The sequence below is a fragment of the Papaver somniferum genome, chromosome 10 (genome assembly GCF_003573695.1).
Source record: "Papaver somniferum cultivar HN1 chromosome 10, ASM357369v1, whole genome shotgun sequence".
In the NCBI taxonomy this organism is placed as follows: domain Eukaryota; kingdom Viridiplantae; phylum Streptophyta; class Magnoliopsida; order Ranunculales; family Papaveraceae; genus Papaver; species Papaver somniferum.
Window position 1 is genome coordinate 116,700,076 of NC_039367.1, and position 72,089 is coordinate 116,772,164.

Below are 72,089 nucleotides of genomic sequence, written 5' to 3' on the forward strand. Positions count from 1 at the left end.
AGCAAGTATTGCTCAATTCTATGAGTTATTGGTAACGTGACCCAATAAAATATTAATTAAAATAGTGGTAGCCTACCATATATTATATAATTAATCTGGATATTGATTACTGGATCAACATAAAATTATTAGTGCTTGAACTTGCTCAGAATGATGATTTGTGGAACGTTTGTTCGAAACCCTAATTTTAATCAATTGTTCGGCAATTGATGAATTGCTGAAAATAGGTCACTGAGTGAAGGAGGGACCGACCACATGGGATGATGGACAACCATGTGGTTCCCAAGTGCTCGAGTGAGCGTGTACCAGAGTCCTTAGTTGACCGGTTGGTGAAAGAATGATCAAATGCTGGTGTTGATCATTTATTAAAATAGTGCTCGTCTGAGCATTAGGTGATAAACCTAATTATGGAGAAGTGAGCGACCGACCAAGGGAGCATAGAACCGGCCCTTGGTGGTGTGGGACCAGCTGATGGTCGTTTGAGCAAATTCCAAGTCGGTTGGAAAGAGTTTGGACCCAATATGAGCAATTGAGCAAATTAGGTCAAAATCATAAAGATGTGTGGGACCGGCTCCTTGCAAGCCCTAGGTGATGGAATTTTAAATGATGTTGTAGTAATAGGTTCGTTGAGACTTGTGAAAGCAATAGATTTTAGATTTATACAACTTAAAAATAAATAAAACTTAATGCAAAATTGATTCCAAGATATTAAAAATAACCAAGACACTGATTCCACTATTACACATGAAAGAATGATAGTAAATAATCCAAAACTCTAATTATCTTTTAAGTCCCTTATTTCTTAATTCACAAATAATCAGACAAATTCTCAAATATCAATTGTATTCCCTAAGCATAGATTATCAATTGACTAAACAAATTATAACCTATCAAATTAAATCACAACTGATTAAGAAAATTATGCAAACAATTTAGAACTCTGCAAAAGCAGTGATTGAGTTAATTATAAATTATAAATTAGAGAAAATAAAATAATTACCAATTATTCATGCGTAATTAGCTTCCTCATTGCCTTGGTTGTGGGAAATTAGCTCATCATCATGTTGGAAACACGCTCAAAAGTTGATTTCATTGCTCAAAGTGTTTACAAATGATGAAAATGGGAGAAAATGATTAAAACCGGGTTTGTAACAATTATATTTGTTACAAACCGAACTGTTACAGAGAAGGATAAATGTGTACTGTCACTGACACTGTAGCATAAACGACAGTTCCTTGTGCGTCTTATGTTCTTCGTATGTTCTTCACCAGCAGCAAACTATACTTATGCAACTCTAATTTTTTGGCTCTGTGATGTTCTAAACTGCTCCCAAACTCTCTGTACCTTCTCTAGACTTTCCCAACACCGTATATATACTCCCAGGACAAAGAATAATGGCTCACAACTCCATGAAATCTCCCATAACTCGGCAGTGAATAAAAACATTCTCGGGAATATTTTCTTTCCAAAAATCATTCTCCTACGCGGCTGCAGCTGTCATAATGTCCTTTTTTACCTCGTACACGCTTCAAATGATAGCCAAAGTTCTCCGAGAAAACGCCAACCACAAAGAAACACGGGAAGGAGTAAAACAATCCCGTGAAACTCTCACGCTTCTGTTTTCTTCATCCCGACGATTCAGCCAATTCTAACCGAAACCATCGACCATACCGTCCATGTTTGGTCCAAACAGGCTCAAAGAAACCAAATCCAGTGCTTGAGTCTCATACCAACTTGACCAAAATCTTAACAAAGTTTCCGCAGGAAGAAAACCCGAGAATATGTTTAATCCTTAAATCCACCATTCTAGCCAATTATGGTATAAATGACGACCATTACTAGCTCTATTGAGTCGAAATAAACAAACCCAACGAGTTTCGGTCCTTGAATCTCCCTAGAACACGATCAAAACTTCAACCCTAATTCTGCCAGCGTCTGCACTATCTTCCCGCCAATTTTGAAATTCAAAATGTAGAGGATGAAGTTCCCTGATCCAAAACATGGGCGCCTTTAACAGCTGGGGGTGCCCTTTTCCAAAATGAGGGTGCCTTTAGTACTTTTCTGGGGGTGCCCCGAGTAATTTTTCGAGCCGCCTTTTCCAAAAAAATGTTTATTTCCCAAAAATACCTACAAACACACAAAACATCAAAATTAGTACAAAAATCGAGCACTAACAATACAGACATTGAGGACAACTTAGACACAAAAATCTGTCTATCAAATACCCCCAAACTTATTATTTCCTAGTCCTCGAGAAAATCTAAAATAAAATCCTAACTCACCGTCGCAGGCATCGCGATTGCACTTAGCGCGTGCAACAAGCCTTTGAACCCCTAGGTGGCCCTAGTGGCGGAGTTATAGTCTCGGGAGAGTTTACCAGAGGTGTACCCACAAAACCTTGACTTCTAATTGGTCACAAGTATCCAAAGAGCTATGAGGACATGCATATTCTCAACCTATCTCCAAGTAACTAGAATGCCAGAGAGATTAAAGGTATCAGCTCTAAAGATGAATAAGAAAAGGGGAGACACATCCGCAATACTGCTAGATAAAGAGATATCGGATACACATCTAGATAAAAATTGTAAGATGCATCCGCTTTACAGCTGGATAAGATTAGGAGAGAGATAAAGATGAGAGGGACATGCTACACAGCTGGACAAATTACGTGTGATGAGTTGAACCAGTGTTAGAAAGATCTTGTGCCAGATGGAAAGCGGACTAACAAAGCAACCAACATGCATCTCTCTTCGACTCTCTCATAGTGCTCAGTAGAAACAACGTCTTCTTCGGCTTCAACTGTTGATGATAAACTCTCGAACCTCGTAAAACCTTGACAATTAACTCTTCTCCTTAATTTCTTCTTCTTGCTTGAAACTTCTTTATAGATTTCTCTTTCCCATGGCCTTATTGAACAAAATTTAAATATAATTAATTTTTAATTTTAAAATATAAATCGTTTTAATTTTAGAATATAATCCGTTTTAATTTTAGAATATAAATCGTTTTTTTTTTAGTAACACAATAATAACAAGACAAAAGTTTACATGGCCATGAGAGAAGTACTTTAGTACTTGGATCTTCGCAACTTGTAATGTCTTGGTATCATGAACTTCAACAATTTATATCATTTGATTTTCTTTGCTCTTATAACTTCTTGTAACTAAGTCTTCAACTTTGATTTTTGAATTATGTTTTTCTATTGTTGCTTCTAAACCTTAAACATCTTCAACTTTCTTTATAGATTTTGATGTCGCTTCGCTTGTTGATGATGATAAGTTTCTACTGAGAGAGAGTCGTAATCCAGTAACTAAGACTACATTGCGAGGTTGCTTTGTCTTTCTGGCATTTCCTTCTGTCCTAATTGCCTTTCCATCATGGATAGTTAGGTCCATCACGATTACCCTCCTGAATGTCAAAGATCTCAATATTTTTTCTCTAATGTCTCAGTAGAATGTTATCCTTAGAAATTCCAATTTCCATCTTTTCGGTGAGAAACAATACGTAAACTTAGCTAACCGGATATTATGTGACGCTAGAAGTTTCAAAAATCCAACTAACTAAAAGTTCTTCCCCACCCCCAAACTTAAATCTAACATTATCCTCAATGTTTCTAATGAAAGAGCAGTACCAAAAGTAAAATAACACGAGGAGAAGTTGGAAAGATAATACATGGGTGAAGAGAGAGAGAATCAAAAACTAATATACAACTGCCTCGATGGTCAATCAAGGGTAAACAGGGTCCTCCAGAGGGACCTCCTCAACATCACCTGTAGGAAAAGGCTCTAAAAAGGGTTTCCATCTATGACCGTTAACCTTCGAAGAACTACTACCATCCGGTGTCTCGATCTCAACAGCTCCATGAGGAAAAACAGTACGGATCACAAAAGGACCGGTCCACCAAGAGCGTAACTTCCCGGGGAATAGATGCAAACGAGTATCATGTAGAAGAACTTTTTGACCTGGATAAAATGACTTTCTTAAGATATTTCTATCATGTACAAGTTTCATTTTGTTCTTATACTCCTTAGCACTATCGTAAGCATCTCTACGAATCTCTTCTAATTCATTGAGCTGGAGTTTCCTATGGGCTCCTACCTTGTCAAGTGAAAAATTTAGCTGCTTAACAGCCCAATAAGATATATGTTCTAACTCAACAGGTAAGTGACATGCCTTGCCATACACAAGTCGATAAGGTGACATTCCAATTGGGGTCTTAAACGCAGTACGGTAAGCCTATAAGGCATCAGTAAGCCTAGACGACCAGTCTTTCCGGTGAAGATTAACTGTTTTCTCTAATATACGTTTTATCTCCCTATTGGAAACCTCTACCTGACCACTAGTCTGCAGATGATACGGGGTAGCTACCTTATGTGTAATACCATATTTCTTCATCAAAAGCCTAAAAGGTCCATTACAAAAGTGCGACCCTCCATCACTAATTTTAGCACGCGGTGTACCAAAACATGTAAGTATATTATCTTCAAGAACTCAATCACAACCCTATGGTCATTGGTTTTACACACAACCGCCTCAATCCACTTAGAGACATAGTCTACAACGACAAGGATGTATAAGTTACCAAAAGAATTAGGAAAGAGACCCATAAAGTCAATACCCCACACATCAAAGACCTCAACAACTAAAATAGGGTTCAAGGGCACCATGTTCCTACAGGAAATGGTTCCTAATTTCTGGCAACGTTCACAAGTAACACAGTAACTGTGGGAGTCTGTAAACAACGAAGGCTAATAAAATCCACACTGCAATATCTTAGCAGCAGTCTTCTTAGAACTAAAGTGACCCCCACATGCATGATCATGGCAAAAGGAAATAATACTGGATTGGTCACTCTCAGGTATACATCTCCTAATAATATGGTCTGGACAATACTTAAATAAATAAGGATTATCCCAAAAGAAGTGCTTAACCTCGGCTAAAACCTAAAACAATCTTGTTTACCCCAATGGTTGGGGTAACAAGATAGTTCACTATATTCGCATACCAAGGTAATTGGGTAACAAAGAACAGCTGTTCATCAGGAAAACTATCCCTTATAGGAAGGGAATCATCAAGGAATCAACAACAAGCCTAGAAAAGTGGTCTGCTACTATATTTTCCGCACCCTTTTGTCTCTAATCTATGGAGAAAACTCTTTAACAAAAGGATCCATCTAGGTTTCGTATCCTTCTTAGACAAAAGATATTTCAAAGCAGTATGATCAGTATATATTACGACCTGAGATAGGGTCTAAACTTTTCCAAGGCAAACACGATGGCCTACAGTTCCTTCTCGGTAGTGGTATAGTTCAACTGGGCATCATTCAGAGTTTTGCTAGCATAGTAAATCACATGAAGTAATTTGTTTTCTCGCTGACCTAGCACAACACCAATAGCATAATCTGAAACATCGCACATGATCTCAAAGGGTAGGTTCCAGTTGGGTTCCTGGACTATGGGGGCGGTAGTGAGTAAATTTTTAAGCTTCTCAAAAGCCTCTAAACAAGCATCATCAAAGACAAGCTTAACATCTTTTGTAAGCAAATTGCAAAGAGTTCTAGAAATCAAGCTAAAATCCTTAATGAATCGATGATAAAAACCTGCATGCCCTAAGAATGACCTAATATCTCTTACGGTTTTTGGGACCTGTAAAGTCATAATAAGGTCAACTTTGGCTTTATCTACCTCTATACCCTTACAAGATACGATATGCCCTAAAACAATTCCTGAACGAACCATGAAATGACATTTCTCCCAATTAAGCACTAAGTTCTTTTCCTTACACCTAGTCAACACTAATGACAAATGATGCAAGCATTCATCAAAATACGAACCAAACACTGAAAAATCATAAATAAGACCTCTAAAAACTTTTCTACCATATCTGAAAATATGCTCATCATGCAATGCTGAAAAGTCGCAGCGGCGTTACATAACCTGAAAGGCATGCGTCTATACGTAAAGGTATCAAAGGGACAGGTAAAAGTAGTTTTTTTTGGTCTTCTGGGGAAACAACGAGCTGATTAAAGCCTGAGTAGTCATCTAAAAAGCAGTAATGACTATGTCCAGCTAATCTCTCTAGCATATGGTCGATGAAGGGAAGGGGAAAATGGTCCTTCCTAGTGACCTTTTTCAATTTCCTATAGTCAATACAAACACGCCAACCCCTGGTCACTCGGGTTGGGATTAACTCATTGTTCTCATTCTGGACTACAGTAATGCCGAATTTCTTGGGGACAACCTGAACAGGGCTGACCCACTTACTGTCTAAAATAGGATAGACAATGCCTGCATCAACAACTTAAGGACCTCGGTTCGAACTACTTCTTTCATATTAGGGTTTACTCAACGTTGCATCTCCCTAGAAGGTTTGATGTCTTCCTCTAAATAAATCTGATGCGTACAAACAGTAGGACTTGTACCCTTAATGTCTGCTATTGGTCCACCCTAAAGCTTCCTTGTTATTTTGAAGGACGGTTACTAGCCTACTTTACTGATCACTATCCAGGTCGGATGCTATAATCACAGGTAAAGTTTTAGATGGGCCTAAAAACACATACTTCAGGGTATCTAGTAATGGTTTAAGGTCCAACTTAGGAGGCTCTTCTAAAGAAGGAACTAGGGTAGACTTAGGAGTTGGTAGTGGTTCGAACTTAGGTTTCCATCTAGTGCTAGTGTCTAACAAAGGGGTTGAATCTAACAAAGCATTCACCTCATTAATCACATTATCATCATCAAAATCAATCCCAAAGTGAGCTAGGCATTTTTCTAATGGGTCTTATAACAAAGTGGTTGGTAATGACTCCTCGACTAATGTTCTTATCATGTTTACCTGTTCTATGCTCGAGTCATCTAGTTCAGAGGGTAGATTACTAATATTAAAAATGTTCAGCTCAATAGTCATATTACCAAAAGAAAAATTCATAATACCATTTCTACAGTTGATGATCGCATTGGATGTAGCTAAAAACGGGCGACCTAAAATTACCGGTATCTGGTTCTCTGGGTCAGGGATAGGTTGGGTATCTAGGATAACAAAATCCACTGGATAAATAAACTTGTCGACCTCTATAAGAACATCCCCGATCGCACCATGAGGAATTTTAACGGACCTATCAACTAACTGAAGTGTCATCTGGTAGGTTACATCTCACCAAGTCCTAGCTTAAGGTACACATGGTATGGGAGTAAGTTCACACTGTCTCCTAAGTCAAGCAACACTTTCTCAACACGATATTTACCTATTGTGCAAGAAATGGTAGGGGCCCTGGGTCTTTATACTTAGGAGTAGTGGTATTCTGAATAATAGAACTCACGTGGCTAGCTAGAAAGGCTTTCTTCTGGACACTAAGCTTTCGCTTTCGCGTACACGTATCCTTAAGGAACTTGGCATAAGCGAGAATCTTCTTAATTGCATCTAATAATGGAGGGTTGATAGTTACCTGCTTAAAAACCTCAAATATATGATTAAAGTTGGACTCCCTCTTAGTTGGAACTAGCAGCTGTGGGAATGGGGCTCTAGGAACAAATCCGGACCCATTAGGACCCTCATTGGTCTCTTTAGAGACTCTATCAGTCTCCTCATTTTATGTCTCAGAAGGGTGAACTACATCACGTTCACTTTCAGGCATGGCGACCTTATTGTTAACTTTCTTTCCACTCCTAAGGATTGTAATAGAATTCACATGATTGTACGATTTATCTCCTTTGGGATTAGGATCAGTATGATTAGGGAACCTTCCGTTATCTCTCTCACTTAGAGTCTTAACTATTTGACACGCTTGAAGTTCTAACTTAGCAAGAGTTTGGTCATTAGTTTGAAAATTCTGCTTGGTTTCCTGTTGAAATTAACCTGGCTCTTTACTAACATTTCCTGGCTATGTGCTAACATATCCTGGCTCTTTTTTAGTATACTAAGAGATTCCTCTAAGCTAGTCATTCTATTCTCAGAAGGGTTCTGGAACTGGGCTTGACCTGAAAAATTCTTATTATAACCAAAACCTGGGGGAGGCTAAGAATTACTAGGTTGACCTTGATTCTGACCTTTAGACAAAGAGAAATTAGGATGGTTTCTCCAACCAGGGTTGTAGGTCTCTGAGTATGGGTCAAACTTCTAACGATTTTCAAACCTAGAGTTGTTATAGATAGCATGGGCTTGCTCTTCACTAAACTGACCTTCCCAAAATGAGTTATCGGGCTCTATTCCACAACTAGAGATTTGAGAGGCTCTATTCCTAGCATCAGGTTCACAAGAGACGTATGTTTAGACTGATTCAATTCCAAAGCTTTTAAACTTTAAATAGAATGCAGCAGTAAATTCGTCCCACGTTTCTATAGACTCAAATGGTAGGTTATGCAACCAGGACTTGGCTTTATCTCTCAAGTCAAAGGGGAACATCCTAAGTTTCAAGACTTCATCACTAAGGTCTTTAATCTTAATTGTTCCACAAACTTCTTCAAAGTCCCTAACATGAAAGTAAGGGTTTTCATCGTCTTTTCCTAAGAATATAGGTACCATCTGAAGGATACCATGTTTCAACTCATAATTAGTTGTAGAGGCTGGCAATTTAATGCACGATGCTTGGTTGGTCCTAGTTGGGTATATGTAATCTTTCAAAGTAGCCATTGCTGGCACAGCTGAAGTATTAGGGGTACTTTCTTCACGAAGAGACAAATTCTCAAAACTGAAGTTTCCGAAAACAGGGCTCTCAAAAGAAGAGTCTTCGAGCTCCCAGCTTCCACAAGAAGAACTAATAGGTTTTTCACTAATCAATCGATCTAGATTGTCTCTTTTCCAAGCCCGCTCTCTAATAACCTCGGGCATACACTAGAAAAACAAAACTAAAAAGAAAAGTCCTAAAAGGAAGGGATGTTATATGCAAACACAAACAAGGCTGACTCCACCACAACAAACCTACTGATTTCTAGCAAACAAAAAGCATGATGTCTCCACTTAGATTGTTTCTAGACCAGCTTCTAATCCTTCGAAAGGGAATTCGTTACAATTTAAGCAAACCCCTCTGGAATCAATTTGAGTTAAAGTAAGTTGAATAGAGACAAGGGAAGCTCAATGGAGATTTGACACCCAGGCCTCACTGGCAAAACATTCACTTGGGTTGCAAGGCGGCACGCTCAGCTTACATTAACCATCATGACCTTCAAAGTATGCTTAAAAGAGTAACCAATATTTTTCGAACGACTTTCCTATTAAGCTTGTTACCCTATCGGTCTCGTTCTAGTCGGTATTTTAAGCTTGGGTTCACGTAGGTTGTGTGTTCCTAAGGCGGGCAAGAAGAGAACGGTGATGAAATCTGTACCCTTATCTTGTATGGCCAGACCTTGCCCTTTACTAGAAAATTAAATCGTTTTCAATTCCTCAACATATAAGCACACGAAGGAAGACAGTAAACCCGCTGACAGGGGGATTCGCGGGTGTTTAGACAAACTTACCTCCCGTTCCAGACGGGGGATGAACCGTTGTAGTCGACTTGGGTCACGACTCTTATGTCATGGACGAACCCGAGGGGCCGAGGCAATATCGTAATTGTCGTCCTTCTCTGCAAGATTTTTTATATTTAATAATACCCTTTCGTAGGGTTTAAAAATAAATAAAATGTCAAAGTCCAAAGTCCAAAGTTCGAAGTCCAAAAAGTAAAGTGCAAAATAAAAAAAAAATTACGAAAATAATATCTTAATACAATTTCTAAAAACTAAAAATAATCTAAAATATAAAAACAAAATCTAATAAAATTTTCTCTCTCTTTTTTTTTTCTTTTTAATTTTTATATATATATTTTTAATTTCTTCGTTCTTTTCGCTTTGTCCTTTGACTCCAAATCTTTATGTAATCACCAACAGCTTTGGCAACTTCTTTTACTTTCGCTCCAAATTCCAAAAATCTGTAATGAAAAGACAAATACCCAAAAACATAAAATAGAACAAAAACAAAAAAACAAAAACAAAAACTTAAAAAAAAATCTAAAAATTATAAACCTAAAGACAAGTCCGCGTCGGCGGCGCCAAAAATTGATGGTATTTTCAATGATGTTGTAGTAATAGGTTCGTTGAGACTTGTGAAAGCAATAGATTTTAGACTTACAAAACTTAAAAATAAAGAAAACTTAATGCAAAATTGATTTCAAGATATTAAAAATAACCAAAACACTGATTCCACTATTACACATGAATGAATGATAGTAAATAATCCAAAATTCTAATTATCTTTTAAGTCCCTTATTTCTTAATTCACAAATAATCAGAAAAAATCTCAAATATTAATTGTATTCCCTAAGCATAGATTATCAATTGACTAAACAAAGTATAACCTATCAAATTGAATCACAACTGATTAAGAAAATTATGCAAACAATTTAGAACTCTGCAAAAGCAGTGATTGAGTGAATTATAAATTATAAATTAGAGAAAATAAAACAATTACCAATTATTCATGCATAAATAGCTTCCTCATTGCCTTGGTTGTGGAAGAATTAGCTCATCATCATGTTGGAAACACGCTCAAAAGTTCATTTCATTGCTCAAAGTGTTTACAAATGATGAAAATGGGAGAAAATGATTAAAATCGGGTTTGTAACAATTATATTTGTTACAAACCGAACTGTTACAGAGAACGATAAATGTGTACTGACACTGACACTGTAGCATAACCGACGGTTCCTTGTGCGTCTTATGTTCTTCAGCAGCAGCAAACTATACTTCCGCAACTCTGATTTTTTGGCTCTGTGACGTTCTAAACTGCTCCCAAACTCTATGTACCTTCTCTAGACTTCCCCAACACCATATATATACTCTCAAGACAAAAATAATGGCTCATAACTCCATGAAATCTCCCATAACTCGGCAGTGAAGAAAAACATTCTCGGGAATATTTTCTTTCCAAAAATCCTTCTCCTACGCGTCTGCAGTTGTCATAATCTCCTTTTTTTACCTCGTACACGCTTCAAATGATAGCCAAAGTTTTCCGAGAACACGCCAACCACAGAGAAACACAGGAAGGAGTAAAATAATCCCGTGAAACTCTCACGCCTCTGTTTTCTTCATCCCTATGTTCAACCAATTCTAACCGAAACCATCGACCATATCATCCTTGTTTGGTCCAAACTGGCCCAAAGAAATCAAATCCAGTGCTCGAGTCTCATACCAACTTGACCAAAATCTTAACAGAGTTTCCGCAGGAAGAAAACCCGGGAATCTGTTCAATCCTTAAATCCACCATACTAGCCAATTCTGGTATAAATGACGACCATTACTAGCTCTATTGAGTCGAAATAAACAAACCCAATGAGTTTCGGCCCTTGAATCTCCCTAGAACACGATCAAAACTTCAACCCTAATTCTGCCAGCGTGTGCACTATCTTCCCGCCAATTTTGAAATTCAAAATATAGAGGATGAAGTGCCCTGATCCAAAACATGGGAGCCTTTAACAGCGGGGGGTGCCTGAGGGTGCCCTTTTCCAAAATGAGGGTGACTTTAGTACTTCTCCGGGGGGTGCCCCGAGTAATTTTTCGAGCCACTTTTTCCAGAAAAAATGTTTATTTCCCAAAACTACCTACAAACACACGAAACATCAAAATTAGTACAAACATCGAGCACTAACAATACAGACATTGAGGACAACTTAGACACAAAAATGTATCTATCACTAGGGTCGGCCTTGGTCGGTCAAGGAAGCATGCCCGTTTCACCATAATGTCCGTATCTCAGTCTTGGGAGTTTTGGTATTTTCTGGTGCGCGTTTGAGCATTATCTTTGATTTTCAGAAGAGTTTGATCTTTGACTGAAATTCTCGATTTTGTTCAAATGAGCAAGTAGAACTTTGCTCGTTTTATCAATATTCTGAGAATATTAAAATAATAATATTTTTCGTGAATAGCCTAGTCGGTCATGTGACCATTTGACTTTTTGGATTTTTCATGGTTTGAGCAATATTTGAGAAAATATGAAGAAACCATGATTTTTTTCTCAAACGGAGGAGTTTCATGAGATGAGGGAAATAATAATTATTAAAACAAGGGATTGCAAGGTGTGGGACGTCCACGGCTAAGGCATGGTCGGCTGGCTAGGTAGCCTGGTCTCACGACACCTTTTTTATTTTATTATTTTTCATGAAACCGTGAAAATATGGAGAAACCGTGAGTTTTGCTCAAACAAGGAAAGTTGCTCGAATGAAGGAGTCTTCATAAGTTCATGAAAATAACAAAAATAAGAAAAAATAAAGGAAGAGGCGTGGGGGACAGGCCACGGCGGCATGACACTAGGCGTCTCTTTTATTTTTTTTATTATTATTATTTTCTCTCTCCTATTTTGTGTAGGATTCCTCGTTTGTCCATACTTTCAAATGCTGGTTGGTGCATTTGGGTGCTTGTTCGTGCATCATTGTTGAGTACACTTGCACCATTTTCTTGGGGCTTACTTGGTGATAGTCCAGATGCCCGGTTGTTGAGTAATTATTACTAATTCATGGAATTCAGCGGAGAATGATTCATGAAACGGAGTAATAAAATGAATTGAGTATCTATTACTAATCCATGAATCCAGTCGGAGGATTCAGGGAATGGAGTAATGAGATAAAATGGTTATCTATTATTAATCCATGGAATCAGCTGGGGATAGCCATGCAAAGGAGTAATGAGATAAAATAGATTATTTTCTAGGAATTCATTCAGTGAATATCACGGTAGAATCAATCTATTGTAAAATCGAGATATGATATAGTTGAAGCATCATACTCGTTCTGAAGAGCGCATAGTCAGGAAACAACATGCAGAGTTGGTGTCTTGAAGACGTCTAGCCCTCCATCAAACAATTATGCCCAGAGAGCTGCTTGAATCTATACACGGTCTCTCTATATAGTCAGGGAACATCGAGTATCGCCGACGTCCTGAAGGCGTTAAACCCTTCAACAAACAATTATGTCCAGAGAACCGCCCAATCGTTCTTCTATTTAAAGGGGGGGTCTCTCTATGTAGTCAGGGAACAACGAGTATCGTCGACGTCCTGAAGGCGTTAATCCCTCTGACAAACAATTATGTCAAGAGGACCGCCTAATCATGTTATTCTACATAGGGGGATGATGAAATGCGTAGCATCGAACGCTCAGTTAGTGGGAGGCCTTTCGAGAAACATATTCATCATGGCTCTGAGAGGAATGCTCACTCAGGCAGAGTTCGTGAAATGGTTCACGGATCGTAAAACACGAACCGTCACATGCGTTCCTGAAGACGAGTGAGAAACATGCAGTATCATGATTTTACGATTTTGACCTTTGTCGAAAATCCACCATCAAAACCTTGAAGCGTCAACTTTTGCGTTATAATCACTATTGTTAGTGCAATTGTAAATAGGTAAGAGTTGGATTGTTACCGTTTTGCATGTGTTGTTTTCAGCGTGTTTTGACTCCACGCTTTTTGTAACATACAATGGTGACTCCTGGGTGTCTCTGATTTTTCCGAGAAATATTTTGGAAACACCAAACCAAGATGAGGACTTTTACAGATGTTCATGCTAAAGTGGGCCGTCCCTTCAGCAAGGTGAGGGAGTTGATTTAGGGTATGCCTTTTGATCATCTGAGAATAGTTTGTGATAGAATGTATGCTTTCTTGGCCTTAGCAGATGTGGAAGAAAGGAAAAGACACGTTGAGATATCCCAGAAGAAGATGGATGAAGATGAAAATCTCGTTGCTTATCGTGAAAAAATGGCGTCGTTTTCAGAAGGCAAGACTAGCGGCTGAGGATGAAACACGATCTTTCATTGAAGGTGTAGCCTCTGATCCAAATATAGATAAAGTTGAACCTTCTTGGGGACCTGTTGGTCGTGAAGTTGAGCTATATCCACCAGGTATGGAGGCTAAACAATTGGAAAAGATTGATTTCCAAGATGAATGCGAGGAAGATGACTACTTAGATGCAGTCTATGACTATCCTGAAGATCATCTCGAAGACATTTCTGAGGAAAACTCTGAATATGATTCTGAAGACGAACTTGGAGAAGATTCTGATCATGAGGATGATGACGAATTTGACGATCAATTATTTTAGTATTTAAACATCTTTTCATTTCTGTAGGTGTAGATGCTGCCTTGATTATTTCAGTACTTTTGCTTCATGAATATCAGAAACCTTGCTTGTATTTTTGCCTCTGATTGAATGAAGTGGACAAACGTCCATATACATGAAAGATCTCAATTCTTCTTCAGAATACTTTAGCTTGTTCATCGAATTTTGGGTATGTTGTAATGGACATCCGTATGGAGAGAATGACCTGTCATTAGTTTCTTCATCAATTGCTCCAAGTTGCCGCTTTGCGCATGACAGTGTAAAATTTCGACAGACGAGCTTGCTGCAAAAACATCCATTTGCTTGTGTCTTCGAAACTTATGGAGCCGTCATGGAGAGATGTGTAGTATCACGGTGGCAGACTGTCAGTCCCCAGTATTGGTGGGATCTTCTCTTCATTCCTTCTATTTATTTATTTTTATTTATAGAAAGGTGGATATATCGAGGTTTAAGGATGTTGATGGGGAAAAACGATTTACTGGTTTTTTAGGAAAGTGAATAGACGACCGTGCGGACAAGACTCGTTAACCGAGAAAATTGCTTAACCTCAAACAGATGAACTGCACGGGAGTGCTTTGAGTTCGAGAGATCAATCTGTAGGACTCCGGCATAAACCAAGAAATGACCGTTCTAGAGTCAATTCGGCCACAAAGAGGAAAGAGGGTCGATCTGTAGGAGGGAAGCTGAGAAGTGTATGAGATCAATGGTGATCAAGGATTATGAATGTGTTGTGGGTTTCCGTAAATGAACTGTTGGGTTCAAATAAGTTTGAATTCTGCTCAATTCAGAGTGATTGTTCAGATAAGAATTCTTGCGGTAGTTCCCGTATATATGAGATTGTTTTGTTGTCCTTTTAATCGTGAATTCAAAGACTTATTTATATTACCAGAATGTAGACACATTGATCTCCAGTAAGTGTGACGGTTGCTCGAGTGAAAGAGTGGGAAAGTGGGAAATCGTGGTTAAACCAGTTCCAGGTCGTGCGGAGACTTGGTTGATTGTCCACCCACTACTTTGCTAACTCCCTCAACTGCTTGCACGACTTACTCACATTTCTCATCGTGAATGAACACACATGCCGTAGGCCGCCAGACCAAAGCCCTAATTAATATCCCCCATGTGACGTGATTGATGTCTCATGAACGTGGAGTCTGCAAGGCAAACGTGTATTTAATTAGTCAGTTGTTGACTTGACTAGACGATGAGTCTAAGTTTTGTTGAATCGAGCATGATTGACAAATGCTATATGATATATGGATTGAATATGTCTGCTGGGATATATGTATAGTTCTCGAATGTATGTTGATAATTGAATCAACATGATGAATATTGATAGCCTAAGCAAATATTGCTCGTCTGAGCTAATATTGCTCACCAGAGCGAATATTGCTCGATTAATGAATTATCAAACATTGATAATTGAATAATATTACTAGTTATGTCTGAGCAAATATTACTCATTTGATGGATTACTATATGTTGATAGTTGAGTCAATATTGATAGCCTGAGCAAATATTGCTCGTCTGAGAAAATATTACTCGTTTAAACAACTATTGGTAGCATGACCAAATAAAACATTAATTTAAAATATTTCCAGCTGGACCATATATTATATAATTAATCAAGATGTTGATTTTTGGATCAACATAAATTTATTAGTGCTTGAACTTGCTTGGAATTATGATTTGCAGAGCATTCAGTTCACAACCCTAATTTTAATCGGTTGTTGATCAATTGATGATTTTCTAAAAATCAATCACTGAGTGAGAGAGGGACCATCAACATGGAAGGATGGTCGACCATGTAACGCCCAGGTGCTCGAGTGAGCATGCACCAAAGTCATTTGTAGACCAGTTGGTGAAAAGATGATTCAATGCTGGTTTAATCATTTTATTGAAATAGTGCTCGTCTGAGCATTAGGCAATGAAATCTAATTATGGAGAGATGAGGGACCGACGAAGGGGTATGAAACCGGCCCATGGTGGTCACGGGATCGGCTGATGGTCGATTGAACAAGTTCCAAGTTGGTTGGAAAGAGTTTGAACCCAATAAAGAGTAATTAGGTCAAAGTTGTTAAAGTGTGTGGGACCGGCTCCTTGCAAGACTAAGAGCCGACCTTGATCGGTCAAGGTGGCATGCCCATATCACCGTAGTATCCGTGTCTCAATTCTGAGAATATTGGTATTTTCTGGTGCGCGTTCGAGCAATATTTTGGATTTTCAGAAGAGTTTAATCTTTGAATGAAATTATCGATTTTGCTCGAATGAGCAAGTAAAACTTTGCTCGTGCAACCAATATTTAAAAATATTAAAATTTACGCGAGAAGCCTAGTCGGTCATGACCATTTGAGTTTTTGGCTTTTGACCGTTTGAGTAATATTTGAGAAAATATGGAAAACCAGGGTTTTTGCTCAAACGGAGGAGTTTCATGAGATGAAGGAAATAATAATATTAATAAAATAAGGGATCATAAGGTGTAGGACCGTCCATGGCTAGGGTATGGCCGGCCGGCTAGTAGGCCCAGTCTCGTGATACCTTTTCTTATTTTTAATAATTTTTCATCATGTGAAGGAAATATGGAGAAACTGAGAGTTTTGCTCAAACGAGGGAGTTTGCTTGAATGAAGGAGTTTTCATGAGATTAGGAAAAATAATAACATAGAATAAAATTAAAAGGAGATGCGTGGGACCATACACGGCGGCATGACCAGCCGATCGGTGGGCCCGGTTCCCTAAGGCGCCTCTTTATTATTTTATTATTATTAATTTTCTTCCCTATTTTGTATAGGTTTCCTCGTTCATCCATATTGTTGAGTGCTCATTCGTGCGCTCGGGTGTTCGTTTGTGCATTATTGCTAAGTACACTTACACCATTTTCTCGGGGCTTACTCGGTGGTGGCACAGATGCCCGATCAGTGAATATTTACTACTAATACATGGAATTCAGCTAAGAATCAGCCATGAAACAGAGTAATGAAATAAATTGAGTATCTATTACTAATCCATGGAATCCAGCTGAGGAGCCGCCACAGAACAAAGTAATGATATAAATAGATTATTTATTAGGAATTCAATTGATGAATGGTACACTAGAACTAATCTATAAATTGCTCCAGCACGTGATATGTCTAGGAGCGAGTTTATTGGAGAATCGAGGTATGAGATAATGGAAGCATCATACTCGTTCTAAATATTGGGGGTGCATAGTGAGGGAACAACAAACAGAGTGACGTCCTGAAGACGATAGTGCTCTATACTAGCATGCAATATGTCTAGGATCCGTCCAATCGTTAAGAGATTCTATACACGTTCTCTCTACATAGTCAGGGAACAACAAATAGTGTGACGTCCTGAAGACGTTAGCGTTCTATACTAGCATGCAATATTTCTAGGAGCCGTCCAATCATTTTTATTCTATGTAAAGGTGATGATGAAATGTGTAAAGCATCGAAAGCTCAGCTAAGAGGCTTTTCGAGAAAGATATCCATCATACCTCTGAGAGGATATTCGCTTAGTCAAAGATCGTGAAATAGTTCACGGATCATAAAATATGAGTTTCACATACATTTCTGAAGCCGTGTCAGTGGTAAGTGCATAACTCATATGATTTTAGTGTCCATTCCATACTTGTTTTAGCTATTATTCTTGCATGTATTCGTATTATTACTTTGGTTTTCTATTATTTGTCTCTATTAGGTGAATCATCCAAAAAGGAGCTACAAAGTTCTGAAAAGAGCTAATAAGAGAAGTATTCCAAGTATGCAAGTGCCCAAGTCCAAGAGAAGTGGAAGAAGTGTGACGAAAAGGAGCAAAACGCTCAAAATCAAGAGAAGGGCAAAAGAACGATCTTAACTCATTCAAATTAAGGATTTCTCATCACCATCTTGAAGATAACTGAAAAATAAAAAGAATGTAAAAATAATGAGGTCATTCCGAGTTCGGACGAAGAAGTTGTGGCCAAAATGAGTTTTTATCGAATACCGAAGACAGTAGGGTACGCATACCCTAGTTCCGAAAATTTCTGCTGGAATTTGAGGTACGCGTACTGGTACGTGTACTTAGCAAGTAGGAAAACGTGTATAAACTCCTTGGAAGGACTAAGGGCACGTTTGGGATCGTTACTTCGTATTTTCGGGTCGGGTTCTTGAACCGAACTAGATACTTGATGGCCAAGCAATGGAAACCTATAAAAAGGTATTAGGCCTCTCAAAATATATCGATCAATCTCATATCACAAGTTCTACATTAAAAAACCTAGGGTTTACCCCTTTAGGGGGAAACCGCCATTATTCATCTTCTTTGTAATATGAGTAGCTAAATCCTTTGTTGATTAAGGATGAATTCAATATTCTAAGCGTGAAGCTTTATTAATAATACAATTCTATTTGAGGTTTTAATCATTATCGTTTGTTTTCATTATATATAGGGTTTATGATTGATTCTTAGATTGATTTGGGTGCGCAACTAGATTAGTCTATTTATCATTCTATTGCTAGTATCGAGTTGAACGATCCGTAATTGTCGTGCATCTCCTACACAAGTAAAATACATGAGACCTTGCACAGGGATTCTGTAAAGCAATCATGTATAGAAACAACACCAGTAAGTGAACCGAGCATACTGAGTTTAACTGGTGGAATCAAACCTAAATTCACAAACCCTAAAGCGTTCGATCGAGTTACACCTTGTAAGCGTACCTCAAGGCGTCTCAGTTGAATAGAATCCGGTGACTAAGCGTACCTGTTATCCGGTGATACAAAGAGTTTTGGGGATAGCTAAGCGTACCTGCTGTTCTACGGTTGGTGATGAATGGTTTTAACGGAAGATAGATAAGTATTCTAATCCAGTAATCGCTTGGTAACGGCGAAGGATTCCTTAATCATCCCTTTCTTCTTATTGTCTTTATATTTATATTACAACCAAAACCCTCTTTGTTATTTACTTTATCTTGCTATTTCAAATAACCTATCAATTACACAGCTCTCTGTGGGAACGATCTCTTACTACCCCTATATTACTAGTTAATTAGTGTGAAACATCTTTACTAATTTGTTGTGCCTACGACATCCCATACAAATTTTGGAGCCGCTGGCGTAGAGCAGTTGCTAATTGATTTGTTATTTGTTTAGCTTGTTTTTATTTTTGTTTTTTATTTTCTCTTTTTTTCTTGTGAGTCGTAATGTTTCCTTACGGAAATAACATGTACGAAGCACAAGACCAACCTACATATAATAGTGGTAATCAATATGGTTTTCAATCTCATTCATATGACAACTACCAACCATCCTATGGGTATAATCAAAACCAATCTTTTGGTTATGATCAATATCCCACGGAACCTTATGTATATTCTCATACATGTCAACAACCTTATGACGGGCATGTAAGTGAACAATCACGAGGATGGAAGGATAGTTATGCTTTTGATCAATTGTTTTCTAGTAATGTACAGATGACAGAGAGTTTGGAGCTAAAGAGTTATCATACTGAATCAAGACATACTCCTCTTCATCGTGTTTTTCCTTCACTCTTTCCAAAAGAGAAGATTGTGCACAACGGTGGAAAGCGTGGTAATGTCAGAAAACTTTTTAAGCAACATGAGCAGCTAGAAAAAGTCGGTGCATCACAAGAGATTCTTGACGGAATTAACAAGGCCATAGACATGGAAATCGAATGTCTTTTTGATGTTGATGATTCTGAGGTTTACAGTGATTCCGATGAAGATGAACCACATCTTTAAAGTTCTTGTAACAATGATACAATTATTCAAACTCCGGATCATGATAAAGATCCTTCTCCTATTCAAAAGGAGGAGATTGGGTATGACATATCTATTGTTATAAATGGTGTAACGTACTCAAACGAAGAAATTAGGAGTTGCATCAATGAACTAGACGTTTTAGGAGAGGATTCTGATTCCGATGACGAGAGTGTTGAAGAGATGGAGATTGAGAATGAAACCAAATTGATTGAAGTCGTGGAAGACCCAATTGAGCTAGATAATAATAGTTCGACAGAGACCATGATATACTTGAGGTAAATAATTCATTGTTAATTACAAATGAGGATCTGAAACAAGGTTTGTCTAATCCTTTGCATAATTCTATATCTATTGATCATTTTCCTCTAATCGAAGTAGCTTTTAAAAGAGTTGTTAACCCAACTTTTAAGAAATACCTCACTTAGGATTGGAGTTGTGTGCTTCTAAAGTTTTAACGGATTATTTTTCTTTTAAGTATCCACCACTTTATGTGTTTGATTCGAGTATTGTGCAGGTTCACCAAGCTGAGGAACCTTTTGAAGTTCCCGAATTCTATGTTCTCTATCCACTTTCGAGTGTAGAAAGGACTAAGTGTGGGGGAAACTTCAATAAAAATGATAGATTCAATATTTATATTTTGTGCTAATGTTTTTGTGAAGCTGTTATTTGAATTGCAGATTGTTATTTGGAAGGATTACCAAATTTTCAGATTACTGGTGTACGGACGATAACAATAACGTCGGGCTGACGATGTTAAACCAATCGCTACATAGGAGGCAACCCATCGGTTTTGTATCTTTATCCCTTTTGTTTTTAATTTTCTTAGTTTTTCATATCATATCTTGCATTCCCATATTAAATTTTACAAAGTCCTATATCTATAATGAAAGTTTTGACGAATTCTCGTCAAAAAATTCTGACCGTGCAGTTGTCACGAAAACAGCTCTCGAGACTTCATACGTAGTCTAATTTGAGTGGTTGACCCAAAATTTTAAAGAGCACAGACTCACCTTTCTTTTAAAAAAAGAAAATCTGAATTCAGAATCTGTTAAGTTGGAGCGATAGGCCTGGACATTTGAGTTTCGGTATTTTTCCAGAACTTTTTCAGATTGCATGTCAGTCAGTCCGGAGGCCATAAAAGTCTGACCTTTTATCGAAACACTATGTAATTTTGAAACCTTATAGAAAATACGTAGGTGAACAACTTTTTTTAGGATGTTTTTCCTAGTTCCCTACCCATTTGTACAGTTTTTGAGTTTTTCAGGGTTGTTATGTGAGAAATCAGAATTTTCGGTTTTGAACATTGAGGACAATGTTGAGTTTAACTGCGGGGGAGTAGTTAAGCATGTTTGGCTTGCATATAAAATAAAATAAAATAAAATAAAATAAAATAAAAAAATAATACTCTTTGATTTCTTGCATTCTTGAGACTTCATCTTTTGGAGTTATTTTTGAGCTATTTATGATGACACTCTACACCCTTTTAAGGTTGAAAAAGTTCATACCGCTATAGATTGAGTCCCATTTTGTCATTCTAAAATCTTTAAATATATATGTTCATAATTGAATGTGAAACTCAGCTATGGTAGTTGATAGACACATTTTTGTGTCTAATTTATCTCGATTCTATATATTGATAGTGCTCATTTTTGTACTAATTATGGTGTTTAATGTGTGTGTAGGTATTTTTGGCCAATAAACATTTTTGGAAAAATCTGCTCGAAAAGTTGCGCGGGGCACCCCCGAAGGACACTTGCTATTCGGACCCATCAAATGGATAAGGGGTAACCAATTACTAAGGGGCATCCATTTCCATGCAGCTGCTAAAGGGAAACCAACACATGATAGGGGGAGGTCATCCTCATCATTTGAATTCTGGTTTTGGCGGGAAACAAGCGAGCCTGCAGTTTAAGAAATCAAAATTTTGAGAAGTTTTAGGGAGATTCAACCTCGGAATTTTGTTGGGATGGACGTGATATAACTAAACATGCCTGGTATGGGTGATTTAATCGATCAAATTGGGCTGAATAATCCGGAAGAAGAAAACAGAGGTTGACTTGTAAAAGGAAACTGTATGGAATTATTTTAGGAATTTCAGGGAGACTAAAGGCGTAATATTGTTTCCTAAGGTGAGATTCTATCTAAGGAAGAGTTTTGGATGATTTGGAAGTCTTAGAAACGCGTAAGGAAGTTGGTAGAGAAGATTATTGCCGTAGATTGCACGAAAAGAAAAAGAGAGAATTAATCGCTATTTTTAGGTTTCTGAGCAGTATAAAAGGTGTGTTCGAGTTCCAGGGAAGGTTACGAAGTTATTGGAGCAGTCGCAGAGGAGTTTGTAGCACTACAGAGCTGAATTGATCAAGTTGCAGGAAAACCCGTGTTTCTGCTGCTGCTGCTGAAGAACAAACGTTGCAAATAAGAACAACGTCTCAAATTTGTAACGCTGCTACAGTGACTTCTTTGTAACAGTCAGTCCTTTGTTTTGCGACGTCACTACATCATTCCAAACAATCAGTGTTATAGTTTTTCATCTTTTAATCAACTTTTGAACCATAAACAAATATTTTGAGCAAGTGATTAACATGAGGAGCTAAACCCCATTGCTGAGGCGATAGAGGAAGCTATTTTTCCAACAAGAAGTGGTATATTCTATTTTATTTATTTATTTGCAATTATTTTATGATTATTTGCCTTGGTTGAAAATTGTTTGAATGATCCTTGTTAAGAAATTGTTATTTCTTTTGATAGAGCATACTTGGACCTAGGTTTTTGATGTTCTATGCTTCGGATTTACACTTGTTATTTTGAGAATCTACTTGTTGCAATAGTTAGAATCAAATTGAACGAGAAAATTGCATAAATATAAATATTGGGATTAAATCACTTTGAACTTGGAAAATAGTGGAATCTTAGCCTCAGTGTTCTTTTAATATGGATATCATCTTTGGTTGAGTTTGTGACAATTTTTAGTTTGTTTTCTATTTTAGTTTTAGAATTTAAGTCTATATTTTATCCTTCGCAAGTCTAAGAATCGAACCACTTTTACCACTATCTACAAATCACATCAGTAGTCATTTGAAAGATTCATCCTCACAACTAATCATTACTGAATCACTTTCTTTTTATTTTTGCAGTTTTATGTTTCTCTAAGGTGATTTGGTGGGATCCTGATACTGTCGTGGATGTTGTAGCAAGGTAATCATTGGTTGATTATTTGAAAGCCCCATAGACAATTGTCTTATACTCATAAAGAGAGAGTCGGAAAAAAAAATATATATTATAAGGCTCCTCTTCATTTATCGACACTAATAAATGATAGGTCCGGAATTGCGGATTAATCATGTTGTCGATGAAACAAAAACCATAACATCATTTATTGCAAGTCAAAAAGACTATTAATGAGGTTCTTGACACTTTGATAGCAGTATGTGTGAAACGCTGTCCCTGTCTCCGTCGCCTAAACAAGCGTGGAACGCAAGATCCAAGGCAACTATCACATACTTGCTGAAAAGGAACATGCGCTTAGAGTATCTAATCATGTGGTCGAGTTAAATGGGTGATTCTCTCAATTATTGTGCGATAAATAAGAATCCTTTGATGACATTCATACAAATATTATGGGTAACATCTTGCACTTTAGTTAATATTTGCACACTTCACTTTTCTATTTCCATTTTCCTATTTATCCATGTGATTTCAGTATGCGAGTGTTGTGACAAACGTTGCAACAAGTACGATGACTATCTTAGTAGATTTTTGCAATCCGGTTGAATGTCACACGTAAGTAATTGCTTGTGTGTGATTATTGGAATGTATGTGGGATGTTTGCAGCTAAAGAACTTATTCAAGCTAATTATTTGGTTTCTACTTTGTGTCTATCCTTAGCGGTTCTTCCAAGGCGAGAAATTGGAGTAGGTTTTGTGGGTATACCTCTTGTAAACCCTCACGAGACTATAACTCGTCCACTAGGGACACCTAGGGGTTTAAAGGCCTGTTATTCATGCTAAGAGTAACTGTAACCTCACGACATGGAGTTGTTGTATTTAGGATTAGTTTATTTAGTTTTATCAAGGACTAGCAAAAGCTAAGTGTGGGGGAATTTGATAAGTGCATAATTCATATGATTTTAGTGTCAATTCCATACTTGTTTTAGCTATTATTCTTGCATGTATTCGTATTATTACTTTGGTTTTCTCTTATTTGTCTCTATTAGATGAATCATACAAAAAGAAGCTACAAAGTGATGAAAATAGCTAAGAAGAGAAGTATTCCAAGTATCCAAGTTCTCAAGTCCAAGAAAAGTGGAAGAAGTGCGACGAAAAGGAGCAAAACGCTCAAAATCAAGAGAATGGCCAAATACCGATGTTAACTCATTTAAATTAAGGATTTCTCATCCCCATCTTGAATAGAATTGAAAAATAAAAATAATGCAAAACGAATGAGGTCATTCCGAGTTCGGACGAAAAAGTTGTGGCCAAAACGAGTTTTTATCGAATACCAAAGACAGTAGGGTACGCATACGGGTACGCATATCCTAGTTCCGAAAATTTCTGCTGGAATTTGAGTTACGCGTACTTAGAAAGTAGGAAAACGTGTACAAACTCCTTGGAAGGCCCAAGGGCATGTTTGGGACCGTTACTTCGTATTTTCAGGTCGGGTTCTTGAACCGAACTAGATACTTGATGGCCAAGCAATGTAAAGCTATAAAAAGGTATTAGTCCTCTCAAAATATATCGATCAATCTCATATCACAAGTTCTTCATCAAAAACCTAGGGGGAAACCACCATTATTCATCTTCTTTGTAATATGAGTAGTTAAATCCTTTGTTGATTAAGGATGAATTCAATATTCTAAGCGTGAAGTTTTATTAATAATACAAGTGTATTTGAGGTTTTAATCATCATCGTTTGTTTTCATTATATCTAGGGTTTATGATTGATTCTTAGATTGATATGGGTGCGCAACTAGATTAGTTTATTTATCATTCTATTGCTAGTATCAAGTTGAACGATCCGTAATTGTCGTGCATCTCCTACACAAGTAGAAAACATGAGACTTTGCAGAGGGATTCTGTAAAGCAATCATGTATGGAAACCACACCAGTAAGTGAACCGAGCGTACTGAGTTTAACTGCTGGAATCAAACCTCAATTCACAAACCCTAAAGCGTTCGATCGAGTTACACCTTGTAAGCGTACCTCAAGGCGGCTCAGTTGAACAGAATCCGGTAACTAAGCGTACCTGTTATCCGGTGATACAAGGAGTTTTGGGGATAGCTAAGTGTACCTGCTATTCTACGGTTGGTGATGAATGGTTTTAACGGAAGATAGATAAGTATTCTAATCCAGTAATCGCCTGGTAACGGCGAAGGATTCCTTAATCATCCCTTTCTTCTTATTGTCTTTATATTTATCTTACAACCAAAACCCTCTTTGTTATTTACTTTATCTTGCTATTTCAAATAACCTATCAATTACACAGCTCTCTGTGGGAACGATCTCTTACTACCGCTATGTTACTAGTGAATTAGTGAGAAATATCTTTATTAATTTGTTGTGCCTACGATATCCCATATAGTCAGAAACATGCAGTATCATGATTTTACGATTTTAGCCTTTGTTGAAAATCCACCATCAACCAAGGACTTTGTGGAAATACCTAAGGGGACGTCGCTCGATTGTGAGTGTTATGAATCCCGTCTAGAAATTTCTGCTTGCACGTCATCCGCTCTGTAAGTTGTTGAAACTTCATACGATGTCAGAATTCGATGCTTGACCCCAACTTCCGAAGCTAATAGATTCAGGAATCATGTGCAAAAAGAATCCTTCAGTTTGGAGATGTATAGGGCAGTAAATGACGCGTGCACATTCATAACTTGTAATCCCGTGCAAATTTTCAGATTCAATAAACCTGAGTGTGGAGGACATATCTTTCTGCTCGTATGTACGATTGATGCGCCATTTTGATATGTTGTAGAAGAGACATAGAAGAACATATTTTTATTAAGGAAGCATTGTTCCATTCCTCACCCATTCGTACGTTATTATGAATCAATGGCCTGAAGTATGTTGTATCTCATTTGTAGAGGTGATGAGAATTTCTTGTAGAAGACTTTGGCTTGTACCCGTCCGTCGTGCAAGCTTTGGGAAGACTTTCCTGTTAACATGTTTTCATGTCTACACATCTTGATATTAATTGTTAATGCTTGGAGAAGTCTAATCCATCGAGTAACACTTCAGAAAATGGATAGTTGATGAAGCCGGTCATGAGGATGTTGCTCCTGAGGTTGTTGTTGATGTTGAGATCACAACTAATTTCACTTCAGGGATCTTTGTCGGTGTTGATATCATGGCTAGAGTTGCTCTAGAGATCCTTGTTGATGCTGAGACCATGACTAGAGTTTCTCCAGAGGCCAAAAAGATAAGAACCATGATTATCGATATAGTCTTTGATCCTCCATCCAATGAGCCTTTATATCCACGAACTAATTGGTGAGTTGAACTTTCCTAAGATGAAGGTGTACTGGGAGTTCAACCAAAATTCTCCTGAACAATATGATTTTACTGTGAAGTGGCTTTGTCAGGGAACCGATGTTATTGTGGAAGATAGCAGTGACGGTCTCCATTCTGGATGTTATCGGTGAGGAGAAGAATTTCCTTACACCTGCAAGGTTTGTGATGTAGAGAGGTTCCGTTGATGACGTTTCATGGCATCACATCAGGTTGCAATGACTTGTTATGTGGAACACATTTATTAAAATTGATCTGAATTGATTTTTTCAACAAGGTCAAGTCCCAAAGTGCATGCCAGAGGTGTTCATCTGTTCAACGAAAAGATATATGTTGAAGGAGTTTGTGCCATCCATGGAAGAATAATGTTGCATCTTCTCGAGAAGTCTTGTCATGGAGATAGTGAAGACTTAACGATTCTAGTTTAGTTACACTTTGACCGTCTTGGTATTGAGCCAGTGTGTCATCGTTGAGATATTTGTGCTGAAGCTAGAGACACCATTATCGAAAGTGTACTCTTTGATTGGGAGTACAATTTGAAGGCTTCTTAGATGCTTGAGCGTTGAAGCATCACATACTTTAAGCGTCGAATGTTTTAGGCTTAATCATCTGGACCCTGAGTAACTTCTGTTGATTCGACATTCCTTTACAGTGGTATTACATGCTTCTGGAGACGTCGAAGCTTTCCGATTTTATGGCACATGTGGACACTCATGCGTGAGAATACCCAAAATATTCTTTGTGTTTATACATCATTTCAGCAATGAATGTCTCAGTGAGATACTCGATTTGGAAAGGTGTCGGATTCTACCACTTGGTAAAATATTGTTGTGGTGAAGTTACCCATTCATAGCGTCTTGCAATAGTTGATTTACTAACAGAATTGAGTCTTCATGTTGGGATAGCATGTGAGGAAATAGATGACATAGACATGAGAGGAATGAGACTTGCCTAGTGTGGAACCTCTTGATGAATGTTTATGCATCTCTTGTAGGTTCTTGCTTCAACCTCGTCAAAGTTCGAAATTCCTCCAAGTGCCCTGATGATGGAATGTTCATCCAGGTCAGGATTTTCTTCAATGGAGAGATATGCAACTGAGCGTTCCTTCATGATCCCTGATTGATGTGGAGGCATGAGTAGCTGATGTCTGCTGCTTTGAGGGTTTTCAGTGGAATGAAGTTCATGGTGGTGCCAGCATCGATTCTGAATTCATTTCTTCTGAGATGGATTGTGGTAAGCAGCCCCCAGTCGTATACCCCTTTGTCTGTGTCCAGAGGGAGCATTTCACGGACGGACAAACGTCTTCCTGACACAATGTGATTCAGTGTTGTGAATATGTCCTTCCTTTGTGCCTTGGATAGGTAAAGAAGTTCACATATATGCTCGACCAAGGATTTAACTGCTTCGTTGACAGGTTGCTCAAAGAGAGTGAAAGTATTGACTGGAAGAGGGTCTCTGTGCACACCTTCAGTCCGCAGGTCAAGCTCTCCTGATTCGACCTTTTCCTTGAAGATGCACTTCAAAATATTGGAGTCACTTGTTGGATGATTGACGAACCTATGAAGGCGATAGGCATTGTCCATTTCTTCTTCAGTTGGCTCTCCTCTGATGAAGGACAATTTGATTGCACCATCTTGAATCTAGACTTCCAGTAACTCGACCATTTCTTCAAATTTGAAGAGAAAAGTTTGAGTTTGTATGATCATTTCCCCGTTTGTTGATGCTAGGTCGAGGTTTGTGCATTTCAGGATTGGTTATCCTTTCTTTGCGCTTTCGGAGGAGCCTGAGAGATTGGAGAAGCATGCTTGTACTGTGGTGCCTCGGCTTTCCTTTTGCTTCCTTCAAAAAAACGTTTGTGAAAGGTTGGGGATTGTATTGTTCGTAGATCAGGCATTGGTTGTTGCAAGTTCCACGAGGTTCCTCAATATTTGAAGACTTTGCTCTTTTTATTAAAGCAGGCGCGGTGGTTGCTGATCGCTTCCCTGCTTCGTGAAGTTCTGAGAAAGTCTAGAATCAAAGATTTTCCAGTAGAGCTTTGTACACTGGGATCATTCCGTTTATGCACAAGTCTACGATTTGTTGCTCTGTGACATTTGGATCATGACAGTCTAAAGCCTGAACTCTGAACCTTTTCACATAATCATTGGATGTTCATTGTTCCTATGAAACATTCTTCCCAAATCAGAGAGACTGACTTGTTCTGAAATAAAGAAATAATTTCTGTAGAAAGCATTAATTATTTCTCCCCAATTGGCGATGCTTCCTGGTGCGACGTTATTGTACTAGGTGTATGCTCTGCCTGTCAAAGACTTTGAAAACTCCTTCAGACGGACGACATGGTTGTACTCATGCTCACATAATGATTCCAAGAAACGAGAAACGTGTTTTCGAGCATTGCCTGTTCCATCATAAAGTGTAAATGTTGGAGATGTCTAACTTTTCGGGAAAAAACTTTCTGTATGGAAGAAGGATATGGAGGTTGATGACAGTGGACAGATGATGTTTTGTCTTTCCCTCTGTCTTCCAGAAAATTCTCCAAATCTTCACGAATGATGAAACTTTTTGGTTTCTTTGCTGGTGGATTGTCTGCAGCATTGCAGAACTCATCATCCTCCACAACATGGATTGGAGAGATTTCAGGATCAACAGTCGAGGATGTTTCCTTAGCTTTTCCTTTCTATGACTAGCGTTGGGGCTGAACCTGTTCAGACGGCAACATGTCCGTAAGAGTTTTGAAGTAAGTGCATAAGTCTTTCTGTGTTGCAGCCATATTGGTCTGATTCTTGGAGAGAACTTCCTGAACTTTCATGAGATCAACTATGGTAGGCGGATCTTCTCTGACTCTTCGGGAGACCGGTCGAAGAGAGGATTGTTGATGGTGCCAGTACCATCACTTGTAGCATTAACCGGGGTGGTCACTGGAGCACCGACACTGGGAGGAGTAGTCGTGACATCTGACGTGACATTGCTGGACGGACGAGTGGTGTTAGCGGTACCACTAGAGCCTGTAACATTAAGAGGGGTCGCACTAGCAATGGAAGTACCACTAGAGCTTGCAATGTTGGGATTGAGTGTTGAACCCGGGTTGGTAACTAAACCTGATCTAAGACCGACCATATTTGTGAATTGAGATTGCAACCGAGATATTAAGCTCCCACTGTGGTCGCCAATCTGTGGATGGGAGAAAACGATTTGCTGTTTTTTTAGGAAAGTGAAGAGACGAGGGTTGATTCCTCAAACGAGCAAATTTCTTTAACCTTTTACAAACAGGTGCATTGCACGGGAGTGCTTTGAGTTCGAGAGATCAATCTGTAGGACTCCGGATTAAACCAAGAAAATGGCCGTTCCAGAGTCAATTCGGTCACAAGAGAGGATGGGACGATCTATATGAGGGAAGCTGAGAAGTGTGTGAGAACAATGATGATCAAAGGATTGTGAATGTGTTGTAGGTTTCTGCAAATTGATGAACTGTTGAGTTCGAATAAGTTTGAATTCTGCTCTGTTGAGAGTCACATGAGAATTCTTATGATAATTCCCGTATATCTGTAGTTGTCCTCAATCATGAATTCAGAAACTTATTTATATTGCCAGAATGTAGACATATTGATCTCCAGTAAGTGTGACGATTGCTCGAGTAAAAGAGTGGGAAAATGGGAAATCGTGGTTAAACCATTTCCACGCCGTGCGGAGACTTGGTTGATTGTCCACCCACTACTTTGCTAACTTCCTCAACCGCTTGCATGACTTACTCACATTTCTCATTGTGGATGAACACACGTGTCGTGGGCCTCCAGACCAAAATCCTAATTAATATCCCCCCATGTGACATGATTGATGTCTCATGATTGTGAAGTCTGCAAGGCAGACGTGTACTCCCTCCGTTTCTAAATAATATGCTGGTTTGTGTGTAAATTGGCACACAAACCATTCTATTTTTTTTTAGAAACGGAGGTAGTATTTAATTAATCAGATGTTGACTTGATTAGACGATGAGTCTTTGTATTGCTGAGTCGAGCATGATTGACGAATGCTCTAGGATTCATGGATTGAGAATGTCTGTTGAGACAGATGTATAGTTCTCGAAAGAATTTTGATAGTTGAATCAATATGAAGAATATTGATAGTCTAAGAAATATTGCTCATCCGAGCAAATGTTGCTCATTTGATTAATTATTGAATATTGATAGTTGAATCAATATTTCTAGCCTGAGCAAATATTGCTCGTTTGATGAATTATTGAATATTGATACTTGAATTAATATTTCTAGTCTGAGCAAATATTGCTCGTTTGATGAATTATTGAATATTGATATTTGAATCAATATTTCTAGTATGAGCAAATATTGCTCGTTTAATGATTATTGGTAACACAACCAAATAAAATATTAATTTAAAATATTGGCAGCTATACCGAATATAATTAATTAGAATGTTGATTATTGGATCAACATAAAAATATTGGTGTTTGAACCTGTTCAGAATTAGGCTTCGCCGAGCATTTGATTCGAAAACCTAATTTTGATCAATTGAAGATTTACTGAAAATCAATGAGTGAGAGGGACCGGCTACATGGGATGATGGACCGAACACGTAGTGCCCAGATGCTCGAATGAGAAAACACCAAAGTCCTTTGCAGACCAGTTGGTGAAAGAATGATTAAATGCTGGTTTAATCATTTATTAAAATAGTGCTCGTCTGAACATTAGGTAATAAAACCTAATTATGGAGAGATGAGGGACCGACCAAAAGAGTATGGAACCGTCCCTTGGTGGTCGTGGGACCAATTGATGGTCATTTGATCAAATTCCAAGTTGTTTGGAAAGAATTTGAACCTTTGTAGAGGATCAAATTAGGTCAAAATTATGAAGGTGTGTGGGACCGGCTCCTTGTAGGTTAAAGGGCCGACCTTGGTCGGTCAAGGTGGCATGCATGTGTCGCGATATTGCTCGTGGCTCAATTCTGAGAGTTTTGATACTTTCTGACGTGCGTTCGAGCAATATTTTGGATTTTTAGAAGAGTTTGATCTTGACTGAAACTCTCAATTTTAATATTTAATAATATTAAAATAATAATAATTTAATATATGTCGTGAGAAGCCTAGTCGGTCATGTGACCATTTAACTTTTGGTAGTTTGAGCAATATTGGTGAAATATGGAAAAAATAGGGTTTTTTGCTCAAACGAGGGAGTTTCATGAGATGAGAGAAGAAATAATAATAAAATTAGGAGTTAGAGAGGTTGTGGAACCGGCCACGGCTAGGGCATGACCGGCCGTCCGATGTGCCCGGTCCCCTGACACTCTTCCCTATTTTATATTATTTTCATCATGTGAGGAAATATGGAGAAACTAAGAGTTTTGCTCGAATGAAGGAGTTTTCATGACATTAGGAAAAATAATAAAATAAAATAAAATAAAATGGAGAGGCGTGGGACCGGCCATGGCGGCATGACTGACCGGCCTGTGGGCCCGGTCCCTAGGCGCCTCTTTATTATTTTATTATTATTTTTATTTTTATTCTGCATAGGTTTCGTCGTTCGTCCATATTTTTTAATGCTCGTTCGTGCATTATTGTTAAGTACACTCGCACCATATTCTCGGGGCTTACTCGGTGGTAGCCCAGATGCCCGTACGTTGAATATTTATTACTAACCCATGGAATTCTGCTGGGAAAAGCCATGAATTGAAGTAAAGAACTTAGAATATTTTCTAGGAATTCAGTTGATGGATCTTGCGACTAGAAATAATTAATTGATGGCTCTATACTAGCAGGCTAGCTGTCTAGGTGCATTATAATTATTCGAAAATTGAGGTATGAGCTAGTTGAAGCGTCATACTCGTTTCTGAGTGTTTATTCTGTAAAGTCAGGGAACATTGCTACATCCTGAAGACGTTATTGCTCTATACTAGTGGTTAATACATCTAGAAGTCGTCCAATCATTTTCGATTCTATACAGAAGTGATTACTGAAATTGCTCAGTATTAATGAAATATACGAAATATCGAAAGTTCAGCTGAGAGACTTTAATAATCGCATATTCATGTATGCTCAGTCAGAAATTGTCACGACATGGGCTTTCATACTTTAATCGTGAGACATGGATTCCACATACTCGTCTGATTGCTGGATCAGGAATATGCAAGATTGTGATCTCTGAGAGGATGTACGCTTAGTCAGAGGTTGCTCATTGAACCCTAAAATAATTTCACATACGTGTCGTGTCAGAAATATGCTGAACTGTAATTTTACGATTCTAGACTTTGTCAAAAATCCCCCAACAGACTTTGAATTAACTTTCGTTATCGTGCACACAGCCCTTCCAGAGTTAATCCACTAATATATGAATACAATTAAAAAATAAATTAAGTTGCCAACAAAGCGAAACTTCAATTCAATGCTTTAGAATCCAGACGGGAGTATAATCCACACCATATTCCGGGACATCAAGAACAATCTTCTTAGAAGCATCTTCGACATTATAGATTGCACACTTCTGATCACCTTTGTAATTTGCAATGCAGACTTCATTCTCCATCCCTTTTACGAAAGTAGAAAAAGAACCACATGGACCTGCGAAAAACGTAAAGTTACCCAAACTGGTCACCTTCTCTAAACGTACTCCCTTCTTATCGTTCTCCTTGAACTTCAGCTTGAAAACTCCAGTAAATTCACCACCCGGATCTCTTGTTACTGCAAAAATTTCTCCACCAGATGCCACTAAATACGCATTCCGAAGAATTGTAAACATGTTCGTTACTACTCTTGCAGTCCAAGTGCGGGTACCGATGTCATAATGCCCAAACTTTCCTAGTGAATCAATACAATACACATGGCCGTAACTGTATATAGCTTGCTTGACTGGAAGAATAGTTTTTGCCCAGTAAATCCACTTTGGATTCTCCTTCTTTAAATCATCAATTTCTAAACGGTAGAAACTTCCATCTAGACATATCGTATAAAAGATGTAAATAACACAACTTGATGATGTAGGTGGATCAGTGAACACTGCAGAGTTGATCATAAATTTCGGGTATGGAAGATTGATTCTTGAATGCGTAAACGGGTTGAAGAAGAAAAAACACCGACTTTTCCTTGATAAAAGCAGTAACCAACCATATGCAGATGCTATACATTGTACTGGGGATTCTAGTTCAGGTAACTTGCAAGGACTAACGCTTCCTTCAATAGGATCGTACATAACTTGTTTAGCGTCGTCCAGTAATTCTTCGTGGAGTAACAACAATGGTTGCCTTCTCGGTATAGAGCCCGACTTTGAACTGGAGCTTGCACTACCATATTGATGCTCGAGAACGCCCATGATCTCTCTTTTTCTTGATTTCTCTTCCTCTACTATCTCGCTCTAGCTATGGTCATGTCATGTCATGTCATGTCTATATTTATAGGCCATATTTAGGTTTCACAGTTGTATTGAAATAAGAGTTTTTCTAGTAAAAGGTTGAACATAATATAGAAATTTGTGATTGCTATAAATAATTACCTAGTAGTCTAAAAATTGTTGCACAAGAAAACAGTAACCAAGAAGAGAAAGCAAACGGAACCAACAATAACATAATTAACAAAATATCATCACTACAAAATATCATCTCAATTTGAATCGATTGAGATTGATTCAATTGAGAGAGACTTGAAGAAAAACAGTTGAAAATTCTCGGTTTTTTTTACTTTTCAAAATTCACAAGGATACTCCCTCGTTAAAGGACTTTAATTACATACACAATTCCAATGCGGTATATGTATTTTCTGAGGTTTTAGAGACTAATTACTCATGAGCTCAGGGTGACTCAGGCCAACGAGCAGTTACACTTGGGTCAATTGGTTCACCGGCAACCGGTTGAGTGAAACCTCGGCCACCAAACATTGGACGCATAAATGAATCATCGTACTTACGCCAGTACTGGTGTACCGTAGATGTAGCGGAGAGTTGCCTATCAAGTCTTGGTCGTCTAGGTCCATTTTGATTCTCCCCTTCCATCTGATCAATAAGCACATTTTGAGTCCCTGCGTCCGTCTGACCAGATTCCAAATTTTGCTCGTTAACTAGGAGTGGGAATGTTAAGGGTGATTCTTGGGATTTAAAATTTGGAGTTGTTGGCCCGGATGAAGGTTTCTGAGGTATTAAGAGTATTATCAGGGGCTTAGTCAGCAATCCAAATACCTGAGTCACAAAACAACCAGCAAAGTGACATAACCAGTTTAAGTGAAAACTTGGGTTGGATAATCTCAAAAATCATGGCACTGGAAGTAGTAAAGAAATGAAATAGCTTACCACTGTTGTGAAAAGAACGACACTTATAGTGCTCGTGATCATAATAGCAGTTCCTTGCGTTTGATTGTAGCCTTCGCGTGCAAACTGCAGCACCAGATTAAGGGATGTGTATAAGTCGAATAGGTTGACTAGTTATATATGGTGTTTTAGAGGTTTAGGTCAATTACCTGTTTATAAGCAAGTGCAACAGATACGGCACCTCTGATCAGACCAGCCCACCATATAATTACCTGCAGGATTATGGATAGGGGTTTTGCACATTAGTTTGTTCAGTTAGGACAAAGAAACATAAAACCACGATATCGGACAACTTACTTGCTGCTTTATGTTAATTTTGTCTTCTGGTGCTTTTTTAGTTAAGTTGTTTAAGAAGGAAAGAGGGAAAACAGAAGCTGCTCGTCCAACTCCAGCCAGACCTAGCAATATTGCGCTAACCCCAATTGATTTTCCAGGACTGCAGAAACACATTATGGTAACTTAGCTGTACTTTGGAGTGATTAAAACCAGATAAGTATAAATGAAATTATCAAGAGAGATCAAGTTTGACAAAGAATAAGTTAAGCCATAAATGTTGAGGTTCTCATGGCTTAATAGAAAGTACCTTGTACTAACAACTTTCCATCTCTCAATATCCAAAGCATCCATACCAACATATAAGAAGATAAATATTTCAGCAATGAATGACATCGTCGCAAAAGTATGCCTACAAATAGTAGAAAGGAGGAACAGCTATATAGATTGATCAATTGTCAAGAACATGGGATAAAGAACATAAATGACTTCAAACAGATTTTATGTACAATTAACCTACTTGGTGGTGATTCTTGAATTATCAGTCACGTTATGCCATGTATAATGCGACATGACTATCCCACAAAAGAATACCGTGAGAATAGCACTTAACTCAAATAACTGCAATGATAAATAAAAGTTTAACCAATATTACAAACAAGAAACAGAAGTTTCAACATCAAGCTATAGTTAGTACAAAACACTAACCTCCGCCATCATATAGGAAAGGTAAGCCATAAGTATCATAATTGCAACCTCCCGGTCAGTTGAGTGCCTGATATTCATGACAAAAAAGAAACAATTAAGTACTTAAGATTTGTATCAATAGAACTGTTAAGATAAGGGAGAGTCTCATACCTGCCAAAATACAATTTTTTGATAATGTACGCGCTAAGAAGTCCGGCCTGTAGGAGAAAGGAACAAAAACTTCAGTAGATGTTCAATGGCAACAACATAGTAGGACTTTAGATGAAGCATGCAACACATTTCATATAACAGGAGAAACTTACAAACACTCCAAGCAATGTGCTTATGATAAACAAATATAAGAAGTTGCCTAGGAGCTGCAACGCAGTATTAGAGCTAATGTGAGTGAGATCAAAGCTCTGGATTGCATTGAAGAGCACCACAGACGTGGCATCATTAACGACGCCTTCTCCGAAAACCAAACTGTATAGAAAAGGTGTCTCGTTCTGGTTAAGCACCTGTAAAAGAAAATGGTAATTTGTTTAAACTGCAGGACCTTTATTGTTTTTGTCTAAACAAAAGCAAAGCATTTCAAATCTTTCCATACCTGCAAGGTGCAAACAGAGTCGGTGGCCGAAAATATCGTTCCAATTGCTGCAAGTAGCATGAAGGGAAAAGAAATTATAGCATACAAGATCAGAAAAATATCACAAGCTTAAAAAGATTGAACTAAAAGAGAGTACCGAGATAGTCGCCTAACTCCAAGCCACCTATGTCCATCTTTTTGAATATTTGAGCAGCACCTGTATTACAAACATTGATAGACAATGTCAATAAATTCCTAGTATGTGCCCGTATACAAAATTCAGTACTAATCCACCCAAATACTAGAATGTGCCCTCCATTGATCAAACCATACTTGACACTCTTTCCTTCCACGCAAAGAAATAAAGGCTTTTAATGTGCTTGAGCAAATAAACTAGGTCATGCTGCTCACTTTGTTAATGCAAATCAGAAAGACAACATGTCTCTGCTGAAGTTCGTTAGTCAGTTTTTTCCCTCAACCTAGAAAGCACGTCAATGTTTGCTCTTTTTAAGTAAGTATAACCTGCTTATTTATTTATTTTAAAAAGAGGCAAGTACTTCTGTTACTTTGTACTACCCATTAACTGCAAGCCTATAAACATCTAGTAACCACATTTAAGAATATAATAGAAGCAACATACCAAACGAAACGATTGCGAAGGATAAAAATGTCCCAACAGCACCAAACAGCATAATTTTCACGAAATTTCGAAAGAAATGTTTCTTCTTAACCTGAAATCTGTAGTACATCATACAAAGAAAGCACACTCAAGTCATATTAATGGAACTATACATACGTGACACACGTCTAAATAATACAATTGAGAATCATATCGGGATGAATCAAAAACAGTATTCAAAATGTAAAAAACACAACTAACCCAGCATTAAAGATAATAGGCGGAAGAAGATATATAAAGAAAAGATCTTCACTAAACATTAAAAGATGAGAACTTGTTCCTCCTGTAGTTAATAGAATCACAAATCCTGTACATAATCCCTGCAATCATCGAACAAATTACTTGATTATCATAACAGAAGAACACAGCTATAAATGAACTACAAAGAATGTAATACTACTTACAATTGCAATAGCGGTAATCGACTCGTTCATCCATCGATTCTCTTCTAATAAATGACCAATCACGATACAAGCACAAAGAAGTGTGACAAATAAGTTAATTGATACTACACCAGCATATTCTGTTTGCAGCTTCAATAAGTCCAACATGGCTCTGTTTCACTCTCTTTTCAACCAAACTTTCATATAATCAAAGAGAATTAACCTATAAGAACTCAATCAAACGAAAACCCGGACAGGGTTTTGCTAATTCTACTGATCTTGTTCTTTAAACAGAATGAAAAAGAAGATCGCTTGCTTCAAAATTTGAACAAGAAAAACTGAAATATCCTCTGTTTTACTCTGATTTTAGGAAATGGAAAGTGAAATTGACTTAGATTGTGAAGCTTACGAATAGTTGAAAATGGAAACTGAATAGAAAATCTAGAGAACTTTGGAAAGTAATCAGAATTGGGTAACAAGATAGAGTCAAAGCTGTGGAGAGAGAGGAAACTATTATTATCGACAGAGAGAGTAGAGATGAGAGTCATGAGACAGAGAAAGTTAAAAACTTTCTGAGTTGCAAAATGTACGCAACCAATTATGCAAATGATTACATATATTCTTGGAATTTTTTTATATTAAGAAAATATTTACATTTCTGGTTAAAGCTTGCACAGATCCAATTCTGGTTTCTATTATTGTGAAAATAGTTATAAAAACGACAAAGGAAAACTGTTAAGAAAGGGGAGGATCTTAGAGTGATATTCGATTGCGACGCCAATTTTCTTCAAACGGTAACGAATTTGAAGCAATATTTCCTTTATAAAAATCTACCTCCCTACTAAAAATGAGCGCATTTGAGATATAAAATTTCACCATCTATAAATTTTAATTGGATTATATGCAGAAATAAGCCTGTTTTGGACCCTCACTTTCGTTTTTAGGCTTGTTGTTTTATTTATTGCAAAACTAGGCAAGTTAAACGGATTCTATCCACTTTTGTTATCTCGGTCAATTTATCGCGTTGACTCGTCAATTTATCGTCAATTACTCATGCAGCGATATCTCATGGATGTGGTAAGATTACTGAAATGTCCTTCACACGTGTGTGTCAGTCACATTAGATAAGATGTCCACGTGTCTCTATCTGGAAGACTAATCTAACTAACACGACATCTCGAGGATTATTAAACGGCCATGATAGTACTTCATTGTTATTATCGACAGCGCGGGAAGGTGTAAGGAATAAGAGAAGACAGAGAGAGAGATCGATCCATTTAGTTTCTTCTTTTCTCTTGTTCTTCAGAGAGGATTTTTAGTAGAGAGATAAATCAGTGAAACAGTGTTTTGTTAGTTGAGATTCGAAGAACAAATTGAAGATTTCCTGCTGGTGAAGATGCCGAGACGGAAGAAGCGTTCTACAGAGAGGTAAGAAAAAACCCTAATTTGTTTTTAACGTTTCAGTGATGAACATATTATGGGTTTTGTTTGTAAGGTTGATTTATTAGGGTTTTTTACATGGGTTTGTCGGTGTTTAGATTTCTAGGGTTTTCTCTGTTTATAGATTTTCTGTTGATTAATGTTCGAATTTGTCTGTTGATTAATGTTCGAATTTGTTCTGCTGATAATTTTCTAGGGTTTCTTAATTTCAAAAGTGGGTTCTGCTGATAATGATTAGTTGAAATTGATTTCTAGGGTTTTTATGGTTTGTGTGATAATTGATTTCTAGGGTTTTTATGGTTCTAGAATTTGTCTTAGATGGGTTTTCCATAATTTGTCTGATATATAGTTTGTCAGCAAGAAAGCATTCCAGAAGCATTTGAGAGCCTACTGTGTAAAGCATAGACATCAGGTTAAGTTTAGTGATTCAAACAACTATAAGATTAGGGTGAAGTGCATTCATAATCATAAGACCAAGTGTCCTATGTTCATTTATGGAAGAGTTATGAAGGGTGAAGGAACTACATTTACTCCGAGAAGTTGGAATCTGAAGCACACATGCAATGGAAATGTTAAAGCGGAGAACTGATGTGCAAATCCAGCATTTGTAGCTGATTGGTACATGGAAAGGTTGGAGACTCTTGGAAATAATAACAACATCCCTGATCCTGAGTCATTGGCAAATGAGTTCAACAAAACAATGAAGGTGAACATTAAGTACCATACAGCCTGGAGAGCAAGAAATATTGTGTTGCTGAATCTTTATGGCAGCTATGAGGAGCAGTACAAGAAAATTCCTGCATTATGTGAAATGGTGAAGGTAACATTGTTTTATTGTTTGTTTGTTAATGTTTGTCTTTAGTTAGAGCAACATGACTTAATATTACAAATTATATGGCATTAACATTACTTTGTTGTAATTGCAGGAAAAAAATGTATGCATGTGTGGCTAGTTTCTCATATGGAAGCACAGACAATACATTCTTGTCAATGACACTCTGCTTCAAGCCTTCATTGGATGGATGTAGGAAAATCATTGGATTGGATGCTTGTCATTTGTATGAGAAGTATGGTGGTGTGTTAATGGTTGCAACAGGTCTAGATGTTCAGAATGGTTTAGTTTCTCTTGGTATAATGGTGTGTAGGAATGAAACCATTGAGAACTGGAAGATATTTCTCAAAGACTTGAAAGCTATACTGGGTGAAGACTTGCATTTCACCATTATGTCAGACAAGCAGAAGGGGATTAGTGAAGCTTGTGACAAATACTTCTGCTTGGATGAGCACAGAGTATGTTTCAGGTAATGTTATACTATTGTTAATCTAGTTCCTTTTTTAATATTTCCTAATAATATCATTTCAACGACTAACTATTACTTGGCTACTTGGCAGACATTTGATGAAGAATTTCAAGAAGTATTTCAAGTCATTCAGCTTACACACTCATTTTTGGAATGCTGCCAAATGTTACAAGAAGAGACACTATCAGGTATGCTCATTTCTCAAAACAGTATAATGTAATTGCAATTACAAGTATTACAAACATGAGTTTGATACTATTTATGTTTGTTTTTAGCAACACATGGATAAGTTGTTTGCTGAGGATGAAAAAGCTGCAATGTATCTCCTAGATCAAAAACCTGAATGTTGGTCTAGGTGTCATTTCTCAAATGATAGCAAGTGTGAGCACATTAACAATAATTTCTCAGAATCTTTCAACAACATGGCCAAGCCCTTCAGGGATAAGCCTATCATTACACTTGGACAAATGTATGCTAAACTGGTGATGGGCCGATCTTTTCTTCAAGAGGAGGAATGAATAGGAAAAGTGACAGGATGGTCAGATAGTTCCAGAGGAAATGAAGCTGATTACAAAGATGCAGGACTTAAATCATCTGTTTGAGTTAATTGGAGCTATAAGGGGAAAGGTGTATGAGGTTAGGAGTATTCATGATGCTGTGTTTATTGTGGATCTTCCCAAAAAGACATGTAGTTGTTTGCAGTGGCAGCTGAGGGGATTTCCCTGTCAACATGCTGTATGTGCTCTAACACCTTTGAGACCAAACTGAGCTGAGTAAGTCACACTCTCTTTTTATTCCAGAGTTTCATTCCTATGTTTTGATTTGTTATGTTCCCTTTATTTTTCCTTGCTCAATCTTGTAAACTGATAATTTGTGGATCTACTTGTCTGATTTCATGTTGTAGCTACTGTGACCCTGTGTACAGTGTGGAATATTACAAAAATACATATGCTCCAGAGTTTGAACCACTGTCAGATGAAATTGACTGGGTAAGAGCATTAGTTTTATTAAAAATAAAGATATTGATTGTTGTGCAATAAATATTTAATAATAACAAAGATTCTTTTAGGGTTTCATACATGTTTTATATAGTAAACAACCTTTAAGGGTTTCATATCTTAACCAATATCTTCTATTTCTTTATTTATTTGTGTAGAATATACTGGTAGAGTTCATTAATCCTCATGTTATCATAATCAAAACTAGAAGGCCAAGGAAGAAGAGGATTCCTTCTTATGATGAAGCTGGAAGTGTGAAGAAAATGAGAAAGTGTAAGAAGTGTGGAATTTATGGTCACTATGCAGTAACTTGTGGTGGTGCAGAGGTTGGAAAGAATCCAAAGGGAAACAAGCCTAGAACCTGTGTTGATGGCTCAACATCAACACCTTATGTCCCTGAACCATCAAAAAGAAAGTACAAAAGAAAGAAACCAGTTGCTAGTGCTTCTGCAGGTGCATCTACTACTGCTAAGGATGGAATGAAGAACAACAACAGTTCCAAAACATGTGTTGGTGAATCTTCTAAACAAGGTGCTGCAAAATCAGGCCAAGGGAGTAAGAGAAAAGCTTCTTCTCAACCTGCTTTCAATCAGACTAACAAACATGTTGGATCTGTCAACAACAAAGTCACCTTCACAGTTGCAGATCCAAAGGGAAAGAAGAAACCAAAGAATTACATGAAAATATGATTCTATGTTTGTGTTGGTCTCTTTTGTTGTGACTGGATCTGAACAATATGGTTGATTTTGTGTTTCAATTTGGTTATGGTCTTTTGTGAATGGATGAATGGATGCTTTTGTAAGACAATACAAGTTCTGAAATTAAAATAAATTTATTATAAAATTGTTGCAGGCTACATTTTCAGATTTTTCTTAAATTCCTTGCATATTTCATACACTTTACCCTTCATTGTTTCTTTGCTTTCAATGACAAGAGCATCTAAAGCCCATCTGAATGCATCACAGGATTTCTTCTTGCACACAAGGTATGCTATGTTGAAATTATGTTGATTTTTGCACATCTTCAGTTATAATTGAGAGTTGCAGTTGTCTTTAAAGCATCTTTGAAGCTTCAGTGAAAAGTTTGTAACACTGTGATTGTCTTCTTCGCAGGCAATACAACCATGAGCTGATGGAAGCTTGATTGGAAGTGCTGAAGAATGGGAAGAAGCTTGAGAAAACCACTCAAAATAGTTGCAGGTAGGATTCAAGCATTTCAAGAAAAACTTTTCATTAATTACTTACATCTGTTTTAGACCTCAACAAAGCTCTTACTCCATTACAAGGTACATGTTTGTATCTTGAATAAACCCATTGACATGCCTTTGTTTCATGATCTTCTTCCATTTCACACATTAAAAACACTATCATACTATTCGAAGTACTTGCTTTATCATTCATACCACCACCCATTTTTTCAGATCTGAAAATGAAGAGAAGCAGATTTATGTGGTTGTGGAGATGTTCATTTATGGACAAGATTTATGGAGAAGAAGATAAGAGTGTCACGTAAGCAGAGCCACGTAAGCATGCCACGTACGCACTATCCGGTGACGTATACAGAGTCAACACACATCTGGTTGGGTCACAATAACCGATTCAAAGGACTTTTAGGTCTTTTTAGTTACAACTAACGGTGCTAACTTTCCATCCATCACTTTTGGTCAAAACTTGCCTAGTTTTGCAATAAATAAAAAAACAGGCCTAGTTTTGCAAACCATAAAAAAAAAACAGGCCTATTTATGTAAATTTCCCATTTTAATTCTAGCGGTTAATTTAGACGTATTGGATGATGGCCATATATATATATATATGAGTAGGCTTCAAACAAGGAAGAACCTTGCACCACACCTTCGCTCCTCTTCTTCAACGACCTGCTAGAAAGGCAAAAAGTTGGATGAAAAATGCCTTACGCTTGCAGGAAGGCTGGTGCTCATTAAAACTTCACTGAAACCTACATCCAATAATCTTATACATACTCAGGTCCTTCCTACTCATCTGCACAAACATATTGATCGTATCACCAGGATTTTTTTTCTGGTGACGTGATTCCTCTGTTAAAAAACTTCATCCTTTCTGTTTGAACAAATTAACCAAACCAAAAACTAAAGGAGGTTTAGACATAAGAAAAAAACAACAATCATAATAAATCCTTGCTTATGAAAAGAGTCTGGAATCTGAGTCTGACTCAATTTGCACAAGTCTTTATAAAGAGATTTATCTCAAGCATCAACCTATTTCCAAGCACATTCATTCCTTCTTCCGCCAGCCCACTTTGGAAAAAAATGGCTTCCCTTGTACCTCTCTTCCGGCAACACATATTTCACCCCATCAGAAATTGATTGACAACCCCTGTCCAAGCTAATTGGATACCACATTTTTAAAATCTTGATCCAACACAATGCTACCCAATCCAAATAGTTGCTGATATTATAGAATCTCTTACTCATAATTGGTGGCATGATAAACTAGATAACCTTACTCCCTTTTCCATCTAAAGAATCATAAATATACTCCCCCCCACCCACCCCCACCCCCCCCCCCCCCACCACCCCAAGGAAACCCCTTATGTAGGATCATAGACACATTCAAAATCTAGAAAATACACCACTGCTTTTGGGTATAATTGCCTAAACCAGGAGGCTAATCAGTCTCACCTTCCAATCACCAAGTTCTTGTGGACCTTACCATGTCCACCAAAATCCATCTTTTCTTGTGGAAAGCAATCAACGAAGGACTATCGATCTTCATTATCCTACACCACATTCATCTCACTAACTCCAACCTCTGCTCCAGATGCACAATGGATCCAGCATTGATCGAACACTTGCTCTTTAACTACCCAGTTCTAGTAACTTCCTGGAACAACCTTCTAACTCTCCTTTCTCTTAACCCAAACAATAACCGCACTTCACAGATCTTTTTATAGTTGCAAATGACCATTTCACAAATCCTGCAAGGAAATACCCGCACAATATTTCATTTCAACCTATTGTTTTCTCTCGTGGCTTCTATAGACAACCAGAATTGAATTCGTCTTTCTACAACAACAAGCGACGCCTGAAGACATCTTAATAAAAGCCTTAAAGTAAGAACATGAATTTGAATTGGTTAAGCAATACACAAAACCGATTATTCATGGCGATCCACCTACCAGTACCCCAACAAGAAACATCAGAGCTACAACAACCAATTCAGTAGGTTGGACCAGCCCGAACACGAACTCGTTAAAAATTAATACGGATGAAGAGGCCATGTGACACCCGGGAATTGCAGACGCATGTTTCATTTGCAGGGACTACAATGTTAGAACTGTGATAGCTTTTGACAATTGATGGGAATAACTACAGCTTTATTGGCCGAAACATGGGCCACGCTAGTGGCATTCAAAACAGTGACATAACGTCAATGGATAAAAGTATTATTTGAGATGGATTCTGAAAACATGATGTGCTTTATAAACTCCTCAGATGAACCACCATGGTACCTAACAGGAATGATTGTTGAAATAAAATGGAGAATGCGACGAATTCCATATTGCGAAATTCAGCACAATTGTAAAAAAGGTAACCAAGCAGCGGACAGACTGGCAAACTACGCCGCCGATCAAAGTCAATCAGGAAATCTCTCAACAACAATATGGGATCAAGCTATCCCATCTTTTCTTAGCCAAATTTCACTAAATGACTCTATAGGTACCACATACCCCGTGTAATAGCCTTCTAATTTTTTAAATATAATGCATGCTTCAAAAAAAACATCTTTTTTATTTTTTTAGGCACTGGAATTTACATTCCCGCCGATGGTCTCTGCATTTGGGGAGAGAGAACGAAAATCGTGGCAGTCATGTTCCACTTCTTCCTCCGTAAGTCCAACCACTAGGTAAGGACATTTCAATAGATTTAGCTTAATGTAGTGAAGCGAAATGAGAATGATGATGCACCTCATCGTGGGAGAGGGGCATCGCTTAGCAAATAGAGTCGAAAACTCAGATTTCGTCTAAATAGTACCATATGGAAACTGAGTTTCCATGTGTGTTTTTTCTTAAATTTATTTCGTTGGATTTAGACAAATATTTGTTACGGATAAAAAAATATTTAAGAGAAGAAAATGGAGATATAATAGAAAAAGAAAGAGTTTTAGTAAATAAAAAGAGTTTAAAAGAGAAATATTAGAATAAAAGGTGAAAACCGGAAAGGGATAATATGTATCAGTTGAAAATGTCATGGAAACTCAGTATCCATATTGATACAAAAACGGTAAACTAAGTTTCCGTAAAACAATTTTCAAACGGATTTTCAATATCTGTGACTCATCGCTTAGCTTAAAAGCGTGACAAATCAAGCAAAATGAAATCACCACGTTAAAACCAAACATGTCCCAAAATAATTGGGTTTCGCTGTACTCAAGTTATAGCCAAACGAAACATGCTACCATAGTCCTTGGTCTGAGACTCGGGCTTAGAGCGCAATGGGTAAAGCATCTTACTACGGTGACAGGAAACATTTGCAAACTGAAGTGGTTGAGATTTAAGGAGGCAAACCTATGGAGATATTTGCACAAGTAGATTGGAATATTTGCTAGAGTTTAATTAAAGATGACGTCATCCTTAGATTTTGACCGTTTATCTGGAGTTTATCAGTTCAGTCCACGTGGTGTATGTGGTATGCACGTTTATTTAATATTATTATATTGTATAAAATTGACAGGTAACTAACTCTACATGTTCCTTTCTGACCATTCATTATCTTACTTTACCTTATAGTTCCCCCTACATGGTTTCCTTATTAGACACGTAGCATATGCACACCAGAAGGGTTGGAGTTGGACTTGCACCATTCAGAGGTTTTCTACAATTATTATTTGCAATTCTGCTGTACTTCTAATAGAAAGAGTACCTTTTACCTACACATTGGCCTTTGAATAGTCACTGTGCACTAAATTTTGCCTGCATAATATCGGGGCTTGTACTGGTCAGATATTAAAGGGGTGAAGTCCTGGTTTGGCACCATGCGTGTGAGGCGTGCTTACCGTTTCGTGTCATGTCGTACTATGAAATAAAGTGTGTCCTGTTGCGCCTGTATTTTTGATTTTCTTCCGAAACAAAAAATCTTAATGAACCCGTTTGAAACCTGGGTTGATTGGGGTATATCCAAATTAATTGGGAATATCTAATGAAACAAAAGTCATGTCATTTTGAAGTAAAACAAGCCACCTTTTAACCTTGTATTTTCTAAATGGCTAATATACTCTTGTTTAATTAACACTAAAAATCCTGATTAGATTAATTAATTGAGTTTAGATGAATTAATTAAGTAGATTAAAACTTATGAATTTAAGTTATCAAATTTTGTCTTTGATTGAACTCATGTGGGAAAATTTTGATGAAAAAAATTTGTTTTGAGAATTTTTTTTGCAACGGAAATGAAAACATACTACCCAAACACTTCTAAAAAGGGGTTTGCAAAGCTGATGTGTGAAATCATACTCAAAATTAAAGAAGAAATCAACTTTCAGTTCTGAAACTATGGAAAGTCGGCAGGGTCGACGAATGAAGAACATGCTGACTATATCTGGCCGACAAGGTATGCAGATGAATAACATGCCGACTATATCCGGCCGGCAAGGTCGGTGAATGAAGAAGATGCCGACTTTATTATTTTTGACACACAGGAGACTGTTGTAAATGTTTCACTAGTCGGCATCTTATCGATTTTTTACCTTGCCGGCTACCTTATAGTCGGCAAGGTCGACAAAAAATACCTTGCCGATAGGATTTTATACATACAGAGAAAGATGTTACAAATGCATAATTAGTCGGTAAGGTTTTAATTTTACAACTTTGCCGACTAAACTATAGTCGGCAACGTTCAAATTTTCAAGTGCTTAGTCGGCAAGGTATAAGGATGAAGACCGTGCCGACCTTGTAAATATTAATTTCAGAAACAAAACTCTTTGAAAAGTCGGCATGCTATTCATCTTATAACCTTGTCGACTAAAAATAAATATGAAAAGTCGGCATGTTATTCATCCTATAAGCTTGCCGACTAAAAATAAATATGAAAAGTCGGCATGCTCGACAAACAAATACCATGCCGACTGTGTAACTACAATTCAACAATTTCAAATTTTCTAGTCTAATTTGTCATTCAAATAACAAAACAAAGTAGTAGAATGAGTTTGACAGGATTAATCGACAATAAAAAAAAATCATAATCGACGACATTTTTTCATTTGAAAACGATGAAATATAGAGTAGGAGAAAGGAATTCATCATTAGATTGATGATGAAGGAGAAGGAAAGAAATTAATAAGGTTTTGATCTAAAACCCAAAAGCGGTGGCTTTGGTTATTATTATGAGAAGGGTAATTAGGTAACTTTACACATATTAGACACCCCTTAACCTTCTATTATGGTTGGGAACAAAATAGGTATACCCCCATTTGGCCAGGGTGTGAAAAACCACACAAAAACAGTGTCTCTCACATATCCTCCCATGGTGGGGCCCAAAAATGCCCCTGCTAACTCTCAAGGGGTGTGGGACCCTCTCCCATGTGAGGGGGCGATTTTTGTGTGGCTTTTTACCACAGTTCGTGTAGAATCACTCCTCCGGAAAAGCTTGGCAGGACAAAACACATAAATAACTTGTCCTGTCGTGTTGTGCCGCACAAAAACTTCGTCCTATAAATAAGTGTTTCTTTTTTCTCCTTTTTTTCTCTTTTTTTTTTTTTGAATAGAAGTGTTTTCTAGATAATTGTATAACGAGTGATTAATGAATTTTGATATAGTTATAATAATTTATTCATACTTTATATTTCATGTTATTTCACACTTTTTTCTTTCTTTTGATAAAAAATTCAAAAATTTAATTATCAGAGGCCAGGATAACAGTTGGAAGCTGAGCAACAATCTGAACTCCCACCATTCTCTGTATTGCAACACCTAAACTATGAAACAAAATTTTGCCTACCTTGGATTTAGAAGCATGCCTAGCTAAATAATTCTTAAGCCGTTTCAAGAAAATCATAATCTCCTCACCAAGCTCGTCCGATGTGGCGAAAGCCAAAGTGCCAAAATTATATCCATGAGAGGAACAAATATCAATATATTTTTTATGCTTGCATTCCACAGCACGAGAAATGGCCTCACCAGGTGCAATTTCTGCGCCCCATTGCCAGTGAAAGGTTAAATACCAGTTACATCAAAGCATGTGTGTCGCCCGTTATCCCAGTTATAAACAACGATATCTGCAGGTCTAACTTCACCCCTATGACGTGCGAAAAAACCTAATGAAGCCTCAGTTTTGTCCTGCACCCCAACACGGAAACATATCTGCCAAGGTGTCGCACACAAGGTTATGTCAAAATTTAAGGCCAACTTCGTGTGAGCAATGTACATCGTGATCACCCAATTCATCCATTTTATTCCCACAATAAGAACATAGGTTATCCTTAATAAACGAAGGAGCACCTAGTCCATACCCAAGAATGGGCACTGAATTTCCGAGCTCCAAGTTATTGACCAAGCCCTTCTATTGAGGCAGACAACAAATATTCTTGAGTGTGCTTAATTTTATTGTTTTGCCACAAAGCCGAATCGCGTTGTGTCATACCATACTTAGTGGGCATGTCCTTCATGACTGAGTCGGAGAACATAGCTGTTAATTTACTCGTTGTATGTGTACGAGTGAAGAGTCCATAACACAACCACGAGTGAAAGTGTTCAAAGCATGTGTACATACTTTGAATATCATTATTTTTCTAATAATAATCGAACTGTATTGGGGTTTTTTATTCAAAAACAGTAACAAATGAAGTTAATATTTTGAGGATATGTTTCTCTCACAATGTTCTACATACACACCAAAAATGAGTACATTCCGAGATACAGAACACTACCATTTACTATTTTGAAAATCAGTCGTTGATAATCAATAAACTTTCAACTGTTGAAAATAATATTTGTTGGTATTTCGAGATGTATTCATTTTTACCAAAAACATAAAAATTGAATCCTATTATTGGGGCTTCAAGCCAATAGGATTTTGGGGGCTTTATTGGGTTCTAATATCCTAAATATGGATAGGGGGAACATGATGAATAGTAAAAGTTAAATATACCCTTTCTTATTATTAACCTAAATATAATTAAAAAAAACACAAAACAAATTTAAATCTAACCCTTCTATTTTTCTTCCTCCTCTCTTCTTCTTCTCCATCTCCCCCTTCTCCATTTTTTTCCCTTTGATTCTCAAAAATTTTCAATGCGAAATTCTTTTTATAATAGAGAATGAGGTAAAAAAAAGTGATTAACGACAAGAAAAATAATTGAAAGAAGGTAAAGGTACAGTGAATTCATCAGAATTATCATCAAATGAAGATGTTGAACCTGAAAATAAAAAATTGGTGAATATAGGAGTTGAAACATAAATTAACACTCCAGAAATGACTCTATAAGATATCAATCAAAATCCCACCATTTATTTCTGCTTTTGATAGTTAAAAAGTGAGATTCGATAAAATTAAGGTATAAAATTGGGTTTCTGAAACTGTTAACGGCTGAGAGTTCTTGTTTTCCCATCCATAAATTATTGTTACGGTTAGGAAGATAAGAACTCCCAACCGTGATTGCTTGCCTACGATTATGATTTTTCTATCTGTATGTAGTTCTGTATTGAACAAAAAAGAACATAGATTAGGTTTACGGATAAGTATTTTCCAACCGTAATAGATGAAATCGCAGCCGTAACGTTTATGTCCTAGCCGTTAACTATAAATAACGTCTAGGAAGTTCATTTTCCTACCCGTAAGTTGAAAAATACAGAATGAATATTTATATTTTTTATTTTGTACCCGATCTCGGATTGAGTACTAGTTTATTTATACTCGATTCCAAAATGAGTAACACTTTATACTTGATTTTTAAAAGAGTACAAGATCATGCTTGATTCTAGACTTTTATACCCAATTTCAAACAGAGCATAAGTTAATACTCGATTTTAGAATGAGTATCACTTTATACCCGATTTCAAAAAGATTATAAACTTGATTTTGAAATGAGTATAACTTTATACTCGATTTCAAAAGGAGTTTAAGTTGATACTCGATTTAAGACCGAGTATTAAGTGATACTAATTTCTGGTCGTTGATACCTCATAAAATGAATATATACTCGATCTTAAAATGAGTTCAACTACATATTCATTTTGATATAGAGTATAGGCTCATTATGGCTGAGGAATGTTAAATTCTTAGTCGTAAATCAGATACACGGCTGTGAAACTAGGAAATCCAGACGTAAATGTATCTTTACGGTTAGGATATTCTAACTGTATGTACTTCTGATTATCACATAAAAAGAAGAAAAAACCAGAGGTTGGGTTACGGCCAGGTTTTCCCTGATGTAACTTGTATGTACGGCTAGGAAAATCACTTTCTGAAAATCAAAGAAAAAACGAAAAAAGGAAAAAACTTTCGTCCAAGAGTTCTTTATTTTCCCGCCTTAAGATGTTGATTTCGGCTGGGTAGACAATATATCCTAGCCGTAACCCCTAAAAGAACCCATAATTTTTATCAATTTTAACGAATTTGAATCAACAAAAACTGTAACTGGAACATGTTTATAAGATTCTCCTGACTATTTTCAGGATCTGTTTTATCACTTTCTTAAAAATTGCATTAAAATTTCCAGGATATTTTGCAAGCAACTTTGACTTAGAGGTGAGACTGATGATGAAGTCGTAGTTCAAGCTAAGAAGAAAATGGAGAAGATGGAAAGGTTATAATTTTAATTCGAAGCTCAATTCGCCATCACCAAAGACTTCTTGATACATCGAAAGGGATGCTATTAAAACCAACTTTGTAACGGGGATCTATTAAGTATTTAATGGGTTTTATTGTGGTCTAATGAATGAAAGTATTACTACCTCTCAATCGTAGTATATAGTCATGTTGAAACTCTAAATTTCTTAACTTACATATTCATTTACAGACGAGAAAATTGCCTTCTAAACATGTTAACCTAGCCGTAATACAAACTCAGGTGATTCTAGACCAATTAACAGCCAAAAGTTCTTCACTTCCCATCCGTTATCTGTATTTACGGCTGGGAGTTCCTCAGTTGCCAACCATTTTTTCCTTTTTACGGCTGGTTCGACACATTATCCTAGCCGTAATTCCTAAAAAAACTCAGATTTTGCTCGGATTTGTAATGGATTTGAATCGATAAAATCGCTATTGGAAGTTGATTATAAGGTTTTTCTGAGTATTGTGACGAAGAGTTTCATCATTTTTCTCCAAAGTTTTTCAAAAAAGTTTCACCAAAATCGCCCTTTTTCCTTCTTTATAATCAAGGAAAATCAAGTTTTGATTTTCAAAAGATTAATCATTTGATTAGTCTAACCATTCACTAATACTAATTAGTTAGTTTAATCATTTTAATTAACACCAACCAAATTGAAGGTAGATTAAGTATTACATAAAATATAAGGATAAAGGGTTTTATGAGATTACTATTTCATGGCCCTATACAACCCAAAAAAAATAGCCATTCAAAGCCCCAATAATATGACTCTAAATCTAAAATTTTGTGAGATGAATATATTCCGACATATTATTTTTACATCCGTGAAAGTTTAGCTTTTATTGAAAAAATCATGATTTATATGGGCTGATACCTGCTCTACTAAAGGCTGTTACCAATCCACCGATTTAATAGTCAGGATCGCCTAGATTTTTTTGTCCTATATGGACCGGTAGCAGCCCTAAATCATGGAAAAAATGACGTCAAACATTAGTTGCACTTGCAGATATCCCAAACTTTATTACCGACATAAAATATGGTCACTCACTACTCAGGTTGCTCCAGGATCTTTTTAACCAAACATTAAAAGATCATGTGCTACGTGGACTAAAGTTTTTTGATTTGTCATTTAGCATTTGAAGTTTTATACACTAGGTCACTGACTATTTGTAGTTGAAATAAATGGATTGGCTGCTACCCATTTAGCCATATTCTAAAGGGAAAAATACGGTTGAGTCCAAAAACGCATCAAAAAATATGGATTAGTCCATTCCGATTTAACTAGGTACAATTTAGTCCAAAAATTATTTAAATTATAAAAAATACACAAATAATCTTCATGATTCACAATTTAGTCCAAAGTGATTTATGATGATGTCAGCAATTTTTAATAATATAAAAATATTTAAAAACGATTTATCTTTCGCACCACTTGTCCGAAATTCACAAACTTTATATATTCGAAAAGCTCTTTGAAATCTACAAAAAGAGTACCCATATGACTATATAATTTTCAGTTTTAAAAAAATTTAATTGTCACTATGTAAAAAAAAGTACTCATGCACAAAAAATTCATAAGCTTATGCAATCAGTTTTTCACATGTGCACCATTTTGTACACACCTACAAAAACATAATAGAGTATGAAATTAGTCACTCATACACACACTCGGACTTGCTTCTTCATGGGAATCACACTGGTACACCAATACGTATACCCCTGCAAAACATGCATAAAACCAATTATTCATAACCACACACAAATCTCTTTTTGCATGGAAAATACACTAGCACATTAGTATGTATACCCTTAGAAATCATCATAAAATCGGTCATTCATAACCACTCGCAAACCTACTTTTTCATGGGAATTACACAGGTGCACTAATACGTACACCCCTCCAAAACATGCATAAAATCGATCATTCATAACCACACGCAAACTTATTTATTCATGGAAATCACACCAGTGCACCAATATGTACACCCCTACACACATGCATAAAATCAATTATTCATAACCACACACAAACCCACTTTTCATGGGAATTACATAGGTGCATCAATATGTACACGCCTCCAGAACATGCATAAAATCGATTATTGATAACTGGACACAAGCCTAATTTTTCATGGAGATCACACAGGTGCACCGATATGTACACCCCTAAAATACATGTATAAAATTGATTATTGATAACCGAACACAAACCTTCGTTATCATGAGAATTACACAGGTACACCAATATGTACACCCCTGCAAAACATGCATAAAATCGATCATTTATAACCACACACAAACTTATTTTCATGGGAACTACACAACTACACCAATATATACACCCTTAAAAAACATGTAAAAGATTGATTGTTAATAACCAGACACAAACCTACTTTTCACATGGGAACTACATATGTATACCAATACGTACGCCCCTCCAACACCTACTTTGTACACCGGAAACAAGTTTAGGCTATGAGGTAAAAAAATTTATAAAACACAACCATGAAGAAGCAATGAGGACGGCTGCCACACCGCAACTTCTACTAATCCACTATCATTTGCTTATAATAAGACGAATTCCACAAAAGTAATATTTCGGAATCTAGTAACCAATTACTCAATAAACTATACCAGAAATTTTTAATGTATTGTAAATTTAATATTTGAACAAGGACAATAGAAACTAAAACATAAAAGGATGTTATAATCATCATATTTGGGCATGATTTTCATTATCAAACTGGTGGTTAGTGAAAAAGAGAAGCAAAAAGAAACAAACTTACTATGGAAATTTTTTCTTTCTCTTCTATGTTCTCCCTTAGTCTCAGAGGCAGTAAGAGCTACAACACTTGTTGCAGACTTGGAACAATAACCATTAGTGCACCTCCACCAAAAATCATGGAAGTCATCTTCTCCGTTCCACTTACAATTATCTTTGTGGCATCCTTTTATTTGAATTGTATATAAGAAACTAATCTTGTCGTCATCAACGGCAGCTCCAATTACAAATTAAAAAATACAACGCTCAATAGATAGATTTAATATTGAATGCTGGAATATGAAAATGGTACAAGCAAAATATAAGATGCATGCACATACGCAACGTACGTCGACAAATTCTAGTTTGAGTAAAATAGGAAAGTGATAATACTAATGATCAACAGGGCAACGTACGTCGACAAATTCTAGTTTGAGTAAAATAGGAAAGTGATAATACTAATGATCAACAGGTGTACAACTATGTGCACAATAACGATTAACAGGTATACAACTACGTATAGATCAACAATCAACAAGTGTACAACTATGCGCACATTAATAGCAGCATGTGTACAATAATGTACACATATGTACCCAAATAATGTATACCCAAATAATCCAATAAGTTGGTTGATTCAAATTCCTAAACTTACACGTGTCGTCCAAAATAATCAACACTTTACGCATTATGTGCAAAACTATATATCTATGAATGATATTCTTCTCATGGCATTAACAATCAACTGGTGTACAACTATGTGCATGTTAATAAGCAACAGGTGTACAACTATGTACACCAGCATTAACTATGGTAGAATTCAGCCGCCAATTAAATATGAAACTTCCAAACTGCCGCTACTATATGATAAACTACCACCGAATATATCAAACATTCATGAGTAGATAAGAGAATACAAATCTTAACAATAAGTAATCAATTATTGAAAATATTAAATAGCCAAATAAATCCAGTAAGGTATCATAAGGTTTCATTTCTTGTAAAATAAACTAGAATTATTATGTAATGTCTTTACTTTACAATTACAACATCCAAAAAAGTATGATCTACCTAACAACCACCTACCATATCTGCACTTAGGATTTGTGTAACTGGTACTAAAATGTATCAAAGAAAAAAGACTAAAGTGATTATTAAAATAACTACCGAGAAAAATTCAGTTCACTACTGTGAACTGTTACCAATAAGCAATCAATAAGGCTCTATATCAAATTGTTGAAACAAAATAGATAAGACACTACTTCCACGTATATAAATATGGCCTAAAGTAGATGCGAGTCCCTGGTATCATCTTAAAAATCTCATATTGTTAATAAGATATTCGTACTTGCAGAGGTAGCATTCGAACCTACTTGGGATAAATAATTTGACAAAATTTCATAAATCCAAGCCCTTATTTCTAAAGTTACCATGAATCATTTTCACATTATTGACAACAAGTCATGGATCTCCACATGTGTACCAGTTTGTACACCCCATTTATTTACCCAAGGATAAGCTTATGAAGTCATTTTCACATGTACACCCCAGTTTTTCCATGACTATCTCATTATAGATCTCCAAGCCATAAATCTTTGGTACAAAATCTCTATCTTGAGACTGAGCATATCACATAAAACCAACAAACTTCAAAAAAAGACACATCACATAAACATAAAAAGTTTCAGCTACAAAAGGAAGAATTATTATTTAACCATTTATTTTTAAACAGGCAGAACAATACATTTTATTGTTCAAAGAAAAAAGGCAATATGTGTCTTTAGTAAAGATAACTAATTTATATTTCCAATGTGATCGTCTATATCCCGGTCAAAATTTTCCGCAATTCCTTCATGGTAAATGTCTTACCATTGCTGGTTTGTCCATAAATAAATATAATCGCCGCCAAAAAGATTTACGATAACAAGTTAAACAGAGGATACCTGTCAAACCTTGATATAAAAATCTCGAAGAATGATGGAAATAGAACAAGCAGGTGGGGACGTGTGCGTTCATTTTCTATCCTTAATACTTAATAGGTATGCTTTCAACCAAATAGGGATATAGAGTAACAATGGAAGCCATTTGAATGTGATAATTCAAATTAGATTATTGTACAACTATTCAGTAATTTAACAAGTGAAATAAACCTATTTACACAAGTATATCTCACCATTAATTCCGGTAAGTGGGGATAAAGCAATATCCTTAGCCCCTTCCTTCTAATCTCAATAATCTGAATTCAAAGCTTGCACGTGAAACTAAATACACATAATCAAATGAATTTTCTTTACAAACACTGACTGTGTGAAAATTCGTTAGCTGTAAATAATAAAAAATTGTAACGAAAATGTTGTCCTCACGAGTTAAAATTGAAACCTAAATATTTAGGTTTTTGAAATCGTACATAAAATTCTGAAATCGATTCATAAATTAATATTTGAGATCAAATTAAATGATAAGAATAGGTTACACTTATCTTTCCAATCGCTTTCAACGATGAACTCTTCAATATTGAAGTTAAATCTCATCAAGTTTTCCCCTGGATTGAGTAATCTTCAAAAAAATAAAATAAAATGGTACCGTCGTACCGATGATAACGAATCAAGTCCAATCAATTGTTTGTTTGATTCTCAGATCTATGTTTGGAATTCAAAATTTCATTTTTGAAGAGATTATGATTAGGATTTGTTCTTCATGGGAGAGTTGATGGGAAATGAAAAGGCAGAAAGAGATGAATTGCGAAGAAGAAATATGAGCGATGAGTATTTTCGATAGTGGAAAATATTGATTTGGATTAAATCTTTAAAAAAAGGACTGACCCGTTTTAATTCTGGTAAATTAGGATCTCCTAGTACTAGGCTTTGAAGGACAGGACTAAAGAGTCTAATGCCCAACAAAAATGGGACTACACGTCAATTTCTACTATTCTAAAAGTACAAAAAAGAACGTCAGACATTTGTTGTGTCTGCTTTATTTTTGCGTCCCCGCTATATCTCTAATACAATCAGTGGTTGTAACTATTAAGAGCAGCGGATATCCCGCCATACTGGAAACGCCTTAGAGAAAAAGAATTTTTTTTTTTTCTAAGAAACAACACCATGACATTAACCGAATTTTTTTTTACAAATATCCGATAGAGGTTCTTTCCTCAACAAAGAGTTCAAAAAGGGAGGAAAAGAAACCCATGAAGTTTTCAAATTAAACTTTCTAGCCCGACGTGCAAGCCGGTCCGCTATCTTATTTTTAAGTCTCTTAATATGTACAACCTTAAAACTAGCACTATTTGAAAGGGAAATCCGACAATCTTCTAAAAGATCACTACATAGCCAGTCTACATCACCCTTGCCTTCATGAATAAATTTCACCAGTTGAAGACAGTCACTGACAAATAGAACTTTGGACAAATTCATTTCTTCTGCCCAAGAGATGGCCAAAATTAGGGTTGTTGCCTCAGCACCAAAAACACCTGTAATCAGTCCAAAGTATGCTCTTGACTGAATTACTCTTCCTGCATTATCAAAAAAAACAATTCCAATACCCATATTAAGATCTTTATAAGAACCATCTAGAAAGAAAACATAGTCAGCATTCTGCCGAGGAGTTTTAACAATCATTGTACTCAAAGTAGTAAAAGAAGGAGAAGGAGGAGCAATAAAGGTGTTGATCAGCCTTCTAGTATCCAAAATAACCTTGTCCAGCCTGATAGTGGAGTTTTTAAATATCACATCACATCTAAATTTCCATATAGACCACATTACTATAGCGCCAATGCTGGGCCAATCAGCAGCAAAGAGAGAAGTACCCAGACTACCATTAAACCAGTTCAAAAATATATCATCCACCCAATCAAAATTCCCAGCAACCAAATGTTGCAAGGAGAGAGCAAACCAAATATGGACAACCATGGGACATTTAAAGAACAAATGCATCACAGTTTCAGACTCATTCTTACAAAGAGGAAAACTGTCATCAACCGCAGGATTATACAACAAAAGGAGAGAGTTAACGGGCAGCATATAAGCAAAAAATTTCCACATGAAAAATTTAATCATAGGAAGGCAGTCTAAAGACCAAACTTTCTTCCAAAAAGAAGCATCTTCGGGGGTTATAGATTCATTCATATACACTTTATAAGCAGATTTAATAGTGAAAATTCAATTTCTATTGTGAGCCCACATGACAATGTCTTGTTTACTAGTATTGATTCTAAGCGCAAGTATTTTGTTGACTACATCCTGAGAAAACAGCGATGTAATAAGACTAATATTCCAGGAGTTATTCTGCACATCAATAAGATCACTAACAAAACTGTAATTCACAAAATTAGGGTTAATCGAAGTCGGAGGAGAATTACTGAGAGATAACCAATTAGAAGACCAAATACTTGTAGCCTTACCATCATTAATTTTATAAACAATATTAGCCTTAATGAAAATCAAACCTTTTACTATGCCCTTCCAAGTCCAGGAAGCAGAATCAACAGCTTTGTCGATCTCTAGCAGATTTTGATTTGGGTAATACTTATCCTTGAAAAATTTAGATACTAAATGATCCGGATTCTTATACAATCTCCAACCAATTTTTGAAATAAACACTCTGTTAGTAGCAAAAGAATTTTTAATTCCAAGACCACCATTTAATTTGGATTTACCAATACCACCCCAAGAACGATAGTAGGCAGCTCTTCTAGGATCTTTCTTTGACCACCAAAAAGTTCTCTGAATAGAATCGATCTTAGCAGTAATCTTTTTAGGGAAAGGAAAACTAGACATATGATATACAACTAGGCTAGAAAGGACATGTTTAGTGACCATCGTTCTACCAGCAACATTCAAGTTAGTTTTCTTGCAATTACTTAATCTGCTATAGAATTTATCAATGAGGAATTGAAAAGTTTTAGCCTTATCTCTATTAACAAATAAAGGGGTACCAAGATACTTTTCAGAAGTACTAAGAAATTTAATACCAAGAGTTCTAGCTAAAAGTTTGACATGTTTATGATGCATTTTATTGCTAGTAAAGAAACCTGATTTTTCGAAATTTATAGCCTGACCTGAAGCTTGCGCAAAAGTATCAATAATCTTCATAAGATTTCTAGCATAAGTTAAGGAGGATTTCATAAACAACATGCAGTCATCTGCAAAGAACAAGTGGGATATCGAAGGACTATGAATCCTGAGTTTAAAGCCCTGGATCATATTATCCTTTTCTCCTTTCAACAAAAGTTGAGACAAAGTTTCCATGCATAATATAAAGATGTAGGGTGAAAGGCTATCTCCCTGCCTTATTCCTCTATAAGGACAAAAGATATCACTGGGGGAGCCATTAACCAGCATCGAGTACGACACAGTACTAATACATTGAGAAATAAGATGACACCAGTCTTCAGAAAAACCCAGTTTTTTAAACATAGCAAGAATAAAAGGCCACTCAAGATGATCAAAAGCCTTTGATAAATCTAATTTGATGGCCATAAATCCATTCTTATTGTTTTTTCTTTCCCTAGTTTTGAAAGAGTGTAAAATTTTATGGCTAATTAGAATATTTTCTTGAATTTGCCTTTTTGCTATAAAAGCATACTGAAAAGGCGAAATAATAGAGTCAAGTAAGGGTTTTAGCCTATTCGTAAGAATTTTTGAGATAATTTTATAGATTGTATTTGTAAGACTAATATGCATGAAGTCATGGGGAGTTCTGGGGTTATTAACTTTAGGAATCAGTGCAATGAAAGTATGATTTAGCTGCTTAAGAAGAAATTTGTTTCTAAAGAAAGATTGCACATGATTAATAATTTCTGGAGACACCTCATTCCAGCTGTCTCTAAAGAAACCACCAAGGAAACCATCCGGTCCCGGCGATTTCCATGGAGCCATGTTTCTGACAGTATCTAGGATTTCATCCGAAGTAGGAACGACAGTTAGTCTGGTATTAACATCATCAATTATAATAGGCTGTATGTCTTTTCTCAATAACACCATTATTAGGCTGCGATGAAGTATAAATATTTTTGAAATGGCTAGAAAGAAGAGAAACAACTTGGTATCTGCATTCCAACCAGTTACCATGACTGTCACGTAAAGTATGTATAGTACTATACATATTTCTGAGCTTAACTGTATTATGAAAGAAATTAGTATTCTTATCATAATAGTCGAAGTAATCAATTCTTGATTTCTGTTTATAAAAATAATTTTCAATCTCATACCAATAATCAAGCTGCTTCGAGTAATTCAGAATGAAGGACCCAATCGAAGGAGTATATGGCATAGATTGAAGCTTCTCAATTTCAACGTTTAATTTTCCTATTGTAGTTATTATATGCCCAAAGGAATTCCTATTCCAATTACTTAAATCATACTTAAGGTTTTTAAGCTTCCCCGCAACAATGAAACTCGGTGAACCCTTAACTGATGTAGGATCAAAATCTCGCAGCAATAATGCCTCAGCGAAATTATTAACAACACAACACAACAGTGTTGCAGAACAACTTCAGAAACGAAATAATAAACGACGTCATCTAAATCATGAGAAAAATGTGATGGTCCTGCGAAAATTAGAGAGTTTGCGAGATTAACATTTGTAAGGATGCGAGAATATCGCAAGTCATATCCGAAAATAAAGGATAGATTAGCTGTCATCCACTATGTAATTCCCTATAAATAGCCGCTCAGTTGTAAAGGAAAGGGGAGATCTTTTCTGATTGAGAAGCAAGTAAATAGGAGAGAGAAAATCTAGAGCAGTGGTTATTCTTGATTCCTTTATCTTTTCTTGTAAGATTGTTCAAAGATGCATCAATAAAATTAAGATTGTTAATCTAAAATGAGTTGAATGTTAATGAAATCTTGTGAGGGGTGTAGTGTAGGATTTCCTGCAACTACATAATGGCGCTAGAAATAGGGAGAGATTGAAGATTATTCTAGAAAAAATTGAAGATTAATATTGAGATTTGTGAAGATTTGGAGTAATTGGTTAAGAATTTTACATAATCTCTTGCAATTCGTTAACATTGAAGAAATGGCTAGAAGAAGAAATACATCAAAACAACCAACTACTGTTAGAAGAAGCAAGAGAATTGCTGGAAGGGAAAGAAGTGAAATTGGAGAATCTACTAGAATGAGAAATAATGGAGAAAATCAAATTCAACAAACACCAGTACAAGGAAGGAATACAGATTATGATAGGGTGAGTATACACACTTGGCAATCAAATTCAGCAGGAGAAATACAAGAAGAGCAGCATACCAGAAACCATAGACAGGTAGAGAGAAATCAAGAAGCAGATGAAGGAATAATTCATGGAGATGAGGAAATTGGAGCGTTAGAAACGTTGAGACGAAGAATACATGAAGAAAGAAGAGCCGAGGCATAAGAACGTGCAAATCTAACAAGGCAAAATCACGAATTGAGGATGGAAAATATGAGACTATAGAGTAGAAGATCGAGAAGTACTACAAAATCATATTCAAGATCGACTAGAAGAGAGATGAGGCGAAACTCACCCACAATTAATGCTGGAAATAATATTCGAGAAGAAATATCAAATCCTAATGAAGAACATCGCGAAAATAGAGAAATGACTGATGATTGTTACGTTCCACAAAATGAAACTTTTGATGATAGGAAAAATGATAGAAATCAAGAGAATGGACAACGTCAGGGACGAAATAATCAAGATGGCAAAAGGAATCGAGAGGAAGGAAGGAGAATTTTACATGAGAGAGAAGCTCAAATAAATCAACAAACGATTGAAGAAGAAATTAAAAGACATTATGTTGAACAAGCACGTTTAATTTGCGAACGTGAAAGATTGAGCGCGGAAATGGAAGAACAAGAGCTTCAGGAGACAATTCGCCAGAACAATCACGACAATCGAGAAAGAAGGCATACACAAAACCGGAATAACGGTAATATCAATGAATAGTATGATAGAGTACAGAGGATGGCTGAAAGACAGCGAATGGAATTGATAAGAAATGAACAAAATCATGGAGGGGAAAATGAGAGACATCATCATATGCGAATTCAAGATAGAGATGAGGAAGAGAATCGCAGAAGAAGACGAGATGAGGATGATGAAGAAGAAATGCAAAATTTCGCGAGAGAAGAAAGACATGAACGCAGAAGAAGGGAGGCGAAATTAAAAAGACAATGGATCAAAATTCAGGTGTAAATAAACAAATCTTAAAAGAATTAGAAGAAATGAGAGGAATGCTAAATAATAGAGGAGAAGTAGGCAGAAGACAATTAGATGAAGCTATAGAAGAATCTGCGAAAACTCCATTTACAAGGGAAGTACAACTAGGAGGAATACCTCAGAAATGCAATTTGCCCGCATTAACCAGCATTTTTGATGGAACAACTTGTGCAATTCAACACATTAAAGCCTACGTGAGGTGCATGTTGCAATGGGAAAATCATGATGCCGTATTATGCAAGTATTTTGCATCCAGCTTAACAGGGGAGGCGTTAAAATGGTTCGAAGGTCTACCAAAGAATACAATAACATCCTTCAATCATTTGTAGACTACATTCCTAGGGGTATATATAAGTAATAATTCTTCGCGACCTGGTATTGAAGACGTGTTTGGATTAAAACAAAGGATTGGCGAAAGTTTGAAGCACCTAACTAAAAGATGGAGGACTATGTGTAGCGAAATGGCTGGCCGTGTGGATGAAATATATCTTATCTTATCATTTATCAATGCTATGTTTGCAACCAACCTATTGTATATCCAAATTTTCAGAGTCAAAAATACGATCACAATGACTGAATTGCGAGAACTTCAGGAAGAATATATTGCTCTAGAGAAAAGGAAAAATGAAATGGAATCATACCCAGTTGCGAACACCAGTTCACAAACAGCCAATCCAATCTTATTACCCAAACTAATAAACACAGGGGAGAGCACTTCGCAAGTACAACAAGAGAAGGTGACGGGAAACAATCAACAGAAACTGGTGGCTATGGGAAGCCGAGATCAAGAGGAGTATGAAAGAGAAAGAAATTTCTACAATCGTGGTGGAAATAACAAGATTCAAAGACTCGATCAGCCGCAAGAAACTTATGGAGGTCAAAGACAAAACTATAATAGAGGACAAGGAGGTCACAAGGTAGTATGGGAAGAAATCAAGATGCCACCTCTAAATGCAAGTGTGGAGAAAATATGGGAAGCTATAATTTTGATGGAGAATATACCAACACCATGGAACATGGGAACGGAACCACCTCCAAACCACAGAAGTCATGAGTTTTGTTCTTATCATCATTTTCATGGACATACTACAAATGATTGCAGAAATGTAAAAAGAATTATTCTGAGAATGATAGATCAAGGAAAACTAAACCACTTTTTGGTAGGGCACCCACAATCTCAACCATTGCCACCACCACCAGAGCATCACAAAGTAAACACGATGAAAAAGAAGGAAACATTCTTCATAGAAGTTGGTGCAAAAGCAAAGAATCTATTCTGTCACTCTATCGTACATTCATACAAGACAATTGAAGATTTTCATGACAATGTTTTGAGTAGAGTGTTCGCAAGAGATAATGATGGAAGAGAAATTATGAATATTGCGAAAATCTCGCCACTAGAGGAATGGCAGAAACAGATTTCTTTTACCGCAGAAGAAATCCCCGAAGGTGAAGAGGTACATGATAATCCATTGGTAGTAAAATTAGAAATTAATCCAAAACCGAAAGAAGATGAGGATGATGAAGCTGAAGATTCATGGGCAATTAATAGGATTCTAATCGATACTGGAAGCTCTGTGAACATCTTATTTTATCATACTTATAAAACTATGGGAGGAAGAGATGATCTTATACCATCAACATATAAGATATATGGTTTTAATGGTACTGCCAACAAGCCTAAAGGGGAGGTTACTATGCGAATTCCATTGAAGGGAATATCTTCTGAAATCCTATTTGTGTCGTTGATGTAGAATCACCCTACAATGCATTAATTGGTCGACCTTGGCTACATGGGATTCTAGGTGTAGCTTCAACTTTCCACCAGTGCATCAAATTCCCTCACCCCAGCGGTGTAGGAATCATAAAGGGAGATTGGGTTGAAGGAAAGAGGTGTTACGAAACTGAGGTAGAATCCTGCGAAGGAAGAGCAAACAAGAAGGAAAATTGGCGACACAAAATCAAAGAGACACAAAGAAGTGAGAGGTTGATGGTGGATGCAATCGAAAGAAAAGAAGAAGAGATGTTGCGAAACTAATGCTAGCTCAGAATAAAAAATGGTGAACATACCACTACCAAGGAAGCAGTAGCAGAAAATAACAAAGAAGCAGAGGATGGCAAAGGTAAAAATAAGAATATATGAATGATTGATTTGTTGCGACACTCTCGCAATAAATAAAATTCTCAAAACATTTTATTGAATGACAAAATTGAGATTGCGAAATGCAAATACAATGATGATGATGCGAGAATCTCGCAGAGATAATGAATTCTACAAAAGACAATCAGAGAACAATGACAAAAGAGAAAGGGGCGAACCTTTATGGCGTACACCCTAGTTCGCGAATACAATTTCGCAAGAGGCAAATGTAAGACCTAAAGTACGTCATATAAGGGGGTACCTGTTGCATGGCTCAGGGAAAGGCTACACCGCCACCGGAACCTGAGTCATGGAGATTTGGGGTCAATAAAGCCCATCCGGGAGAGGCACCTTGGATTCTCAGCTTAAGCATATGACTTAGGTTGGGCGACTAAGGTAATAAGGACTCTCCCAAGGAGTGCAGAATCTGATCAAGGCGCCGAGGTACACGGTTGAGTCAAGAGTGCCAGGGGCGTCTGGAGCGTACCTTGCCATTCTTGACAAGTCTTGGCTTATACTGCACTCGGCCCGAAGAAAACCCCACTTAGGGTGCAGTCTCGTAACCATAAACCCTATAGGTAAAAGGGATAAGAGGCTGCGAAAACAACTGGTTGTTGTTAAGACCGGATGGGAGGAGCCAACCTTGTATGGTAGAGTACGCCTCCTTGAAGGGGCAACCAGGGGGAAGATAAGGGCGGCACCCTCCATTAGGGAGCTGATAAGTGTCTTAAGACGCAAATGTCATGAGGCTTTTTACTCGCAAGGGTATTAAGGCTTGTCATATTTGTGCAAATCCTGAAGAGGCAATAATACAAAAGAAAAAGATAAGACGAGATCAATGGGTTTTCGCATGAAAGTGCGAAGACGTCCTGCGATTTCGTCGCAAGACGGCAATGTATGGGGCTTTATTTTCGCAAGAATATTTAGGCCTGTCATATTGTCGCAACATTCCTGAAGAGGCCATAATACAAAAGAAAAAGTTAAGGCAAGATCAATGGGTTTTTGCATGAAAGTGCAAGGACGTCCTGCGATTTTGTCGCAATGACAAGAGGTGGCATAATAAGACCTTTAACTAGGAAGGCAAAATAAGACCACACAGGAATGAGATTTTGAAAAGAATCAAAATTCACTTCGCATATGATTGCGAAATTATACATAAACAACTGCGAAGTTGAGGCACAAAATAAGAAAAATCTGCAAAATCTCTCATTTGGATACAAATAACAGAGGCAAGTATGGGAATGAATGAAATTAGAAAATGTTATTTGTCTCCATATTAGATTTACGCAAAAATTCAAAAATTAATGATTATTGATATTAACCGTATTGCAAGGAAGAATTGTTTTAATGAATGCAGGTCAAAATGAAAGAAACTCATATATTAAGGAATATGGGAACCAAAAGAATTCGCAAATATACAGAAAGAAGGAATAAATGTACAAGTATTACAGAAGATCAAAGAAAGAAACAAAGACTACTTCTTAGTTGATCCTTCATCATCTTCATCAGACTTGTTCCCTTCTTCGTCTGCATCAGAACTTTTCTCCATCAGAACCTTCATCACCATCAGATTCTTCATCATCAGCTTCGCTATCAGAATGTCAGACTAGGAATGTTCTTTGGGATCTCCTCCAAGAGACAAGGATAATCAGAGTGAGGAATACTATGGTCATCACAAACCATTTGAATAGTTTGATTGCGAAAATGCAGAGCATCGTTCTTAAAGTTCGCAACAGTGATCTTGATTTGATTCTTTAATCTAGAATACTTATCGTTGCGAGAAGAAAGATTCTTTGCGAGTTCCTCTTTTTCAGCTTCAAGTTCCTCAATTCTTTCGCGATATCTACTTTCAGAATGCGAGCAAAAGGCAATCAATTAATAACTTGATGAAAATTCATAAGAAACAAAAGATTAGTGAAGAAGAACAGTTAATAACCTTCTCTGTCAGAAATCATATCTCTAATCAAGGCTGTATGCTCAACTTGGAGACTAACATTTACACCTAAATCTTTTCTGGCATCGTCTAAGATTTTCGCAGCCCAAGCGAATTCATCCTCATTATTTATAAGAAGACGAGAACGAATTTGGTTTTCTCTTCGAGCTCGACTTTGCGGTTAGCTTCATCTCGTTCAAGTTGAACTTCAAGAAGGGTTCTTGGAATTTCGCCAAAGCCTTAGCACCTTGATCAGAATGCGATCCTTATCATCTATGAGACCGCTAATTTTGGTTCTTAGCTCATTGATTTTCTCTTTAGAATTAAGAAGAACGCTTAAATCGGTTGGCTAAGCCTAAACTAGATCTATGGTCAATCTCTAAGAGGCGAAATTTGGATCTCAGTTCATTCAGAGAAAGAGATGAAATTTTATCATTTGAGAAACTATTTAAAGATTTATTAAGACGCTCAAGAAGGGTATCATTATCCAAGGCATTAGGAAATGAACGAAGAATGGTAGCTTCATCAGAAAGACCATAAATGTCTGCAAAAAGGATCAATCAAATAAGATAAAAACAGGATGAATGAATGAAGGGAAAGGAGAAAAGTAACATACCATAGAGTTGATTATTAGCTTGCTGAAGACTAGAGATTTTGTTCTTGTGAAGAAGAATCAATTTCTAGTTGTTTGTTCTTCTCGCGAAGACATTTGACTTCAGCTTCCAGTTCCTCATTCTTTGTACGAAATTGAAGATTCTTCTTTTCAAGAATTTCGCGTCTCCTCTCCAGATCTGAGGCAACAGCGAAAGAAGCTTTTCCAGCCTGCGAGAAAATGTAAAAAGTATTAAAATAGAAAGAGATTTTGAGTTACAATAATGAAGAAGTAAAAGACGAATGAAGCATACCAGACTATTAAGAGAATGCAGGAAGTTGGGAGTCACCGATCTAGAAACTCCGCGAAGAGAATTATCACCATCCATAAAGGAACATCGCAAATTGTAGCGAGAGCTTTGCAGTATTAGCGAATTGACTATCTCCCATTCCTTGCAAGAATCAGAAAAGAGGCCAGAGAGCTTAGCCATAGAAGATTCAGATGGAGAATCTTCATTTGCAGCAAGGTCATCATTATCCTCATCATCCTCATCACTCTCGGAGTTTTCATGAGAAGGAATATTTGAAGGAGAGGAAGAACGGATTTTTCTTCTTTGAAGGAGGAGCAGTTGGTTTTTCCCTGCGAAGAGCACCTTTGCCTTTATCACCAGTCTTCGCAACATTGGCAGGCTCTTCTATTTCAGCAATAATCTTCACACACAGATAGAAATAAGAAATAGAGGCAACAATATACTGTTTAAAATCATAAGAGAATATTTCTTACCTCATCTGTGTATGAGCGAAGAGCTAACAAGGTACTAGCCTTCCCAGTCCTGTGATAGCTATCTTTCAGTTTCTGGATCTGTAGAATGTCGCAAGAATCAGCGAACAAAAGAATAAAGACAAATAAAGAAATATAAAGTGGGTGAAACTGGAAGAGACATACCTCTTTCTCCTTCTCGGGCCAAGAGAATACCCAAGGTTGATAAGAAGCGAGATTCTCAGGAAGAACATTTGACCCAGCAATGTAAGGTCCTTTCAACATCAAGGGAAAAACACACCATTTATCATCTTTGGATTGGCGAGGAGTTGTGTTCTTACCAGAGTGCCAATCAATGTCTTGCATGAGTATTTTATCTTCATCAATATTATCTTTCCTTTTCAAGCGAATACCCCAGCGAGTATTCTCTTTCTTCATGGATAATAATTCATAGTTTTCGAAGAAATTCGCTAATGTATATTTCTCAGCGACTATCTCTAAATATACGAATTTAGGATCCCTAAGCTCTTTGGAATAAAGAGATCCTTTACCAGCACCACGGTTAACGAACTCCAGCATCAGAGGGATGCAATCCCCACTCAATTGGAAGATAGCTCGCAAAAATCCCGAGTGAGCGAGAATTTCATAGAACAGAGGAATATCTGGGTCATAAAGAGGAATGGGGAGACCTGTGAGAATTTGACCTAGTGAAACTATGATTGATTGATCATCACAATGTTGATCAGAGAAAAGTTTGATAGAAAGAATTGACTTGGCACTTTCACCAGGAATGGTAGAAAGTGTGAAACCTTTCTCAGCAAGATCTTTTTGGACGTCTTTTAAGGTTTTCTCATGTTTTTGGCCACTTGGAGGAATATCTGAATATAGAGTATGGGAATGGATGAAAACTAAGAAGATTGAAGAGGGAAGAATTACAGTAGCAGAACTTATGGAAGAACAATAGAGTTGCAGAGATGAGAGAGTAAAAAGAGAAGAGAAAGTAAAAAGAAAATGGAAAGAAGAGTAAGAAGAATATATAAAGAAGATTTTTTTTAGTCGAAGAAATAAACACCATTAATGTGAAAAGACGTGAGCGGTTGAAAAACAGCGGTTACAGAAGACGTGTCAAGAAATAGATGGAAGAAAGGATACGTGTGATAAATGCATAATATGAAGAGATGGACAGTTGCGGCATTTCTCACATCATTCTCTACTTCGCAGAGAAGATATGAGAAGAGGCAAGATGTAGGATCAGAATCTCGCAGCAATAATGCCTCAGCGAAATTATTAACAACACAACACAGCAGTGTCCCAGAACAACTTCAGAAACGAAATAATAAACGACGTCAGCTAAATCATGAGAAAAATGTGATGGTCCTGCGAAAATTAGAGAGTTTGCGAGATTAACATTTGTAAGGATGCGATAATGTCTCAAGTCATATCCGAAAATAAAGGACATATTAGCTGTCATCCACTATGTGATTCCCTATAAATAGCCACTCAGTTGTAAAGGAAAGGGGAGATCTTTTCTGATTGAGAAGCAAGTAAATAGGAGAGAGAAAATCTAGAGCAGTGGTTATTCTTGATTCCTTTATCTTTTCTTGTGACATCGTTCAAAGATTCATCAATAAAATTAAGATTGTTAATCTAATATGAGTTGAATGTTAATGAAATCTTGTGAGGGGTGTAGTGTAGGATTTCCTGCAACTACAACTGACTTAGACCAAGAATTTATAAGGACACTCTTAAAGTCTGGACTCAGTTGCCAACATCTGAAGAATTTATACGGAATGGAAAGTTTGTCTTCAAAATGAAAGCAATCGAGCAGGATAGGCCAGTGGTCAGAGTAGACACGACCTAAATTTGTAACCCTAGTATGATGTAGTAAAGAAATCCATTTATCATTCATAAAACCCCTGTCTAACTTTTCAAAAATAAGCTCAGTAGGAGCTTTGAATCTTCTATTGCACCATGTAAAAGGATTTCCAAAAAAGAAAATTTCATTCAGTTTTAAATCAATCAATTTGTTTCTCACAAAGTTCGGAACAATCGAGTTTTCAGCAATACCACCACCCTGTTTTTCAGATTCATGCATGATAAAGTTGAAATCACCTAAAAGTAACCACGGCCTGTTTGCCTCATCGTTTATACTACTAAGAAGGTTCCATTGTGTTATCATACCCAAGTTGTTTAAAGACCCATACACAAAGGAAATAAGACAATTCTTAATACGCGGAGTTATGTCACCTAAAAAAAAGAATCCTATTATTGGGGCTTAAAAGGGATGGGACTTCGGGGGCTTAAATTACTAAGTGGAACCCAAATGTTATAGGGGGAGATCAGACTTAAGTAAAAGTTCAAAAATACCCTCAATCATTTTAGCTTATTACCCTTCTACCCTTCCATTAACTGATTAATCTAATAAAAAAAAAACTGAAAAATCATTAAATAAAAAAAAACTGAAAATCACTAAAAGAAAAAAAAAAGTATCCCTCCACTCACTTTCTTCTTTCTTCTTCTTCTTCTTCTCATTTTTTTTTTTTTTCTTCTTCCATTCGTTTGAAACGATTAATCGTCGATTCCAAAAAAAATTCTTCGTCGATTAAACTCATTCTATAAAACCATGAAACCTAAGGAAAATCTAGGTCAATATTCGTCGAATCAACCTCCTACTGAAGCAGAGAAACCAACTTCATCAAATGAAGTAGAAACTGAAGATCAAGAAGAAGTGAATGAAGGAGATGCACCAGCCGCCGCGAGTCCTGATATGACAACAATAAGGTATGAATTTCAAAACCCACTCTTTATCTAAGCGTTTTGTTGATTATTCTGTTGGTTTCGAAAATTTTAGGTCTGAAAAAACAATTTCTGAAAATGCTTACGGTTGGGAGTTCTTGTATTCCCAGCCGTAAATAGGTATCACGGTTGGAATTGATTATTTTCCCAGCCGTTTATATGTTACACGGTTGGGATATCTTAGAACTCCCAACCGTTTGTAGGAGTTACGGTTGGGATATCTTAGAACTCCCAGCCGTAATATAGTTGATGCGTACGAGATGGAGAAATCCTATCCGCAACAAGTTGTATACGGCTAGGATATTCTCATGTGTTCGAATTTATTTCGTCGCTAATATTTACATCTCGGTCTTTCTGTTCGTAACTTTGTTTCCTGACGGTGATATTTAGTTTCCTAGCCGTTTATAGATTACGGCCTGGAATTTCCTAGCCGTTTATAGTACTTTGTTGAATATCACACCAGTTGTATTTACACGTATAGGTTTTCCTATCCGTTATTTGTTTTTCGGCTGGATCGCTTATTTAGTTTCCTATCCGTTTATGTATTACGACTTGGAATTTCCTAGCCGTTTATTTATTACGGCTAGATCGATTGCTAATTTTCCCATCCGTAATATTTGTTGCGTCTTGGATTATCCAATTTTCCTAGCCGTTTTGTTTGTCACGGTTTGGTTATGTCAAAATTTCCCAGCCATTTTGCTTATCTACTATTGGTTTTTGGCCTTGTTTGTCTTTGAACAGGGGAAAAGAAAAGAAGAAGAAGAAAAGATCACAAGAAGTAACACCTCGTAGTGACCCAACTCCGCAACCTCATCACGCAAAGCTTCTAGATGGAATGAAACACAAATTACGGGATGTGTTTCTCTTATCCAGGTATCTTTTTATTTTAATATAACGAATGTTTATTTATTTTACTTTTATATATTGGTTTGTCTTATTTACAATATTTTTTTTGATGTATTCATGGGCTTACGACCATTTTAAAATCTTGAGGCCTACTCGGGATACAAAATGGCTTCTAGAGAAACCTACAGGAGGAAGATACCCCTTTGGAGGGACCCAACACAAGGCTAAGGAGACGAAAATAGTCGAAATGAGGAAAAACTTGGATGCTTTGACAATCGAAGATGTGGCTTTTGATCCATATTTGAAGCTTGATGAGGATGGAGACGATGAAGTTGGTGATAGAGTATTTTCTGATGTGGCGACCTATACGGGACCTTTGTTTCATGCAACTGGGTTCGTCATTTTAGATCCTCGTAGAATGCTCCGCCAAATCGGTGTTGTCCAGAAAATTGTACCTGAAGAAACTCCTTTTAAACTGAACATAGCCAACTCCCAATTTAAGGACAAATATGTCAAATTGAACTATGAAAATGCACTGTCGATCGAGCATTGGAATGCTCGTTCCCAAGAAGTAAACCAAATGAGTAGAAGACTGCTTGAAGCTTCTCATGGGACTTCCCAAGCGGATGCGAATTACATGGAATGGTATCAAGAGTGGGCTCATCCTTATGTGGAAAATTTGGATCCGGAGGCGCAGAGACATTTCAAGAATGCAGAGAAAGAGAGTTCAAAATCAAAGACATCAATGAATGAACAAGATGATTGAGAGAAGATGGTGGTACGTACACTATTAATTATGTTTGTATATGTTGTTTTTTTCAATATCTGTGATAATTAGAGTATGTGTGTTTGATATGAAAAAATAGGTCGAACGAGTTAATTGGGTGGTCAAAGACATCACCCGTATGATTAATTTGGGTGAGGACTTAACGGTTTATGAACAAAGATTATTCCGGAATCGAGTTCAAGGCATAATAATCCCTGAGAAAGCAGGTTTATATCCTGATCAAGAGGAACGACCAAGGAAAACTAAAAGGGCTAGGTCTCCTTCTTCTAGCGACGACTCGGACACTCCCCCCGTGACCAAGTTCAATCTAAGCAAGGAAAAGCCGATCGAGGTGGTAGAGGTGAAAAAGGTCGAGGTGGTCGAGGTGCAAAAGATGGTCGTGCTGGAACAAGTGCAAAAATTAACCGTGCTGGAACAAGTGCAAAAGGTAGCCATGCTGGAACAAGTGCTCGAGGTGGACGTGGTGGAGGTAAAAAGACTTTAATT

The 72,089-nt window shown here is 36.9% G+C and overlaps 3 protein-coding genes across 3 annotated transcripts; 1 reads left to right on the forward strand and 2 right to left on the reverse strand.

Moving 5' to 3' along the window:
• Positions 1-32,732: 32,732 nt before the first annotated feature.
• On the reverse strand, positions 32,733-33,659 carry LOC113316138 (F-box protein At4g00893-like). Its single transcript, XM_026564359.1, has one exon. It carries the CDS (start codon positions 33,657-33,659, stop codon positions 32,733-32,735), a length of 927 nt encoding a protein of 308 aa, XP_026420144.1.
• Positions 33,660-33,885: 226 nt separating this feature from the next.
• Positions 33,886-37,845, reverse strand: LOC113318081 (sodium/hydrogen exchanger 3-like). Its single transcript, XM_026566207.1, has 14 exons — positions 37,276-37,845; positions 37,073-37,191; positions 36,833-36,930; positions 36,350-36,409; positions 36,214-36,260; positions 35,930-36,124; positions 35,778-35,824; positions 35,628-35,694; positions 35,440-35,540; positions 35,230-35,331; positions 34,944-35,082; positions 34,796-34,858; positions 34,629-34,712; positions 33,886-34,517 (listed from the first exon to the last, which is right to left on the reverse strand). The coding sequence occupies exons 1-14, from the start codon at positions 37,420-37,422 to the stop codon at positions 34,134-34,136; spliced, it is 1,653 nt and encodes a 550-aa protein (XP_026421992.1). The 5' UTR covers positions 37,423-37,845; the 3' UTR covers positions 33,886-34,133.
• Positions 37,846-39,316: 1,471 nt separating this feature from the next.
• On the forward strand, positions 39,317-41,682 carry LOC113316140. Its single transcript, XM_026564360.1, has 6 exons — positions 39,317-39,522; positions 39,621-39,995; positions 40,087-40,183; positions 40,271-40,464; positions 40,900-40,984; positions 41,152-41,682. Exons 1-6 carry the CDS (start codon positions 39,317-39,319, stop codon positions 41,680-41,682), a joined length of 1,488 nt encoding a protein of 495 aa, XP_026420145.1.
• Positions 41,683-72,089: the final 30,407 nt, after the last annotated feature.

Coding starts and splice junctions, on each gene's coding strand:
- LOC113316138 (XM_026564359.1), bottom strand. CDS start 33,659: ATGGGCGTTCTCGAGCATCAATATGGTAGTGCAAGCTCCAGTTCAAAG.
- LOC113318081 (XM_026566207.1), bottom strand. CDS start 37,422: ATGTTGGACTTATTGAAGCTGCAAACAGAATATGCTGGTGTAGTATCA. Junction 36,125..36,213: donor ACTCTGTTTGCACCTTGCAG/GTATGGAAAGAT, acceptor TTTCTTTTACAG/GTGCTTAACCAGAACGAGAC. Junction 35,695..35,777: donor AAAAAATTGTATTTTGGCAG/GTATGAGACTCT, acceptor CATGAATATCAG/GCACTCAACTGACCGGGAGG.
- LOC113316140 (XM_026564360.1), top strand. CDS start 39,317: ATGGAAAGGTTGGAGACTCTTGGAAATAATAACAACATCCCTGATCCT. Junction 39,996..40,086: donor GAGCACAGAGTATGTTTCAG/GTAATGTTATAC, acceptor GCTACTTGGCAG/ACATTTGATGAAGAATTTCA. Junction 40,184..40,270: donor ACAAGAAGAGACACTATCAG/GTATGCTCATTT, acceptor GTTTGTTTTTAG/CAACACATGGATAAGTTGTT.